Source organism: Physcomitrium patens, chromosome 22, assembly GCF_059467195.1.
Source record: "Physcomitrium patens ecotype Gransden chromosome 22, ASM5946719v1, whole genome shotgun sequence".
Lineage (NCBI taxonomy): Eukaryota > Viridiplantae > Streptophyta > Bryopsida > Funariales > Funariaceae > Physcomitrium > Physcomitrium patens.
Genome location: NC_143431.1, coordinates 8,413,285 through 8,485,373, shown reverse-complemented (window position 1 = coordinate 8,485,373; position 72,089 = coordinate 8,413,285). Strand labels below are relative to the sequence as shown.

General features: G+C 32.1%; 5 protein-coding genes across 10 annotated transcripts in view; 3 read left to right on the top strand and 2 right to left on the bottom strand.

Annotated features, from left to right (window-relative positions):
* The window catches only part of LOC112275319 (protein ACCUMULATION AND REPLICATION OF CHLOROPLASTS 6, chloroplastic), a 4,912-nt gene extending 2,742 nt beyond the window's left edge, over positions 1 to 2,170 (top strand). Inside the window, exons 5-7 of one of the 3 annotated variants that reach the window (XR_016500024.1) lie at positions 186 to 1,188; positions 1,477 to 1,668; positions 1,781 to 2,170. Coding sequence is in view for 2 of the 3 variants with exons in the window: in XM_024505580.3 (XP_024361348.1) it covers positions 186 to 1,188; positions 1,532 to 1,668; positions 1,781 to 2,071 (1,431 nt within the window). In the remaining variant the exon portion in view is untranslated. The remainder of the gene's footprint in view (positions 1 to 185; positions 1,189 to 1,476; positions 1,669 to 1,780) is intronic. The other 2 variants (XM_024505580.3, XM_024505582.3) reach the window with 2 other exon arrangements.
* A 17,799-nt stretch (positions 2,171 to 19,969) lies between these two features.
* Positions 19,970 to 22,905, top strand: LOC112274662 (ribulose bisphosphate carboxylase/oxygenase activase 2, chloroplastic). The gene is made up of 6 exons (XM_024504325.3): positions 19,970 to 20,095; positions 20,556 to 20,871; positions 21,130 to 21,321; positions 21,505 to 21,977; positions 22,176 to 22,457; positions 22,611 to 22,905. Exons 2-6 carry the CDS (start codon positions 20,780 to 20,782, stop codon positions 22,622 to 22,624), a joined length of 1,053 nt encoding a protein of 350 aa, XP_024360093.1. The 5' UTR covers positions 19,970 to 20,095; positions 20,556 to 20,779; the 3' UTR covers positions 22,625 to 22,905.
* On the bottom strand, positions 22,750 to 25,579 carry LOC112274994 (mitochondrial outer membrane porin). Its single transcript, XM_024504906.3, has 4 exons — positions 24,503 to 25,579; positions 24,229 to 24,327; positions 23,925 to 23,979; positions 22,750 to 23,494 (listed from the first exon to the last, which is right to left on the bottom strand). The coding sequence occupies exons 1-4, from the start codon at positions 24,758 to 24,760 to the stop codon at positions 23,145 to 23,147; spliced, it is 762 nt and encodes a 253-aa protein (XP_024360674.1). The 5' UTR covers positions 24,761 to 25,579; the 3' UTR covers positions 22,750 to 23,144.
* A 671-nt stretch (positions 25,580 to 26,250) lies between these two features.
* LOC112275282 (uncharacterized) lies at positions 26,251 to 31,592 on the bottom strand. 4 transcript variants are annotated; one of them, XM_024505522.3, is made up of 11 exons: positions 31,511 to 31,592; positions 30,472 to 30,966; positions 30,065 to 30,180; positions 29,681 to 29,738; positions 29,055 to 29,204; positions 28,762 to 28,820; positions 28,424 to 28,566; positions 28,068 to 28,113; positions 27,741 to 27,870; positions 27,191 to 27,263; positions 26,251 to 26,911 (listed from the first exon to the last, which is right to left on the bottom strand). In XM_024505522.3, the coding sequence occupies exons 2-11, from the start codon at positions 30,536 to 30,538 to the stop codon at positions 26,689 to 26,691; spliced, it is 1,065 nt and encodes a 354-aa protein (XP_024361290.1). In that variant the 5' UTR covers positions 30,539 to 30,966; positions 31,511 to 31,592; the 3' UTR covers positions 26,251 to 26,688. The 4 variants fall into 4 exon arrangements, with proteins under 4 accessions (XP_024361290.1, XP_024361289.1, XP_090102280.1 ...); XM_024505521.2 differs by having other exon boundaries at positions 31,421 to 31,558; XM_090246154.1 differs by lacking the exon at positions 31,511 to 31,592 and adding an exon at positions 31,092 to 31,384.
* Positions 31,593 to 37,782: 6,190 nt separating this feature from the next.
* On the top strand, positions 37,783 to 40,047 carry LOC112275383 (L-lactate dehydrogenase B). The gene is made up of 2 exons (XM_024505726.3): positions 37,783 to 38,050; positions 38,272 to 40,047. The coding sequence occupies exon 2, from the start codon at positions 38,394 to 38,396 to the stop codon at positions 39,642 to 39,644; it is 1,251 nt and encodes a 416-aa protein (XP_024361494.1). The 5' UTR covers positions 37,783 to 38,050; positions 38,272 to 38,393; the 3' UTR covers positions 39,645 to 40,047.
* Positions 40,048 to 72,089: the final 32,042 nt, after the last annotated feature.

Below are 72,089 nucleotides of genomic sequence, written 5' to 3'. Positions count from 1 at the left end.
TTGGGTAAAGTGAAATATTTCGTAAATTGAGGCAAAGCTCCTATTTTGTGATCAATTTTTTCAGACGCTTCCACAGCACACTAAGTTGTACTCTTTTTACCTCATTATCAGAAACGTTGTGCTTGGTTTTGTCTGCACTGTTTTTTCTCAGAGAACCTCTAACCTCGGACTGACTGGCGTTTCAGGTGGTCTTTTTCTCAACCACGCCTAGCAATGTCCCTGCTGATAGCTCTGAAGTATACGTGGCGGCACTAGCGCATGTGGCTGAGGGCTTCGCTTCCAAGGAACCACGTTTGATTCAGAAGGCAGATGCGTTGTTCCGCCAGCTCCAACAGAATAATGGATCTCTTACTAATAGTGAACCCTCAGATTCCCAGTTTGAGTTCGCCTTCGAGAGAGGAATTTGCGCTTTACTATTAGGGGAGGTTGCCGATTGTCGGACATGGTTGGGTTTAGAAGATGAAAACTCCCCTTTCCGGGACCCATCCATTGTGAATTATGTATACGCATTCTCAGAGGAAGGTGAAGATGCAGATTCATTGCCTGGATTGTGTAAATTATTAGAAGGATGGTTGATGGAGATGGTGTTCCCTAGGTTCAGAGATACGGAGTCCCTCCATGTCAAACTCAACGATTATTTTGATGATCCGAGTGTGCTCAGCTATCTGGAAGGATTAGAGAAGGGCACTGGGTCGCACATGGCTGCTGCTGCTGCTATAGTGAAAATTGGAGCTGGAGCTGGTGCCGCTTTGAAGGCTACTCTCAAGAAAGTGTTTCCAATATGCGGAAATAATGAGAGCTTCATTACGAGTGCTTTCCTTGAATATCCAGTTGAGCTTCCGACGCGAGACTTCCAGCAGTTTGTTGCCCACAGGGGTACTGATGGCGATCCAAGTTTTAATGGATACGCTGTAGATTTTGAGGGTGAGAATTGGGAAGGCAGTGAGAACGAGCTGGAAGACGGTATTCCTAGCAAAGCCAAGAATTCAGTCGATGACGGCTCTGTTCGAAGAAGCTTTGGACCTATTCAAATCGCCTGCAGTGGTCTAGTGTTTGGAGCTTTGGTAATGGCGGGTTTGCGTTTCCTACCGCTACATTCCCGAGTTGCTCGTTTGCTCGAATCTTTCGCATCAGTGGGGCATTCTGCTCAAGTGCCCAAACCCAGCACTCCTGTCATTTCCACGACAGGTATTCACTCATATCCTAACATCCCTCATTCTGGGTAATTTGTCATTAAAATAAATTTTGATGTCACGTTAACATGCCACTGGTTCATATTTTTCCTAGAACTATTTTGCGCAACTAGCTTGAGTGCTATTTAAACTTAAAATGTCCGGTGTAGCGCCCCTTGAACTGGTATGTAGGTATATGGAGTCTCCTTGTAAATTTTAGTACTACTTCAAAGAAAACTATCCTTAAAGTATGTACGTTAACTCTGAAGGTCGTAATCCCTTTCCTTTTGCAATTTCTTGAAAGGTGAGACGATTTTGAAGGTTAGCTGAACAGTGTAATGGGGGTGCTCACCGTAAAGGGGTTAGGAAAAAGGAAGCTGTAGAAGTGGAGGTTCCCAAAATGGATGCTAGGTTGGCGGAACGCATGGTTCGTAAATGGCAGGCAGCTAAAGCCCGTGCACTTGGTCCTACCCATGATATGGCTGCTTTGCCTGAGGTACACCTCTTATACTAGTTGAGTCAAATATTCATAGTTCAGAAATCTGCACACAATCTCCAGCCTGGTGATTCAACCTGAATGCAAATATAACCCTAGTGTGGTCGTGCAGGTGCTAGAGGGCGAGATGCTTAACAGTTGGACTGACCGAGCAAGTGATGTAATGAGGAATGGTTGGTCCTGGGAGTATGCGCTTCTTAATCTTACTATTGACATTCTCACCGTCAGTGATGATGGGAGGCGAGCAACTGCAGAGGCCACTCTGCAGGAGGCAGCGCACTTGGTGGATATAAATAATCCTGAGCACAATGATTCGTATAGGGACACATATACCGCACGATACGACCTACGGCATGGATTAAATGGTTGGCGAATCTATGGAGGAGCTGTTTTGCGCACATGATTGTAAAACCATCATTGTAGTGGGTTGAGGCAGAAAACCTTGTGTACGCTAATCGGAATAGAGATTTTGGCACTGATGCAACGTCTTTTGCAGTTGAAATTGTGCGCACATTCTTTGGCTGGAAACTCTACAAGAATTCCATTCTCCACTGTACTTGGAATGTTAGTAAACAGCTGAAACATTACGGAATTTGAACACTTCAAACATCGACAACTCTTGAATACATGTGAAAAGTAAATAAAGACAAGTAGCTGATATAGTAAGACAAAGAGAGCGGTTGATTATTTGATGTTTTTATTTATTTTGTCATTATGCTTGCTTAGTGAAATATCTGCGATTAATTAAAACTTGGCGATGAAGGTTTTGGGGAGCAACTTTTAAGTAAGATTCAACCCACAACAAAAGATTCTATTAGTTATTTTTTTGTGTCTCTTTTGTTAATCTTTTATTTTAATTGCAATTCTTGTAAGTAATAATCTTGAGAAGGAATTTTGTGTAATTTGTTGTAGACATGGTCTTGTGCAAGGGAATTGTGATGCATAGGAGCTGTTAATTCTTAGGTGGGTTTGATCCATAAAGATGTTTTTCGAAGAGAAGAGCCTTTAATTTTGAAACATTGGCCACTCGTTGATTTTTATGCGAGTTCATTTTTTTGTAGGCATTTTTAACATGGCAAAACAAAGATTTTTGGTTGTAGTAACAACCTTGCCTTTGTGATGGCATCTGCACCAATTACAAATCACATCATGGCTTAGTACTTTGTACTTGCAAGAGAATGCATTGCATCAATCAATATTATGGATGCAATTGGTATCTTCTTAAAGATATAACCCAATTTTCATCAAGGGATTTGCTCTAATAGTTGTAGCTCAAAAGTAAGGATTAAATTCAACAGTGGTGGAAAATATGAAAATTGATTGAAGCAACCAAAGTGTGGTGAAATAGAAAGAATACAACTATAAGATGCATTGTATACTTATTCCTTGTGATTAGAAGATTGAAGAGCAATGACCTTTTATATATAAATACTACAAATTCATTTCATAATCACACAGATACAATAGCTGTAAACATTAGAGGTCATTTGAGGGTTAGGATTTTATAAGAAGAGTAATTTATTTTGAGATAGATTATGTTGATATTGCAATTCCACCAAAAAAGATCCTCTTTTTATTAACTCAACAAAAGCAAGTGCATCGGATACGGATAACATTATAGCCAAATCATGTTGTAAGAAACTTGTAAGATAAAAACCAATTGAGGTACTTTAGGATATGTTAGGATGCAATTATTATTATGAATCAGATTATCTAGCTTATACTTCTTATTTATTTTGGATTTTTTTGGATACTCTTAAATTAGATCAATTACACTTAATAATGCTCCTTTTGTTGTTTATATGCAAAACCAATTGATTTGGTATGCCAATGCTCTATGCTATTGGTGCAACAAGCAAATACAAAAGCTTTATAGCATTTGTTGTTTTTATGCTAGCTGAAACAAAGGACAATTATCAACATGCATTAAAAAGTATCAAAAAATATATTTGGACAATTGCAACTTGATTTTTTAATTTTTTTATTATTGATTAAGAGATTTTCTCTAATAAATGCTATAACAACTAAGTATCCTATTTTTCAAGCATTAGTGTGCATTTGTCATATTAATAAGAATATTATAACAAAATACGAGTTGTTTAAAACAAACTAGGAATATAAAGACTTCTTTAAAATATTGAAATTTTTTCATTCTATTGCAATTGAAGAAAATTTTATTGAAAGATAGACATCAATGAAATTGAATGTTACCTTCTCAAAAAATGTTATTGAATACTTAAAAACAACTTGTATTTTTTTTAAACAAAATTTTGTTGTAACCTAGATAAATTAATTTAAATACATGGGCCACATTATGATCTTTGGTAGAGAAGGAGCCTATAATCACCTCAAAAGATACTTACAAATTTCTACTACAAATGTGTTGATAGTATCTAGAAAAATCCTAAAGATCCATAAGATTGAATATTTAGAAATTACTACAAAATTTTTAGAAGAACAACTCAAAATTGACATGAAGTTATAAATTCTCTTTTATGCAACCATTTGTAAAGTATTTTATGCTATACATTGAATAAAATATCAAAAATAATATAACCAAAAAAAGTATTCACTAATGGATAAATCAATTCAAGAAGTACTATCTTCAAGCATATTTCAAAGTATGTTTGAGCTTTCTTGTTGCCATATTATTAAGTAATGTATTGAATTTGAAAACAAATTGACAATGAACCATTATTACAAGAATTAGAAACTCCAAAATCACATAAAATATTTGATTTGCCTACTAAAGTAAAAGCATAAGAAATATTAATCAACCTTGCAATAAAGTTGAAAACTTTTGTTTAAACTTAGACATCTCATTTACAATTTGTCGTATAAGTTTGATTCTAAAATATTTTTAAAATAAAATTAATAAAGATTCTTTATTTATTTAAATTTTTTTAATGATTTTATTTGCAACAACCATGTAAAGTTTCAAAGTTGTTGAACAATGCAACTAAGAGAAATTGGCACTCAGAAATTGGCATTAAGGTTGGAGAAGGAGTTTAGTCAACATCTAAACAAATTTTAGGATTTATCTTTTATTTGATAAGTTTGATCTTTTTAAAAAAATTTGTGCTTATTTTTAATTTAATAATTAAAATATCTATAAATTTTGAATCAAAATCTACAATTAGATTATCAATTGTTGAGGTTTTAATCTACAATAGGATTGATTAAGAAATTATTTAAGCTTTAAGATTTAAGGTTTGATTAGAATTTTATCAAGATTTAGTTTAAGATTTAGAATTTTATTAAAATTTTATTAGGATTTCTTTAGAATTTATTTAAATTTTATTTAAATTTTATATTTTTATTATATTTTAGAATTTCTATTTTAATATTATTTAAATATTTTATTATTATTTTTTTAAGATTTCAACTTAATTTGATTAAAATTTGATTAAAATTATTAAATTTTAGTTAAAATTTATTTATGATTCTATTAGATTTGTTAGGACCTTGTTGCAATTTTCATTTTACCTTCTACAATAAAATATTCAATGCATTTTCAAGTAAATTTCACGTTGTCAGGGTAGAGAGAATTTTCCTCAAGAAAACGCTGGGCTTCTAGCTATCACTAATCATTCAATCAAGCTTCAAAATAAAGAAAGCCCTAATTATATATATAAATTTTCCCATTTGAGCAATTACACCAAATACACAAGCCTCAAGTAACCAACAACACCCAAAATATGATAAATCCTTTAAAACCTTGTATATCCTTATATGGAAAATTTTCCGAACTTCAACAGTTCATATCTCTTAATCCGACCGTCCAAAAAAAATCAAATTTTACATGAGGTACTGATGTATTCTTATTAACTTCTACAACAAATTTCAATGGCAAATTCATTGCGGATCTTGAGATATCTTGAAAATCCTAACAATCGCTTCAAACCCTTGTCTTTATACTCCTGCGTTCAATTTTCTTTATATCTCACAAAATATAAGCTCAAATTCCACGAAATTTGTATTTATAGCTTCTTAATACAAAATGTTACATTCTCCAAAAAGTTTGAGCCAAAAATTCATCCAAAAACTCAAGTTATGGCTCCAACCATTACTATAAATAAAATCGCTCATTTACTGTGTTTGATTTGGAAGTACCGCCTTCAACTCCTATAACTCCTTCACATGAACTCCAAAAGCAATAATTTTTTCATGAAAGATGTAGGCCTTAAAATCGCCGTTCCATTTGCACCTTTTGATCTTCAAAAGCTGCTGTACAACTCCTCGTATCCTCAAAAGAGTAACAATATGACTTAAATTAACACCTTAACTTCAAACGGCTATAACTTCTTTATCTTAACTCCAAATCCTCTAATTTTTACATATAAATTGTATCCCAAATCCTAAAATTTACAATCCTTACTTCTAATTTCCAAAATCCCTCTTTGAAGTCGCCAAAACTTTTGTTAACGTCACGGGCCGCCTCCTCAAAGCCCATTGGGCATGGTATTCGACAAATAGGGATGAAGTTTCCCATTCCTTGCCTTCATCCGACCATGCCTTACTTTCATCCCTCCCAATTAGCCTCTTACTAGTTTAGATTTTCATCCTTAGGCTTCTACCTTCTCCCAAGGCTTCATACTAAACATTTAGGTCCTATATATTTTTTTTTAATGTCAAAATCAAAACAAGTAAAGAAATAAAGTAAAGTTTCTTATATCAACTCTTTTTAATTTAATCTACTAGCCATTCCAACACACATCTAGATTTATTAACATATAATATGTTTTAACTAATTTTTATATACTATAAGCATTTACAATACGACAACATAATATATCAACATGTTGACATAAAATACTTGACGTTCTTGTAATTAATTGTCAAAGACATGAACTGGAAGATGATGCATAAAGCAATAAAATCCGTGTCAAAGAAAAAGTGACAAAATAAAAATAAGAAAATATGTATATTAAAAAAAATTAGAATGGCTTATTACCAAAAGACAAAAAAACTTGAAACTCTTGAATCTAGACCAGAAGCAAGAAAGGAGTTGACAAGAGTAAAGAAGGCCTCACTCTTGTCTCTATATATACTATCTAACTAGGGACTACGTGGCGATATTCTATAGGACCTCTAATATGTGTTGACTTTGTAGGACACATGCCTTGACTTACAAGGTAAGTTTTTCTATATGTACGTTACATATTAGCATATTCTTTAAGCTACTAATATGTGTGGTACATGGTTAACTTGTTGACTAAGTTTTTAATCTAAAAGTCAACAATGGACACCTATAAAATCGAAGCAGTGCCTATAAAGCTTCTAAGAAGCTTCTGTAGAAGATATTATAGAATTAACTTACTTTTACCTACTTCTATCTATTTCTACTTATTTGTAAAAGTAATTATTGGCTTATATGTGTATGTCTATGACATTACCTCTCCTTCTAGGAATGAGTTCCACAAGGAGTGGTCATCATATGTTGAGGAAATCTTTGATGCAATGAATTATATTTGCCACATACTCAGATCTTTGTTTTCTTTAAAGATGATTGATAGGGCCTCTCAACCATTGATAGTATTTCATATTAGGGTGGAAAAACTACGGTGTTATTTGGTTATTGGTGAGGCCTTCATAACTTCTTTCAAATAAAACATTTGAAATACTATCAAGAATTGTTCCTACCTCTAATAAAATTATCAAATATTGGAAGTGTCTTCTAAAGTCGTGATACAAATGCATTGTATCTTTCCATCTATTTGAGAAAAAATATGTCGTTCTTGAAGAACTTCATCTCGATTGTATCGTCTTGAAGGTTGTGACAATTACAATGTCTCATTTAGCAAGTTAGCAAACAAAGGCTCTTCAGTCAAATCCATTGGTTATTGATTCTCTATCTCTATAGCATCACAAATATAAAGAAGCTATAAGCAAGGATTGAAAGTAGAATATTATCTTACATAGATCTTATAGAGAAGGTCTTCATCTTGATTTTGATTGATGTCGTCGATAAAAAGCCTCCACCTTTTTTGTTGCATTTATAAGATTCTTTAATGGCTCCTATGTATGTTCACTAATATTGTATCCACGCCAATGAACAAGATATTTTAACTTATTTTGGTGCCACCTTGATCCACTTCAAATTCTTCATTATTATCCACTTCTATAGGAAGAGGTGGTACTTATCTTCTTCTTGGTATGTCCACTATCTTGTATAGTTTAAGAAGAGACACATGGAATACTAGATGGATTTTCATTGACTTCGATAGATATAAATGATATGCAACTGGATTGATTTGTACAAAAATAAGAAATGGTCCAAGTTTATGATAGTCCAACTTGTCTCAAGGATGAGTAGTCTTAAAATTGTAACAAAGTAACCATACTTTGTCACCTACATGGAATGGTGGCTGTTCCTTTCGATAGACATCCGCATTGATTTTTTGTTATTCTTGAGTTTTTTTTTAATTACATCTTTATTATTGCATGTAGCTCTAATATCCTTGGATAATCCATGATAGCAATAGACATTGTCAAGAAAGAGTTTAGCTATTTCTTTACCTGTGATAGATTTTGTATATGATATAAAATATGCCATCTTAATAAAATAATCTATTATTATGAATATAGATTCATAAGAACCTGAGATTAGACAATCTGTGATGAAATCCATAGAAACAGAAGACCATTGTCATAATACGTGAAGTCTTGCTTGAGAATGCTCCGGGCACCTAGTTGTGGAAGGAAGAATGGAAATTAAAATAACAAAATCCTAATTCTAATAAAATTCTAACAATACTTTAATTAGACCATAATAATGGTAAGCAAGTTTAATCAAATTTAAGAAAAAAAAAAACTCAAAAAAAATTCAAAAAAACAATAAGAATTCTGAAAGAAATATTAGAAGGATCACAAATATCACTCAAATACATTTCAATTCAATCTTAATTTAATTCTATTTAAAATCCTATTGAACTTCATTCAAACTTTAGGCCAAAAATAATTGAATCTAAAATCCTAATAAAATCCTAAACTCTAAATCAAATCTTAAACAAATCCCAATCAAATCCTAAACCAAATCCTAATCAAATCTTAAACTAAATCCTAAATTCTAAATCAAATCCTAACCAAAACCTAATCCAAATCCTAAATCCTATACAAATCCTACCTAAATCCTAAACTCTTAATCAAATTCTAACTAAATCCTAAACCCTAAATAAAATCCTAATAAAATCCTAAACCAAACCTTAATCCAAATCCTAAATCCTAAACCCTAAAACAAATCCTAATAAAATCCTAAATCCTAAATCAAACCCTAATCCAAACCCTAAATCCTAAACCAAACCCAAACCAAATCCAAACCAAAGCCTAAACCAAATTCTAGTAATTTCTACAATAGATTTAAACCTCAATAACAAATGAATAAACCGTTGATCTTAACTCAAATTTTGTACACTTTTAAAAAAATAAATTAAAAACAAGCACAAAAAAATTGAAAAGGATTGGTATTACCAAATTCACGATAACCTCAAAAATGTGCTCAGGTCTTGGCCGGCCTCCTTCTCTAATCTTGATGCCAATCTTCCAGAGCCAATATCTCAGCTTTGCATTGTTTGATTGATTTTAAAATTCTTATACAAATAGAAAAACAAGTCTAATATCCTTTCACATATGTTTTACTCTAATTCAATAAATAGATTGCAAGAAATCTTAAAAATCCCCACTAGACCTAAAATTCTACTTTCTGAGACCTTGATCCACTTGAACCTCAATATTCCTCAATTCAACCATTAGATCGAGCTGAAATTCATGACACATATTAAACACAAGTATAACCATAAATCCACAAAATTTCATCTATAGATCTATTACAAAACTCTTGAAATCATCCAAAACATAAATCCTATTTTATTTCATAAAATCTAAGTCATCCAAAATAAACCTTGACTTTGCAAAGCATTACTACTAAAAGTTTTACTACCTTCCTATCTTTTATCCATATTTTTCTACCTTTTCTTTTAATTTGGCTCTTCTATAATAAGATCCATATTATCATCTTTTACCATATAGTCGTGTTACAACACGACACCGTGGTTGTTTTAGAATGGATAATGGTTGAAGAAGTCCATAAGATCAATGATGTGGAGTTTTTGATCTTGAACAAATGTCACATGATTGAACAAAGTCTTTCATACCCTTCCATATTTGTGGCTACCAAAAATCTTTAGATATGAGCTCCAAAGTCTTATTGTATCCAAAATGTCCCGCTGCTAGAAAGTCATGATGTGCTTTAAGAACACGTAATCATGCTTCTCCTTTTTGAATATATAATTGACCTTCAAAATAGAGTAGGTTATTTTTGAACTCAAACTTAGAAGTATCTTGGGACTTAGAAGAAGGATTCTTGATATTATAAAGAAGAGGATCAAAAGACATACTTGATTGGATTTATTTTACAAAGATTGAATCAATAGTTAATATTGATTTCATTACTCGAAGATGAAAATACTCTAGTTTCAAGAAAATCATTCTTTATTGATTAAAAGATGCATCTTCTTCTTTTGGTGTAAGATAAGAACGTCTAAAAAGCATGTTTAATAAACCTTCTTATTTTTCGGGTCAATATGTGATCTTGAAATCAAAACTTGACAAAGACATGCTCCAACAAGTTTAGCAACGATTTCAAAACCCATGTTGATATGAAATACTCGAGATTCTTGTAATCCATATACACAATGTTTAGATTAGAAGCACCTTGTAGATGATGATGTCATTCTTGAAATGAATCCATAATTACAAGCTCTTTTTCATGGATTTCATAATTAATTTTGGTTGCTGAAAATTTTTTGGAATGAAAAGTTACCAGGTGAAGTTTATAATCTGATCCTATTTGTGATAATACGACACCCAAAGCAAAGTCTGATGCATCTGTTTCTATAAAGAATGTTTTAAAAAACTCGACATAATATAAGATTAGTACAAAAATAAAAGCTAGATTCAAAGCTTCAAAAAATGCCTCAGCTTCTTTATTCCACTCAAATTTGTCTTTGTAAGTCAAACGTGTAAGTGGGGCTACAACTCAAGAGAAGTCTTTAATGAAGATTTGATAATAGTTGGCAGTGTCCAAAAAGCATTGGACATCTCTTACTATTATCATATTATAATACGACTATATGGTGAAAGATGATAATATGGATCTTGTTATAGAAGAGCCAAGTTAAAAGATAAAATAGAAAAATATGGATAAAAGATAGGAAGGTAGTAAATTTTTTAATAAAGATGCTACTTTTTTAAAAAAGTGACTTCTACTTACTTTATAGGATCATAAATAAGGCAAAATAAAGTAGATTAGAAAAAAAATGATATAAGCATCTTTAAGAGGACGTTAAGAGTAAATTCTAGCAAAAATTATCTAGAAAAACTAGATATTGATACCCAGAAAGGGCTACTTATGAACTAAGATCAAAATCAGATCCTAAGATACAAAACTGAGCTCCAATGACGATTTGAGGGTTCTTTGAGAGATTGGAGAATAAGGTTAGAGAGGAGACTTGATAGGATTTTGATAAGTATTGATTTTGGGTGATTTGGATTTTTATTGACTTTGTAAGAGCTTTGCAAAGTCAGGGTTTGTTTTGGGTGACTCTGGATTTGTGAAATAAAAAGAGAGATACTTTTTGGAAAATTTTATAAGTTTGGCAATAGATCTATGGATAAATTTTTGAAGGTTTGTGGATTCATATGTATTCAATATATGTTGTGAGTTTGAATTTAATCGAAGGATTGGATCGAGGTTTATTGAGGTTTATGTAGGTCAGGGTCTCGAGAAGTGGAGTTTTAGATCTAGTAAGAGTTTCTAAGATTTCATACAATCTATTACTTGGATTGGAGTAAAAATTATATATGTGGATAATAGACTTATTTTCTTACATATATAAGAAATTTGAGATCAATCGAATTATTCAATAAGGAGATATTGATGTTGAAAATTCAACATTTAGATTGAAGAAGGAGGCCGACCAACATCTGAGCAAATTGATATTTTTTTTTAGTGAGTTCGATCGTCTTTAATTTTTTTTTATTATTATCAACTTAATTGTAAAGAGGTGTGCAAAATTTGAATTAAAATCAATGATTCATTCATTAATTATTGAGGTTTAAACCTGCTATACGAATTACTTGGAATTATTTAAGATTTGATTAGGATTTGATTAGGATTTGATTAGGATTTTTTTAAGATTTGACTAGGATTTGATTAAAATTTGATTAGTATTTGTTTAGGATTTGAATAAGATTTATTTAGGATTGACTTAGATTTGATTAGGTTTTGTTTAGGATTTATTTAGGATTTGGTTAAGATTTGGTTAGGATTTGTTTAGGATTTGAATAGGATTTGGTTAAGATTTTTTTAGGGTTTGTTTAGGATTTGATTAGGATTTGATTAGATTTTGATTAAGATTTAATTAAGGTTTCTATTTTAATCTTTTATTAAGGTTTCTATTTTAGTATATTTTTAAAATTTCTACCTTATTTCTTTTTTATTCTTTAAAGGGATTCTAAGAATACTTTGTGCTTCTTATATAATTCTTTTGAAATTTTGATTGAATATGATTGATGTTTGATTATATTTGTTAATCTTTAATTGTAATTTTTTTAAGAATCTATTAGGATTTTTAGGACTTGTTGTTGCAATTTCTCTTTTATCTTCCACAGTCAGGTGCCCGATGCATTCTTAAGCCAAACGCCATGTATTACGACATTGTTTTTAGAATCTTTCAATACATAATAGTTTGAACTTTCTTAGAATCCATCACAAGTCCATCATTTGAAATGATATATCCTAAGAAGTCGACTTGAGTAGTGTGGAATACATATTTTTCTATCTTGGCATAGAGTCCTACATCTCTTAATTTTTATAACATATAACAAATATAAAGTTCATGTTCACATGTGTTCTTAGAATAGATTAAGAAATTATCCAGATAACAGATAATAAAAACATCCAAAAACTCTTATAAAACATCATTCATTAAATGTTGAAAAGTTGTCGGTACATTTACAAGTTTAAAAGGCATGACATTGTATTCAAAATATCCATACCTAATTCAAAATGCAATCTTCAATTCATCTCTTTCTTTAATACATATTAGATTTTATACTTTTCTTAGATCTATTTTTGTGTAGATCTTAGCTTGATTCAGTTGATCGAGAAGTCCCAATATCAAAGGTAGAGGATACCTATTCTTGATGGTAATCTTGTTGAGTCCTCAATAATCAATACACATCCGCAATGATCTATCTTTCTTCTTAAAAAATAAGATTAGAACTCCTGCTCGTGATTTGGAATGGCGTATGAAATTCTTAGCTAGATTTTCTTCAATATATTCCTTGAGTTCAGCCAATTCATTTTATGATAAACTATAGATTGGTCCAAATGGTGGTTGTGCTCCTTCTTCGAGGTTAATTGAGCAGTCATAGGGACGATGTTCTGGAAGATTATTTACATTCTTTTTCTCAAAGACATCTTAAAACTCTTGATATTGGCTTGAAATGCCACTTAAATTCTTTGCATCATTAGAAATAGGTGTGGTGTAAATGACACAAGGTGATCGTTCTTTTACAACATGCAAAAAAGCTCTTGCACCTACAAACACAGGTTTTATTGTGCTAAACTTATGACTTTCTACTGGATTAATTTCACTCTTAGTTATATTTTTAGAAAAATTAAGAATATGAGAAATCCAATCTATCCAAAGATTATACTTTTTTAACCACGATAAACCTAAGATGACTAGATTAGAGGGAGATCTAATTATATTAAAGATTACACAATTACTATGATCATTTATTGCTACATCTATAGGAAGTATTTCATGAGTAATATCTCTAAAAGACAACGGATGATCATCTATGACTTTTATATGAACATGTTTAGTTTTTTGTACTAATGGTATTTTATGACTTTTAACAAATTCTATATCTACGAAATCAAGGCGGAGGTTTTATAATTATTAGATTCTTAATACACATCTATTATAAAATAAAGAGAGGGTTTTGAGGAGAGGATAGGACCTTCATTAGAAATTGTACAAGATTCCAGTTGCATGGTTCCTATTGTAGCTAGACAAATTCATTTTCTGACACATTGTCTTCTTTGACAGTTCTGCTCTTCATTTTGTGATTTTTTTGCTTCTTTAGGCAATGTTGAATAGTATATTTAGGTTCTCTATAATATAAGCATTATTTTTCTTGATGGCAACGAGTCTTTTTTTGCTCAATAAGAGGTTTAAAATGTACCACATCAATTTGCATATCCTTTACTTCTGAATGTATGTGTTGAAGAGATGTTTATATTGCCATCAAATTGTAATAATGTTGAGGCCTACTTATGCGACTCTTAGATCAAAATTCAAACAGTTGATTGTCGCACTTCACAACAAAATCAATTATTTGACTCAATGTTTGAGGATCAAGTAAGTTGAGCATCAATTTCTTTACTTCATATTGTAATCCATAGAGAAATTGGCTAATAAGTATAGAATCATCTCACTTGATATCAGTTGCAAGTTGTCAAAACTGTGAAATATATAATATTACAAATTGATTGTCTTATTGCAAAATATGGATCTTATTAGTTACAACATTAATTATATCATATTCTTCATATATAGACCAAAGTTTTACCAAAAATGCTTCTAGAATATGCAATATTAGATCTCGTCATTAAAAAAAAGATGGAAATCGTGATAGTGTTGAATTTAAAAGAAATATATCAATGAATCTAACTTGTAATCCTGAAGTTGAATAGCTTTGAGGTTGAAGCTCAATCACAAGTTGTACTTGATTGATAAATCTTCAAAATTTGGACCTTGTACCATCAAATTTCTCAAGCAAAGCAACTCTTAGTTTTCTAACACTTGAAGGATGTTCCACCATGAATGGAAGAATATAATTTGGTGCAGATATTGAAGCAGCTCTAATCATCTCTATATCCTCACTTTCTGCCATTCTTGTTGATCCTTGTGGTGGTAAGCTAAGTTGAAGTATCATAAGCATCAACTCCCTGAATTACTCTTGTATTTGTGCCATGGTACTCTTTATTTCAATAAGCTCTATCATAATAATACTTAAAAAAAAAAAAAAAAAAAAAAAAAAAAAAAAATCTAATACCACTCAAAATAAATAGAAGAAAGGACTTGAGAACAAAAAAATACTAAGAACAATATCAGTTTAGAAGAGGATAATCCATAACTTCTAATATGCTTATGTCGTATCATAAAAAAGGAGTAATCTATTCTTAATCAAGACAAGACAAAGCTCTCATATTGTAAGTATACTCTTGTCAATCTATTAAAGAGATGAACTAAAAGATGATGCATAAACCAATGAAATCAATGTCAAAGAAAAAGTGACAAAATAAAAATAAAAAAATATGTATATTAAAAAGAAACTAGAATGGCTCATTGCCAAAAAACAAGAAAACTTGAGACTCTTGAATCTAGACCAGAAGCAAGAAAAGAGTTGACAAGAGTAAAGAAGACTTGATTCTTGTCTCAATATATACTATCTAACTAGTGGCTACGTTGTCGTATTGTCGTTCAGCTACTATATGAAAATAATGTAACTATGTACTTAATATATAATTTACTAAGTAACATGGTGAGAGCCATATTAGTAGATTTTAGTTGGTTGTAGAATATAATTTGATTATTACCTTGAAAAGAGGTTGTTTAAAAAGATTACTATAGAATTTGTATAAATTTAATTTCTTTTGATAGTAGCTTTTAAGATTGGTTTTGGTTGATAGTAACTTCTAAATATTTAGAGTCACCTTTGTTAGACATTGGTGACATTTGAAAACTTATTTTGGTTCTTTTATTTGGTATTCAAAGCATGAATTATGTAAATCTTATAAAAAAAGAATTAGAGAGGGATTCTGGTAATAAAAAGAGAGTTTAGGGTATATATATAGATGAATGGAGATGGATGATAAAAATCTCTATTCTTATTGGTCAAAAATTATGACCAATGGGCTTCAAAGAGGCTGCCTGAAATCATATTAGAGATTAGGGTTAGTTTTTCGGAGCCATTTGAACTTTGAAGACAAAGATTAGAGACCTCAAGTTTTTGGCTATGGTTTTAGTACAAATTTTGTATGATTTGGAATTTATATGAAGGAGATATAGGCATTCAAAGTTAATGTACTGATTTGGGAGCTACTATCACTCTTTTTGACATAACGCATGCATACAGAAGAAAATTGAAGATCGGAAACCGCAATTGAAGAGAGCACTTTTGCAGCTACATTTTTTATATACTATTTGCTGAATTCCAAGTTGGAATAAAGGAGATATTGGATTTTGAAGTCAGTGCATGCAATCTAAGGGTAGTAAGTAATCCAATTTACTAGTAGTTTGTGCCTTGAATTATATCTTAAGCAATTTGATAAGATTTTAGCTCAAAATTTCAAGGAATGTGTATATTCATGTTAGTAAACTTTGTACATAATTTTGATGGCATTTGAGTATTGATTTCTTGAGATATTAAGAAAATAGTGCTTAGATGCTTATAAATTAGGGTTTATAGCATCTTCTAGGATTTCTTAGATGCCAAAAGATCGAGAGTGAATTTGCAGTTGGTTTTTTTTTTCATAAAACTTAAGGATAAATTCTACCTATTCTATAAATTTGATACAAATCAAATAGTTAGATCAAGAGTTATGAATTTCTAAAGTTTAAAAAGAAAAAATCTTTCACGGAAAAAATATGCTTTGAAGGGATTTTGCTATATTTTGAATTTTATGCAAAATAAAGGAGTTTTGGAAGCTAAGACAAGATACATATAAAAGTTTAAGCTAAGCTCTCTATAGCTAGATACCTAGTGTATTCTCAAATAGCAAATCATGCAATACAACAATGTGGCAATGTTCTTTAGGACTTCCAATATGTGTTGACTTTGTAAGATACATGCCTTGACTTACAAGGCAAGTTTTTTTATATGTGCACCACATAGTTAGTTTGTTCTTCAAGCTATCAATATATGTGGTACATGGTTAACTTGTTGACTAAGTTTGTACCTAAAATTCAATAATGGACATCTATAAAATCAAAGCAACATCTATAAAGCTTCTAAAAAGCTTCTTTAGAAGATATTATAGAATTAACTTATTTTTATCTATTTCTATCTACTTCTACCTATTTATACAGGTAATTATTGGCTTATATGTGTATATCCATGACATTAATATATACAATCATTGGACTAGAAGCACCTTTCTCATAATGAAAATAAATTTACAATTGCAAGAAATAATTTATTGTAGATTTTATGATTGAACTTGGTTGATAAAAATTATTTTGAATAAATTGCTATGTGATGAAATTAATCATCTGCTCCTATTTGTAACAATATCACATCTAAGGCAAAGTTTGATGCATTTATTTCTATAAAATATGCCTTAAAAAACTTAATGTTATATAAGATTGACGCAGAAGTAAAAGTTGTCATCAAAGTTTCAAATAATGTTTTTTAACTTCTTTATTCTACTTAAGTTTGTCTTTATAAGTCAAACATATAAGTAAAGCTAGAATTTGAAAAAAAATCTTCCTAAAGATTTGATGGTAATTTAAAATTTTCAAAAATTATTGAAAATATTTTATTATTTATAGAATATTTTAATCCATAATAGTTTAAATTTTCTTAAAATCCATCATAAGACCATCATTTTAAATGATGTATCCTAAGAAGCCAATTTAAATTGTATAAAATACTTACTTTTTTATATTGGCATATAGTCTTGCATATCTAAGTTTTTATAATATAGAATATAAATAATTTTTATATTTTTTTATATTCTTAGAATAGATTAAAATATTATTTAAATAATAGATTAAAAAATCATTTAAAAAATCTCAAAAAATATTATTTATCAAATATTGAAAATAAGTTGGTATGCTTATGAATCTAAAAAGTATAAAATTATATTTAAAATTTCTATATTTAATTTAAAATATTCATATTTTTTTTAATCTTACGAAATTATTTATTTTTTATAAATATATATTTTTTATAGATTTTTTTAAATTTAATTAATAAAGAATTTATAATATTAAAAGAAATATATATATATATATATATATATATGTATAATGATGATCTTATTGAATCGTTGATATTCCATATACATTTTTAGTAATCTTTTTTTTTTCTTCACAAATAAAATAAGAATTCTTGCTGAAAATTTTGAATGATATGTCAAGTTTTTTGCCAAGTTCTTGTTAATATATTCTTTAAATACATCCAACTTATTTTGTAATAAGCTATAGATTGGTCGAAATGGTAGTTGAGCTTTTTCTTAAAGATCCATTGAGCAATCATAAGTACAATGCATTAGAAGAATATTTACATTTTTTTTCTCAAAAAAATCTTGATAATCTTAATATTAATTTGGAATGCCACTTGAAGTCTTTTTACTATCAAAAACGGATATAGCATAAATAACAAAAGATGATTCTTCTTATGTAGCATGCATTGAAGCTCTCATTGATACTAACAAGCATTTGTTTGTATTAGACATGACTTTTTACTTAAATAAGAGAAGTCAAGATTATGCTATATAAAAAATTAAGATTACAAAAAATTTAATCGATTTAAAAATTATAAAACTTTAGCTACAATAAACCTAAAATAATTAAATAAAAAAATCTAATAATATTAAATATCATTAAATTATTAGAATAATTAGTTTTTATATTTTAAAAAAATAATTTCATGGATAACATCTCTAAAAGAGAATAAAAAATCATGTATAACTTTTATATGTACAAGCTTAGTTTTCTTGATTAAGAATATTTTTTATTTTTTAAACAAAATCTTTGTCTATAAAAAAAGATGAAGCTCCTAAATTTAAGAAAATAGAGGCTTTATAATTTTTTATTTCTAAATAAACATCTATTATTAAGTAAGACAAAAGATTTGAGAAGAGAACAAGACTTTTACAAGGTATTGCACAAGATTACAACCATACAGTCTCTATTATAGTTTGACAAACTTATTTTCTCACACATTATCTTCTTTAGCAACCATGTTCATCAATTTTTGATTGCATTGCTTCTTTGAATCATATTGAGTAATGTATTTAGGTTATCAACAATATAAGCAAAATCCTTCTTGATAACGTTAAATCTTTTTTTGTTTAAAAGAGATTTAAAATTTATTGTATTAATTTGTATAGCTTTTGATCTTAATGAGTAAAATTTTGAAAATATAAGGGTTGTTGTTATGACTTGACTTCTTCTTCTCTATCCAAATCTCTATTCTTAGCACCTTTTAAAAAATTTATTTTTATATGCAATGACTTGAGTAATAAATCATTTTAATAAATTTACTTTTTGCATTGTTAATAATAAGTTTTTGATATTATCTTTTGATTCATATTGAAATTAATTGATAAGGGCATTGTGATTCCAATTCACAATACAAATAAGATTTTGGAATTCAACAACATATATGATAGTTGAATGTAATACTTATTGTAAAAAATAGGAAAAATGATTTAATTAGAAGATTGATCTACTTGCTTCTTTCAGCTGTACAACTGCTTAGTGTAGACATTAATCTATAAACTTTAATATTAAATAAAAAAAATTACAAAGAAGAATAATCTACTATCTTTAAAAAAACAAAAAAAAAAATATATATATATATATATATATATAATATGTGGTATTTATCTTTTATTGAAAATAAACATAATATGCTATTATACAATAATCTCGATGCATTATATAGGTTACAAATTAGATAAATTTTAGAATCTAATTTTACAAAAAAAATTATTAAAAAATAAATATAAAATCAAATTCAAGGTTTAAATTTTATTTTGGCATATTTATGATTTTTATTTTTATTTTTAAAGCTGAAATACCATTGAAGGATATTTTTAACTCACTTGATTCTAATTTATCAACTTAAAATTTTATTTCCAAACTTCAAATGAAATGTCCCGAACTTCAAATTAAGTTGAGAGGAAGAGACGAGGCTTGTATGTGATAGGAAAGAATTATTGTATTTATAGCGGCACACACACATACATGACTCAATTATTTCATTTAGTCTCCCTTAAAAGCATGGGGTGAAGACAGTTTCATCCACGCCGAGCCTCATTCATTCACCCCAAGTCTGGTCTATCCACGAATACAAACGCAGCACCGTGGGATCCATTCTCCACCGGAAACCGACGCCGCGGTCGGTGGGACGTCATCCACAGGTTAGTGACTGAGGATGGCCTCGCTTCGTCTCTAAATGGCACTGCCCCCTCTCCTTCTTCCCTCAGATCGTACCCCCCATTCCCCAATTGCTCTTGCAGGCAACCTTTGAGTGCTTCGCTTGGTTACTTGCCTCCTCCGTGTCCTTCTCCGTCACGATGGCCACCACTCTTGCAGTCATGCAGATCATCCCTGCCGCCCAGGTACTCATCTTCAACTTCGACAGTCTTATTCTTACTCGTCGCTTGGATTATAACTTCAGGTGCAGTGTTCTGGCTTGTGGGGTGGATTGGTTGTTGAAGCATAGACTTCGACGATCGGCTTTAAAGTTGCTTAGTTTTGGGGGATCTAGAGCATTGCATTGGGTTCACCTGAGTTGATTGTCGTCAGGGAAGGTGTACCTTTGTATATTTTTTCGTTGACTGGAGCTAATACAAATTGGACTAGAGCAGTCGATGATTTCGAGGTTTGGGTTGATAAGTACAGGGAAAGATGCGTGCTGCGAAGTGCTTTATGTTGCTGTGGAGTTCGTTTTAGAACGAGTTTGCTGGTAGAGAACGATTCTAGAGGGGAAATGTTGCGCGTGTGGTATGTCATGAGATTGATTGTGTTATGATGTAGCGGTGAAGCTGATGAGATGGATGTTCTGGTGGCTTCTTTCAGGGGAATTCCCCCTTGGCTTCGTCAGCCGAGTGAAGAGCACCGTGCCGAGCTCTGCATTCTTCGGATGCAAGAGCAAGGTGTCCGCTAATGGAACCTTGGGCATTGCCAATGGCAAGAGCCGTGTGGTGGCCGAGGCTGAGTCCTCCAAGACCAAGGTCGACAGGTGGGCTGGACTGGGGAACGATATCTCCGATGATCAACAGGACATCCAGCGCGGGAAGGGTATGGTGGATGCCCTCTTCCAGGGTGCTCAGGGGTTGGGTACCCAGAACGCTATTATGAGCTCGTGGGGTTACGTCAGCCAGGGTCAGAGGACGTGAGTGCTCTTCTCTCTTCATCTCTGCCGACTGAACTTTTCTGAGGGTCTTATAAACGCAAATAGCGATGGAGGAATACTGCTGTTACAGTCTAATAGTGTTTCAACATAATTGAAAGAGTTATCTCACGTGATAGAATGTATCGTACCTACAGTGGTTCCACGCAAATTGTTGTACTCTTGACAGCCCATGTTGGTGAGGTAATGATTTCTGTTTCGTTTGGAAACTGAATTAATATGAGGTGACATCGACTGCAGATACTCCATGGACAACATCAAGGATGGCCTCTACATTGCACCCGCCTTCATGGACAAGTTGGTGATCCACATCGCCAAGAACTTCATGAACTTGCCTGGGATTAAGGTGCCTCTGATCCTGGGTATCTGGGGAGGCAAGGGACAAGGTAAATCGTTCCAATGCGAACTGGTCATGTCCAAGCTCGGCATCAAGTAAGTGACCATAGCTTCAGTATGCGGGGGAAGCAAGATTTCATTTTCTTAGTTGTCATTGATGTTCTAGACAACACTAATAAGAACCTGTTTGCAAAGCCAAGAAAAATTTCTGGAAACAATTGAAGGCGAGGTAATGCTATTTGAAACAATTTAACATGATTGAGATTTGCGTGTGTGCAGCCCTATTGTGATGAGTGCCGGAGAGTTGGAGTCTGGAAACGCTGGAGAGCCAGCCAAGCTCATCAGGCAGAGGTACAGGGAGGCTGCGGACGTCATCAAGAAGGGCAAGATGTGCGCCCTCTTCATCAACGACCTGGACGCTGGTACCGGACGAATGGGAGGAACTACCCAGTACACTGTCAATAACCAGATGGTGAACGCCACCCTCATGAACATAGCGGACAACCCTACCAACGTGCAGTTGCCTAGTATCTACAACAAGGAGACCATCCCTCGTGTGCCGATTATCGTGACTGGAAACGATTTCCCCACTCTGTATGCTCCCCTCATCCGTGACGGACGTATGGAGAAGTTCTACTGGGCACCAACCCGTGAGGACCGAATCGGAGTGTGCAAGGGTATCTTTAGGCTGGATAACGTGCATGATTACGACGTGGCCAAGCTAGTGGACCAGTTTCCCGGACAGTCTATCGGTACGTTACGAATCCCAAGCACTTGCTATTTCGCTGGTTGCATTTGGAATTCTTTGTTTGCGAGTCTCTCGATCTGTGGCTTGCAGTTGATTACCAAATTGATGTGGAGAGAATTTTTTTTAAAAAAGACGCAGTTATGATGCTAACGTGACGTCGGTGTCGCTTGTTCCTCACTGGATGGGTAAATTGGTGGTGTAGATTTCTTTGGTGCCTTGAGGGCCCGTGTGTACGATGACGAGGTGAGGAAGTGGATCGCCAAGGTGGGAATCGAGAACATCGGCAGGAACCTGGTGAACTCGAAGGATGGTCCCCCAACCTTCCAGAAGCCGGCAATGACCATCGACAAGCTGATGGAGTACGGAAACTTGCTCGTCCAAGAGCAGCAGAACGTGAAACGTGTGCAATTGGCTGATAAGTATTTGTCATCCGATGCTCTTGTCGACGCGAACGCCGACGCCATCCAGCAAGGGACCTTCTACGGTAAGAAAACTGGGTGGATGGAAACCATGATGTCGAAATTCATTGTATATGGTGTGCCCTTGCGTGCCACTTCTCAACTGTATTTTTTTTTCATGCCTCCGCGTAAATCGTTTGCGAATTTTCGTGACTGACATGGATTGTACTGTCTTTTAGGATCGAGCGCGTAAGCCATGAGTATCATCAAGCTTCCGAATGGACTTAGAAATTCTTGTTGTGTACTGAATACACATTCATGTTTTGAATTAGCAAAACATCACGAAGTTGTTCTTGCACGGTTCAGATGGATGTTAGCTTAGTACACACCAGATAAGAATAGAATATATGAACTGAAACTGAAACATTCTGAGGTGCTGCTTGAAATGATGCTAAGAGGAGGTAGATGTGTAACAGAACTAGTTCATGAATTATTATAATTTTTTTCATCATGAAGTTAAAACATTTTACAACAGTTTCAAAAATCCTTTGAGCCTGAAAAAGCCACTGTCGGTGAGAACATCACATCAACAAGTCATAAACTTTTCACTAAAAATAAATGGTTCTTCTGCGCTATTTATTTCATAGTTTCGAAGTCCCCTAATGAACTAGAGCATTCTGCATGCCTAGCGGGCTTCTTGACTCGTCAGACCTAGCTTCTGTTCGCAAATTCTGCCGCTACTCTACCCTACGTTGATTAGCTTCAGTGCTCATTTATGGTGGGAACATTATTAAACCCAATCCCACACACGGAGCTTGCCTCATATTCCTAAAGTTCACTGCAATAGCGAGGCCACATATAACTTGAGGGTTTGGACAATACCGAAGTAGATCAGCAACTGTGCCAGTATCAGCTAGCCTCCACTTTATAAGAGTTTGTGCATCCATTACATGAGACCCTCCAATTTGGATTGACTTGCTCTTCCTTTCAAACAGAAATGTCATGTGACCGCCAACTTGTGTTTTGAGTGCAACAAAACGTGTGAAATAGCAGTCTATACTTCTATCGATGAAGAGATCATACAGCAAGGTAGCTGTTGAGTCCTGGGCACGATAGCCACAACCTGTCCACAGCGTGCAATTAGATAATCTGTTTGAAGTTATACTAAGGAAGCTACACGAACACTTACTACCTCACCATTACATTGTCAATAGTAACATGTAAATTCAGGGCAATATCCTGTTTCACGACAGTTTTTAACTTCTGATATACATTGATACAGGAATTACTGCACATCAGTTTTGACGCAACATTTGCATTTAAGACCATGGTGGATCTGGAAATAAAAGTTTTAAATGAAATACTCGTTACTTCATCTTACGCAGCAACCGTCTGAGGTATTTGGATTTTAGATGAACAGAATGTCATAACATCGAAGATTTTACAAATTTGTGAAACATCCAGATGCCTGGAGCATGCATCTAGGCAAAATCTTCCACCAGCAAAAGTATTCAGTGTGCCCATATTTAATGCAACCTCAGCTTCTGGTCTACCTTTGGTGCCAAAAACCTTCGCACTCATAGCAGCATATGGATGCACATACTGTACCTGTACATCACATACAGTTGGTTACAAGTATTCTTTGGCTTCATCAATGTAAAGTATGTTGACAACATGTGTTTCACGACAAGCGAAAGTAATCACCCTAAATCAACCTGAATTCAGTGATGGCCTGAAGAAATGTTCCTATCACTTCATGATTATTGAAGAAACGTCGTCTCTGATAGATGTATGATGTGGCTAAATTTGTATCTATAAAGACACCATCGTCACAAAGAGTGGTACAGAATGTAATACATTGACAGCCCCACCACAGGATCCCTCCTTCATCGAAGTCGATACTACCACCGTCACGCCTGGGCACAACACATTCAAGAAAGTTGTTGTGCCACTTATCTGCAGAGGTGATACAAATTATGTGCTAGAGGTGAGTTTCGATGGATAGAGGACTAGATTCGAGGATCAAATCTACACTGGTGTAATCCGGTCACGAGCGCACCCGACTAATTTTTTAAGTGGGTTAAGAAAGGTAACAAAACAACGATCTTCATTCATGAGGCAACGTGAGTACCTGGTTACAAAGGGTGCTGAATGTAATCTCGCACTTTCCTTGACCCTCCACCACGGTGGCACTCATTGTTCCGACTGTGATAACATGAGCTAATGTTGCTGAGGACGTAAGCTTTGTACTCCATGGGCCCAGACATGACACGGATACCGTTTGACCTCCCACGAATCCCCTGTAGAGTAGATCCCTAGCAGAATAGGCTACAGAAGAGAAGTATGTAGGTGGAATTCGTGGAGCTGAGGCACTACTTGCATCTCCCATCGTTGTTGAATTCAGAGCCAGCGGTTGTTCCGCACTCAATAAGTCAAGACTCGTCACCTCTACGATTCTGGAAATGCAATCTCAGTTTGTAGATGCCTGAAAACTGGCTCTTCAAGTCTACGACGTACGCCTTGCTTGTTCCTCTGCACAAGGATAAATACTGCGAGTTGCCAGGAACTGGCTCAAGCTAGCCATCCTCGTTACTGGGCCCAGAAAATGCGATGTGTATTTCTTTACTGTTCTTAAGTGCCCTTCAGTGGGAAAATCAGGACTAGCTCGAAATTCTGCTCGAACTTTCAAGGAACCCAACTCCAATAGCTGGCCCAGAAGTAAACACGATCCAACTTAAAGTTTCCTTTGCCTCCACTTTCTTTGAATCGTTTGGCATTCACCTAGCACAACTTTAGAGATGTACAAGGACCCTATGGGATGCATCCTTGACATTAACTGTTGCTTCCAAACCAAGTCTTCCAATTCATAGATACCCCAACTTCTCATTGCATGTCAAAAAAATAAAATCCGGCGGGATCACCGTAACAAATTGGTTTCATTACTTATGTGCAGGGACCCTGTGTGAGCAACCATAGCCGATGGAATGGTAAAATTATAAGCAAAAGTATCAGACTAGATGAAAGGACGTGAGAAGGCAGGAAGAATCATGAAATGCAGACGGTTGACTGAAGCTGATTCCACAGGTGGAACCCGCTGACCCACCCATTGGAGAACCATGCGAAGCAAAGAAGGCTGCAAAGTGAGAAGAGGACCGTGGTATGTGAACAGGCAGGAAGAGATGAACAAGGAAGGATGCCAAGCACATGAAAAGACAAGGGCCGAAATCCGGGGGGTTGTATTCAAGTTGTCTCTGAGCCTGTCTTAAAGCAAAACCAGTAGGCAGCTTCAAAAGTAGGATCAAAAGATGGAGAAAATCGTAGAACCCATGTCATTCCACTTGCCCAAATTCTATGATGTGTGTGTGGTTCTTAAATGTTTGATACATGTTCCAAAGAGTAATGAAACATTCAAAGGAATCTCTTAGAAATCTTTTGTGTAAATTTCTCATATGGAATTCTATATACTTTTGTTTTGGTAAAAAGAAATTGTGATTCTGTAGTAACATTGTATAATGAATAGTAGCAACAACTGTGATGAAAATACGGATTTGAGCGACTGCCAGCTGATGTGCGACAGTTACTAATGCCAAGGTAACAGAATACAGTGATTGATGTCTTGATTGGAACAAGTTTTGTAGTTTTTGAAACTTACACTTTGCTAAGAGTTAACACAAAACAAAAAGATTAATCCAAATCATCAAAGAGTTGTGTTTGAGTGTTGCATTTTAGGACGAGTGAATCACTTGTAGCTAGCTCAAGGAGCAAATTTCATGGAAGATGGCAACAATCGTAGCGAGTGATGTAGAAGATCAAACGACTGCCGACGGGGACTAGGTCTACTCTACCGGTCCACAAGTAAACAGCCTATTGAGACACACATTCTGAAATTGCCATGCGCTCTAACAGCTCCAAAATTGGCACGTCTTTTGTCTCGCAGACATGTTTTGAACATTTTTGTATGCACCAGACAAACTTGTGAGCATAAAGCCCACAGCTCTCTCCTGCCTGCACTTTTTAGACTTCATATATAACAATTCAACTCGAGCCATGAACCTTGCTAAGTCATAAAAATTACTAAGATATTCAGAAATTCTGGGAACTACTATACCTCTTCAAAGGCTCCCACATACTCATGTGCATCTAAATCCAAGAATCTTGGGCATAAAAAAATTCCTGCTAATAAAGGTTCACTACAACTGGTACGCAAGAATAGATGGGGTAACCAGACTTTAAGCCCTAGGCAGACATATTATACCCTTGAGGCTCAAAAACCTTGGTCTTTTGTGAAGGGTTGCTTCTTATTAATTCTGCTTGGATCTATGAGAGGGAACCAGAGAGGCTCCCATCAGGTTGGATAGATTGAGAATCGATACGCACAGGAGTCTGAGTATTGAACTCCTTCCTCAGCCACTCTACTGCCATGAAACTGACCGCAGATGCAGGGACAAACCATAGTACTCGTGGCAATGCTCCTCGAAAGAACCCCTTGATCCCTTCGAGTCTCCAAATTTGTTGCCATGCGTCAAACCAGCCCTTGTATCTGATAAAAGCAAACGGTCTTCAATTAATCCAACGAGGAGAATAAGCTATATAATAGCAGTAGTTCTAGTCTAAAGCGAAGCTTGCACATAAAAGTGTTATTCCTAATTGCATCCATTGAAGCAGTAGTGCCTTGATGGATATAAGAACGCAGAGACGGAAATTAAGACTGTAACTGCACCTCAAAATGCGATTACAGCTATGCAATAAATTTGGGTGACTTACATCATTAAAAGGTGAGACATCGATACAAACACCGCACAGGTAATGCAACACTTACCTCATGTGAGAACCTTGTATTTGAAGCCTGGTCTTTAACACGTCCATAGGTGTCGTCAGAAAAGCACTTAAACCTGCACAGATAAAAATGAATAAAATGAGCTCATACAGAGAGTTGCATCCAAGTGTCCCCCACGCGTCATTAGGGCCAAACCTCCATTGGCGATTATCTTATTTGTGAGGCATTTCCAAGAACAGATAAAACTAATGACGAGGTAAAAGATTTGGCCGCATCATTACAATCTGGCTAATGTAATTGATCCAGTGAAGACTAGCAATGACTGGCATGGCATGTCGGGTGATATTAAACTTGTAGAATCTAATATGCCGTGACGTACATGTTGACATGCTCACTACTAATGCAGACACAAGATTAAGAACACCACGAGAACGTGGAAAGCATACTCAACAGTAGATGAACGTAGCGAGTTTCCAATAGTACTATCAATGTTTCAGTTCAAGTGAGAATAAAGTTCGCTATTTCACAAAAGTTAAAATACTTGAAGCCAAATACAAAATCGCATCAAACAAAAAACCACTGGTGAAACTACCTCCTGCAGTTCCACCCATCATGAGCTCCTCCAATGAGCTAAACTCGTGCTTCTGAAACTCAACTGGAGGTACGGACGAATTTCGCCGTCCAAACACTGTCGCCGCCCTCATTCCTTCATAGAGCATAATCTAAAACTCGAAAAAACATGCCATCGAACCAAAGGTAAATTTAAAGTAAGGATTGCTTCATCACTCCTGACAACACTCAAGTATACGGAAATTCAGAATGTATATTTTAAAGGGTTCGACGAAGCTCGAAGACTATAAGAAGCACCAAGTGCCAACAATAAGTTCTATTAATGCTCCAAGGGAGAAGATTGCCTCACCTGAAACCCTGCAAAGGGAACATCCCTAGCAAGGGTAGAAAAATACCTGCAAATGCAGAGGACGAAGACGAGACTTTAGAAACTACCATGTGATGCAGTAATAAATACATATCTAACTGAGTCGCAAAAACGGATTGCTATCATTAACCATTAAAGCTTAATACTCAACAACCTGAGCCAACTAAGGCAAGCACGATGCAGCTGACTTCATATAAGCTACAAATCAAGTACAAACATGAAACTCTTGATGCAAGATTTAGAGGTGTCCTGTGTGGCAAAGTTATAGTTCCAGGATTCTGTGCTAAAAGAGAGACCTTTAAATATCTTCAAGGGATGCAGAGGCGTGTGTTAGTTACCCAGCATACAGGCCTGAAAGACCCTCGTACTTCAGAATCGCTTGTCCGGCATGCCACATCCCAGGATAATACTGTAAGCTTGGGGTCACAAGTCTAGATGATGCTCCATGTCTTTGGTGCCAACCTTTGCTACTACCTTGAATCTACCATAAACAACCAAGTTAAGATAAGGAACCTACTACTGTCCACTTTAAGGGTTTAGGAGGTAGAACCTACGGTAAACCCAGATCATCAATTTGAAATAATACGGATTTGAGGCAACCGCTAATCAAAATTAATAAATAAATAAACGTTTTCTTTTATTAAAAAAAAAAACAAAACAAAACAAAACAAAATACCTGCATTCGCTGCTTGAGCACTTCACATGGAACGTACACTACTGAACCCAGGGTATCACCTAATAAAGACGGAAAAGTACATAGGCAAGAATTTTATTGAACCAACGGCAAGGATCAGCTGTAAGAAACATCAAACACTACATCCAGATCACTCTTAGAATGTATCAGCCCAAAGACCTTATTCATGGATAACCGTTACTGCAATTAAAAAACGGCAATTCAGATCTACATGTACTAGAGATTACTCTATCAAAAAACTTAAGACAGAAAGATGCATAGTTTCAAGACCATACCAACAGCACCAGCACAAAAGTGGGCCCAGGGGCCAGCCAGATTGGGGCGCTCGTCCTCCAGCCAGTCTTTCGTAGACTCAATAAATCCAAAGTATGTGGCTCCTGTTATCATTGAACCTGTCAAACCTGGTACTACACCCCTGTATAGGGCTGACCAATACCAGCAAAAGAAATAGTGAGATACAATTACTGACAAATGAAATTTGAGAATATGAAACCACAACCTACACTATGCAGTAGTTGCAAGCTCTTGAAATCTACCAGTAACTGTTTAACAATCATTGCTTGGCAGATACGATCACTAAGACGGTTCATTGTGCCGCACATGCAAATATTGATATGCTCACTCTCAGAGCCTAATACGCCTCCTCCTCCATGAGACTTTCTTACATGTCAAATTGAGCTCCCTGTTACAAGGATAAATATGGTTCTCTCATTTGAAATAGAAAAACGATAACTGACTAAAGAAGTTGATTCACTCCATTCGTTATGAGCTGAATCTTGTGCAAAGCAACATCCTCGCGTAAGGCAAGCCCACAAGGGGAACTTAAAACGAGGTTCAGTTGAGCAGGACATTTAGTAGATAATACTTGCACGAATTTTGACGTAAAATCAAATACACTCACCACGAACACCGTCCATAGCCACTATGTTTTTAAGAGCGTGCCCAATGTCGCTCTGCTTCTGCAGATCCCCATCACATCCAAATACATTTCAAGTGTCGAAATAACATAGCCAATAAATTTCCAAATGAAAATTTGACTGCACGCTGCAACCTCAGTAATCCATATATCTACATATCAACATTGAGCAATGATGGTGAATGAACCGACTACAGTAGAATGAAGATGCTACAAGAGTTCTTACATGATGCCAAGAATTTGTTACAAAATGGAAAGGTATGTTCAATGAAATTAATACTCATATGAAGTTCCGCTCCTGTACTCTTTTACATGAGCTGAAGAAAAAACATATTAAGTGAATGCGTATATGCTGTCATTCAAGAATACCTGCAAGGTGACTCCAGATTGGCCACTCTGAATGCGTGTTTTCAAAGTGTCCACTGGATGCATTAATGTCTCTCCGAACCCACTGGCCAGTGCACCCCAAGCAAACTCTCTCCATGCTGTTCATATCGCAATGGGAAAAAGAAAAAGAAAAAGAAAAGCAATTACAATGTGATACTCATTTGAATCATACCGTTCATACACAATAAAACAATATGCCCAAAAACTAAGCAAGTGCTGGAATATAAGCCACCCTAGGGTCTTGACATTAACGGCTGTTCAGAATGCGTCACATTTTTTCAGCAGTTGAGACCATACTGAATCAAAGTTATTGAATATAAAATGAGTTCGCTCCTAAAGTAACCACCACCCAGGAAATTAACCATCACTACTTGAGGTCTAGAACTTACAGAAAAAGCCTTTCGCCGACGACCTGGATGCCTGGAGCCGTGGGCTCAAATTATTTTCTTCCACCATGAGACTATGCAGTTAATTCCAAAAACCTCGTTGTAAGACTAAACCCTAATGTTAAAACTCTGAAACCTAATCATCTCTGTGCATTCTTGGACTACTCGCACCAGCAAATCTTATTTACACCGCCTAACGCCGCTAAATTTGATAAAATAAAATACTACTCCCTTAAACCCATGGAAAGGTACAGCCCATGTTTATAATCTTCGTGCACACGAAGTTATAATCACGATGAGCGTATGCATTGGCAATACATCGCCACCCTAAACTTTTCACCCTCAGCTTGCTTGTGTATGACAGTTCATAAACACTAGATTCCCAATCAGATCATGACCTAACCCCCTGGTACCCTAAGTTATTGCCAATCAACATTCTCTGTCTGCATCCCCAGCTGAAAGAACGCCACAGACTCTCCTCCCAAATGATTCATGTACCTGAATCCATGAAGAAAATGCGTGAAACCAAGAAAATGAACAAAGAATTCCCATCCCAAATTCTTGCACCTGAAGTGATCAAGCACTGTTCAAAAGAGAAGATTGACGATCCAAGGGGCTTGTACATGAGACCAAAAAGCTCCTCCCGACTCCCACACGAACAGCATCCAGAAAAACCTCAAAAATTAAAACCCCAAACCTCAAGTACTACAAATGTACAATTAAACACAATCCAGAACCAGAAGAATCCTAAACCTAAAAATCTGGCACTACAGGGCACCAGTAGCATTATCAACCCACATCGACAAGAGGAAAGAACTAAAATAACTCAGCACAGTGAGAGGATTGCAGCGGGGATAATTCAACGCTCTCAAGTCCAACACACTTCGACACTGAAGAACTCATCAATCAAAGCAAGCTGAAGCTCGAGAAAAGGGATTTGGGGAAACGTAACCCTAAAATTCAATCCAGAAAGAGGGACCCTGTGGCGTGAAGGGTGGCATGAACGATGAGCATATTGAGTGGCCCAGGGGGATGCACCCACCCAGCAGACGCCGTAGCCAAATCCAAAGTCATAGCCAAAGCATATTTGCAACCATGGCCGCTACGCCCACCTTCACCTGTTCCTACGCCCCGCTCCTATCAGAGTTCCCGTGTTCCCCACATGCCCTGCGTTCCCAGTGCCACTTCCTGGAATATTCTGTATCTTTCTTCGTTGTTTCGCCTCGAGAGTTGCCCCCTTCTCAGATTCTAGTTGGGATGTGACCCTGTTCACACGAGCGCATGAGTTATGGAAATATTTTAGAACAACTTTTAACCCATTATTTTGATATTTAGATTTTATAACTCGTGAAAAAGTCTTAGAATAAAACCTTTTTCATGTGGTTATAGTGTAGAAACCTGTGATAATTAACATGGCGTTAAGGTTACCTAGTTCAAATGTAAAAACTCATCATGTATGCAAAAAAAAAATAACAATATTACAATATTACTTGTATGCAATATTACTTCTATGAATACAACATTGATCCTTATTTTTTGCAAAATACTCCTCTTAATACATTAATAAAGCTCAGATATATCTATTTATTGAATTACATATATAATTATATTTTATATGGATTATATGTATATCAATATACATATTTTCATATTTTCATATTTAATTTTCATGTAATGTGTATTTCAAATTATTAAAGTATTCAGTATTTTTCAAAAGAAATCTATTAATGAAATCCAATACAACCATAAAGTGCATAGAACTATAAAAAAATAAAAATAAAATCATTACAATCATGTTTCAATGATATCATCCATTAAAATGCTCCAAATTTTGAAACAAAAAATTATTTTATAAACTAAAATAAAATGAGTAAAAATTAATGAATGAATAAAATCTATCTAATCTAAAAATTAAAGAAAATACATTGAAATTTCATCAAATCTTATAAAAGCATGAATTAAATCCTTAGAAATGTGATAGAGGCATTATTTTTTTAATTCACAGATATAAATATTAAACATAAAATTAAATCAATTTTGAAAGGATTATTTAAGTAATAAAAAATCTTAGAAATTTAATTTAAAACTAATGACATAAATTTTATTATATATATATATATATATATATATATGTGTGTGTGTGTGTGTGTGTGTATATATATATATATATATATGTGTGTGTGTGTGTGTGTATATATATATGTATATATATATATATATATATATGTGTGTGTGTGTGTGTATATATATATATATATATATGTGTGTGTGTGTGTGTATATATATATATATATATATATATGTGTGTGTATATATATATATATATATATATATGTGTGTGTATATATATATATATATATATATATACGTGTGTGTGTGTATATATATATATATATATATATATACGTGTGTGTGTATATATATATATATATATTAAAAATAAGAAATTAGAATTCTTAGAATTACATTTAAAATAAATTTTGTTTATAAACTTTCTAAATCAAAGTTTTACGTTTCATTTTTTAAAAAATACTTCTTAATATATAAAAAAATAAAAAAATAAAAAAATAAAAAATTGAAGTAAATAAATTAAAAATTTAATTTATTAATATAATGTTTTTGATATAGTAGTCTTATGTGTAATGCTTTGTTGTAAGAAAATTCAAAATAAATGCATTAATATTATAAAATTATATTACTAACTATTATATTATTATAAATTATGTTTAATACTAGACAATAAGCAACAATATCTCAGATTTTGTATTGAGGTATATTTCAAATTATGTATTGTTTAAAAATATAAGAGTTTATCTATTCAATGTGCTTATAAAATGATTTTTTTTAAAGTATTACATTCGTGAAAGATTTTAAAATATAAAATTATATATATATATATATATATATTTATATATATATTCATATACATAAAAAATAAAATATAAAAATATCATAATTATATTTTAAGATTTATAACAATATAAGAAAGATAAATATTAATAGAACATAGAATCTTATAATCTATTTTTTAAAATGTATTTTAATAATCCCTTATTGCACCATAATGCATTAAATTTTTCATAGACAAATAGCAAATCTTGCTTAAATGATAAGTATTTTTTAATTTTTGATTTTTTAAATATGCACAAATACCTTTGTTACAAAAAATAAATAAATAAATAAATAAATTCAAACGACAAATTAATCTAAAAAATTATATCTATTTAATCTTATAATATTTTAATAAAAAAAAATTAATTATGTTAAATGATAATATATGATAGAAGGTAGAATGGAAGGTGTCCACACAATAAAAAGAAGGTGTCTAGCCAATGGTTTCCTGAGTATAATATATGATGTTTGAACACATCCAATTACTTCTAAAGGGTATAATGCATTCAGAGCATGTTTTACCACTAGAAATTATTTACAAATAATTTTAATAGGTATTCAAAAGGATTTCATTACAGATACTAATTTTTATTTTATTTTAAATCAGCTTATTGATAATAAATAATGAAGTTATAGTGTTAAGAAGTTTTTTAATATTATTATTTTTTAGAATCCTTATATTAAGTTTAAATACTAATTCAAATAAAAAATAATATTCAAAATCAAAATTAAAAAAAAAAAAAAAAAAAATTGTGTTTGGGAATAAATTAGGAGTCTTAAATCATATAGCTCCTATTATGACTAAACATTATCTTTGTCTAAGAAGTATATTTATTTAAGTCATTGCAAATTGAATCTAAATATTTTCTTATTGAAGTAGTATATTTCATCATAATTTGGATTGATGTACTACAAATATATTTATTTTAACTAATTTTTGTATTCATCTTTTAAAATAAGTAAATCAAATAAAGTTGAATTAGTTTTGTATAAGCTTTTATCAACTTTTCATGTGATAGCTTAGAGTATTAGACATTAATGATTCAATATTTTAATCTGTACTATTGTATTCAAAACTTAAAAATTAAAAATTAAACAATAAATTTTCTTTGTAGTAAATTTAAATAAATAAAGGGGATAAAATATTAAAAAAATAAAATAATTTTTAAAAATTAGAACTTTCATATTATTTTATTGAATATATTTGGATTAGTAGTCTTAGATATATTTTTTTATTATTGATAAAAATAAATCTTACAAAAAAGCTTTCGTCTAAAATTCTACTATAACTGTCCATAGGCTTTTTACTTAGATGTTACTAAGTTTTAACCTAAATATTACTTAGAATTATTATCTCATTATTGGTAAGTTTCTTAAAGCTAACATAATTTTTTTAAAGAGGGTTCTCTATGGTTAGAGCAAAATATTCTTGTTCAAACAAAAAAAACTTGGTTGAAATTAATATCCTAGTCAAGGATATTATATTCTCTTTACAACAAGTTAGAATTTTTAATAGAAAGACAATTCAATTTTCTATTTTAAAACTTATAATAATATATCATCAAAAAAAAAAAAACAAAACAAAAACAAAAACAAAAACCTAACAAACCCAACAAACAAACAAAGTAAAATAAAATGAAAACAAAATTGCAACCTCTAAGACTAAATGACTCATGTTAAAACAATGAAAATCCATTCACTTAGTAAATAAACAGATATATATATATATATATATATATATAAGCCATTATAAGATAATATATTAGTTTAAAATTAGATAATCAAGATAAACAAAGAAAATATTTGATTATCTAATTTGATTTGCCAAGACAAACTTTAGAATATTCCAAGCAATGTCTTATCCTGGTTGAATTTGTTGTCTTGCTTCTAATCATATTAGTTTAAAAATATATTTAAGGTTGTATGTTTTGAATATCTTGTGTAATATGTTAATATTTTTAAGACCTTATGAAGCTTAAATATCTTAATTTTATATATGTTAATAAAAATAATTTTAAAAAAGTAATTCGTGCCTAAAATATTGTTCTATTTACACATAAACTACCTTTTTTTATTAAGTAATGTTTTTGGAATATTATATTAAAATTTTAAATAATAAATTTTTAAAATAATAATCATTATATTTAAAAAATTTTATTATAAAAAAATAAATGAAGAATTTAATGATTTTTTTATTAGTTTTTAAAAAGTATATATTTTTGTTTTCCATAAAATAGTTTGAGTATTGCTACTATTTTTTCTATTCTGGTATGCTACAGGGTAAATAGGTTTTGTTGTACTAATATGTTATACTTTGTAAGCATAAAATTCATAAAAATGAGAATAAAAGACTAATTATATTAAAAAAAACTGATTTTTACGTACTTTTGAATTTTTCTTCCAAATAATATTTTATTAATTTCTTACCAATAAAAAAGGTTTTTATGAAATATATTTTAATATTTTTTTGGTTTTCTTTTTCTTACATTAAGTTAAAGTTAAATTATTTGGTGGAAAATTTTCTATTTTTTTTTTTACTTTAAAGTCTTCATATAGAATGCTATATATTTAAAAAAATTTAAGCACAACATATTGTTTTTAGTTCTACAATCCTATTTTTAGACATTAGGTTGTTTTTAATAATTTTATAAAAAATTAATTTATCTTTGTATTTTTATCTAATAATATGTTTTTAGACATATATCAAGTTCTTTGTAATTTCTTTGACTTGTGTCTTATTCCTTTATTGTTTAAATGTTTGTGTGTAAAATATTAAATTTACTGTTTTAAATCTCAGATTTTTATGTGGTGTTATATTGCTATAAAAGAGTCTATAACGCTATTGTAAGCTCTAAAAAAATCAAAACACTATTTTTGTCATATGTCATAAATTTTTTTTATGTTTCTACAATGATTTATTTTTATTTGAATGAATATTGTATAAAAAGTTCAATGAGTTATTCTTTCTTCTTTTTTCTTGATATTTAGAGTTGATTCTATAACAAATTAGCCATTAAATATAAGTGTGGATTTATTTATTTTTTTGTTTTGTATTTTTTATTTTTCTTATTCAATAAAAATAGTAAATATGATTCTTCAAAATTACAATCTTAATATGTAATTTTTACTTCTATTCAATTTAGATATAATAATGATTTAATTAAAACATACACACACACACACACACATATATATATATATATATATTAGTCAATTATAAAATTTAAATGTATTATGTATTTATTTTTTAAAAAATATTTATAAAAGAGTGTGTGTGTTCAAAATAATATTAATATTTATATAGATACATACTTAGAAAATAGAATATATTTAAAATTTATTTTTTTGAAAAAACATCATATAATTTATTTTTCTATTTTCAAAATTTTTGGCACTTTATAGCTATTAGTTAAAACATAACTTCTTTGATAAAAAAATTTATTTTGAAATATCAATAAAATTTAGGTAACCACTAGGTAGACACCTCTCTTTTACTACATAAACAACTCTCCCTCTGCTATACACCCTCACATATACTTAATAAACCTCTTATTAAATTTTCTTTTAATAATGTATTTTTATGTCTAACTACTTAATGTAACTTACAATTATAACTTGACAATATATTTTAATACTACATACTATAATCTTCACTTTAGCACTCTAAATTCCTACAAATCACAATTTAATACTAAAACAAACATCAAAGATTAGTTTAGAAAGAAAATTCATGTTAGATTAGTTCAAGTTGGTCCTTGCATTCAACAAGCTATTGGAATCTATAATAGAACTGAATCACTTTCAAATACATCAACAAAATTCAAACCACTATTCAAGAGCCCTCTCACTCTACAAAAAACTTCTTCCCTATGACATCTTCTATCAAACTTAGTAAATTTTTCCTCTTGCTCTCATCATATTTAAACAATTCTTAAATACTCATTTTTGTTTTGTTTAGAGGACCACACAACCAAAATGGATTTTCAATTCTTTCAAAATACCTTAAATTGTATCATGCCTCCAAACCAACTTGTAGACATTGTCAAAAGCTGCCCTTGTATAAATCAAAAAACAACCATTATTCATGTGGAAAGATTCCAAATCCAATCCAAGCCTATCAACCAATGATTGACAAACTTTACAAAGATGAAATTGATGGTTTAGAGTGATGGAGGTGGTGGTTTAATGTGTTTTTATGGACAGTTTTGGCCAAGTCTATGTATTGGTGTAGGGGATCAAAGTGTAAAGCCCTCTCAAATTTTATATCAATCAAACTACTTTTCAAATTTTTTCTTGTGGAGCACATTAGAATCTTACTTCTCCTTTGAATTTTTTTTTTTTTTCCAAAAAAAACCCCAGATCTGATCGCCATTGCAGAGTGAGCACAGCACAGCAAAGGCGATGGTTGCCACATCCCCACGTAGATGATGCTTCACTCGATGCTAATATCATCTGCCTGGAAGCTCAACATGTGCGAAGCAGTGTTTGTGCCCAGCGCAAGAGCACCCCAGTGGCTGCCCATCTGCCTGGACAAAGTTGATCATTTCATTGCTGAACCGAAGGAATCTCTGAAATTGTTAGGGTTGGAGTTGCAGGCGAAGTAATGCGTGGAAGAGTGAGTCGCAGAGGATTGAGGTGGAGTCGTCATCCTTCGTCGTCGTCGTTGTTGTGGGGAGTGACAGGTTCCGAGGTAGTGTGACGGGCTTCGATCGCCGTGGTTGTCTTTGAGCATTGTGCAAGAGTCGTGACTTGTGTGGTGTTTAGAATGGGTGTGAGTGATCTGTCAGTAACGTTTTCAGAAGTGTCGGTAGAACTAGAGTGAGTCCGACCGGCACGTTGGCGGTACTAGGCTGCTTTGACTCTTAGGGAGATTGACAAGTGGAATTGTTGGATGTTGGATGTTGGATGCAGGTGTAGAGAGAGGCAGGTTTTTTTGTTTCGAGAAGTTGAATCGAGTGACGAATCACTTAAGTGCATTCCTTGTTTTCGGAATCGGACAGTGGGATTAGAGAGGTTCTGTGTTACCGAGGAATATGAGTTTTTCTACGAATTCTGCAGTGGCACAGCACTACACAATTCAGAGGCGTCATGGTACACCCACTACGACATTGTTGTTGTCTGTCGCGAGTAGTGCGGCCCTCCCGACGTCGCAGAAGGGCTTCCGACGAGGAGCCATGTTTACCAGGGAGGAGAAGGAAGTGAAGCCTAAATTAGTGTTCAACTGGAGGGCCCAGGCGGGTGAGCACGCGCCTGGTTCAGCATTCGAGATGGCGGAGAAAGTGGGCAAGCAGCTGTTCCAAACAATTCCTGGTTCTGGTCCTCCACCAGCAGTGAAGAGGACCTACAAGGTGACAGTGGTGGGAGTGGGGAATGTGGGCATGGCGTGCGCGCAAACCATTCTGACGCAAGATCTCTGCGATGAGCTTGCGCTGGTGGATGTTGTGGAGGAGAAGCTGAAGGGGGAGATGCTTGACCTTCAGCACGCCGCAGCATTTCTGCCAGGATCCAAGATTATGGCTGACACGGATTACAAGGTGACGGAAGGCTCTGACCTTTGCATTGTGACTGCGGGAGCTCGGCAGCGAGAGGGAGAGTCGCGTCTCGCGCTCGTGGAGAAGAACGTTACCCTGTTTAAGAATATCATTCCTCAACTTGTGAAGTATAGCCCGGATACCACGCTTCTGATCATTTCCAACCCTGTTGATGCACTCACTTACGTCGCTTACAAGCTGTCCGGGCTCCCGCCCAACCGAGTCATTGGCTCGGGAACTAACCTTGATTCCTCCCGCTTCCGCTGGTTGCTGGCAGATCACCTCCATGTTAATGCGCAGAATGTGCACGGGTACATTGTTGGAGAGCACGGCGATAGCTCAGTGCCTCTTTGGTCCAGCGTCAGTGTTGGGGGTGTCCCGTTCCTTGCTTTCCTCAAGCACAAGCAGATCGAGTATACCATCGACACGCTTACCGAGTTGCATAAGATGGTGGTGGACGGTGCCTACGAGGTGATCAAGCTCAAGGGTTACACGTCGTGGGCGATTGGTTACTCCGTCGCAAGTCTAGTGAAGAGCTTGTTGCGTGACCAGAGACGAATCCATCCCGTGTCTGTGTGCGCTCAGGGCTTCCACGGCATCGAAGACGAGGTTTACTTGAGCCTGCCAGCGGAGATTGGACGCACTGGTATCATCGGCGTCCTGGACAACCCCTTGACAGATGACGAGAGGGCACAGCTTCAGAAGTCTGCGAAGACCTTGACCGAGGTTCAAAAGCAGTTGGACATCTACTAGGGTTTTCATCGATTTAGATTTTGCTGGAATCAGAGAAACGATAACCTCCATCAATTGTTTTGGAATCGAAACGTGATGAATCCAGAGGACTCTTCCGCCATGCTGATTGTAAGCTAGCAAAGTGGATGTCAGCACCCTTGGCCGAACCCAAGTGCGTGTTGCTGGGTGCGTTACTCCAAGGTTCAATTGTACAGATCAGGGCTGTTTGTTGCATTTTCCCAATGATAGATCTGTATAGAGCCACTCGAGGCAAGATCAGAAGTCGTTTTCTGAATTATATCCATGTGTCTAGACCAACTTGTCACACGGCCAATACTAGTTCATTGTGACAATTGTTTCCTTCACTTCCATGCTTCAACTCAAGTGCGTATTCGCTCAGATTGCAAAGCACGTGATTCCAGTATCTCGCTTCACAACATGTCTGAAGTCTCAGCAACCCTTGTTCACAAGCTACTGATTTGTAGAACCTTGGGAACATCTCAGAATAAGTGAGGATTGCATTTCGTATCCATTTTCACTGTCAGTAGTTTGGGACGCCGTGGACACGAGCCCACCCTGCCACAAAATGCAGACATAAACACTTTTGCTAGAATTGACAAAATCTTCATCATCCAGCTCATAATTCTCCACACTCCCCAAGAACTACCAACGTTACTGAAATCCAAAGATTTTTGTCACCCGACTGTGTCTAGATATTAGCAACACTGCGTAGGATGCAGCATCTACCTTAGCAAACAAGGCTTGTGTTTATCAATCGTAAAATATCTGAGACGAAACTTAGATTCGTGAGTTTCTAATCAAAATGATGAGGAGGGGGGATTATACAAGTGGCCTCCGAGCAAAGCTCCAGCGTTCGTTATGTGACAAGCATCTTATGAATTCTGATTCTGCTGCATATCAGAGCTAAAATACAAATAGATGTGAGGCTAACTATTGTGCTCATTCTTGAGATACCACGCTCCGACAGCGGTGAAATTTGAGTCGTGGTCACAAGGATTTGGCGAGGCGAGTCGGGTTTTTCCATGGATTTATTGTTGTACAGGATTTGCTTCTGAAACTCCAAAACTTTTCAAACATCTTGTCGAAGCATTCGGAAGTAACTAGGATACGGAAACATCCACCTCATACCATCAATTCGATGGATCTGTTTATGAAATTCCTGTCTATATAGCAATCAGATGAACATTGGTCCTTTTTGGAAGTATGATTTTGAACCAATTATCAGTCTATTTAAATAGAAATCATGTTATTTTGGAGTGATTTTAAAAGTTATTTGTGCAAGTATTGGAGTGATTTTAAAAGTTACTTGCACAATTTTATAGAAGCTACCATTTAGTTTCTATGAATATTACGTTCAATATTTTCTTAAATTAAGAAAAGATTCTTATTGTAGTGAAATATTCTTAATTAAATTCCTATCCAAAAGAATTCAATTTTTGAAGATTTTGATAGAAGGAACTATTTGTGTACTTCACTCCATTGTAATGGAAAAGAAATTAGACAACAACCTTAGGAAGTTGATCTTTTTTTAAGATACATAGACCAATGCAATCTTAAGGTTTTGGTATATCACTATCTTTGTAGAGAAAAGATCTCTATGTTCTAAAAATATATTATTATAAGAAAGATCATATATAATCAATATTTCTATTAATTTGATATTTAGATTGATTTTTTTTCTAATTTGTAAAGTTTTAGGGTCTTTAAATAGATCTTAAATTATTTAGTAACCATTAGAGTTGAAAGTTGTAGCTTTGTAAGAATTAATATAGAAGTCAATAAATAAAAATCTTCAATCATACTAAAAAAAATCTATCTCAAATATTATGAAATAAAGCTAGAAGATTAAGCTTAAAAGATATATATATATATATATATATATATATTCAAATTTTGTCTATTTTTATTTATTTTTTAATTTTAAGAATTAATAATGAAATAAAATTATCATCTAAAATACAAATTCCAAATCCATTTTTCTTAAGAAATTAATTTAACATTCATTAATTCATAGCAAAGTAATTATTAAATATTTAGCATTCATTAATTAATAACAAAGTAATTATTTAATATTTGTCTAACAGACTTGTAAAGCCTTTCTAACCCATTCAATCAAGAAAGATTTTGTGGCTTTGTCTAGATTAATTAAACTAAGTTTTTTTTTGTATAAGACTTGCAACAAATCAAATATACTATTTTGAATCAATATAGAATCCTAATTCTAAATCTAAACCTAAATTCTAAATCTAAATATTAAATATTTAATAAATTAATTATGTTACTTCAATAAGTAGAATCAAGCCAAAAATAGAATCCAATAACTTATTATTATTGTAGATAGAAGTCTATGTCCAATCAAAGTCATTAGTCCACATAAATTTTGTGGAATTTTTAATTATCATTATATAATCGATTTAGACCAATTTAATTCTAAATGAGAGCCAAATTAAATTATTTCATGATTTTATAAAGCTTTGTATATTTTTCTTTTTTCCTTTTATAGTATTGGTAGAATCAACAACATAATAACATATAACTTATTGATTAAGTTCTACAAGATATTAATGCCATTTTTTTTATTCTTTGATCACATCTTAAATAATTACATTTAAAATTTTATTAATAAATATAAAGAGTAAGTGCCAAAAAACAACCTTGTCTTATACATTTTTCAATTGAATTTTTTTAAAATAAAAGAGTCACTTAAACCAAAAATTATCACAAATATAAATATTTACTTCTATAGTTATTTATATAATATGAATAAATAGAAATAGATAAAAGCAAATTAATTTGATAATATCTTATAGAAAAGCTTTTTAGAAACTTCGTAGATGTGGTTTCACTTTTATACATGTTTATAGGTGATTGGTAGGATGAATACTTAGCCAACAAATTAGGCAAGTATCACATGTGTTAATAGCTTGTGGTACAAGTTAATTAGATGGCATACATGTAGGAAACTTAATTTGTAAGTTAAGATACATGTCTTGAAAATTAGACACATGTTGGAGGTCTTGTAGAATGTTGCTACATAGCTCTTAATTAAATAGTGTACATAAAGATAAGTATGAAGTTTTTTTCACTCTTGTCAACTCTTTTCTTGCTTCTACTTTAGTTTCAAAGATTTCTAGTTTTCTTGTATTTTGGCAATAGCCATTCTAGTTTCTTCATTGAATATATATACTTTCTTATTTATATTTTTTCACCTTTCTTTGAAAAAATTTTCACTTGTTTATTTGCCTTCATTGAGTTCTTGTCTTTAAAAATAACTATTCTAGCATCTTAAAAACTTATTTCAATTATATATTAAACTTAGGGATGAAATGAGTATTCTCAAGAGACTTTATCATAAGCTTTGAATTAATCAATTTTTTTTTTAAAAAGCTATTCATTACATGATTTAGCTCAATTTATGGTTTCTTAAGTGACTTGCATATTATTCAAAATATATTATAGAAGAAGAAATGTTATTTGATTTAGATGAATCACTTCTATTAGCATAGAATAAAGACTTTTTGAATAATCTTAGCATAAATTTTATAAGAAGTATTGAAAATAGTGACAAAACACTAGTTTTTTAATAAAATTTTATTGCTTACTTCATACAAAAGTGTGATATGGCCTTTAGTTATACCTTAAGAGGAAAAATCTTTAGTTAAAGCCTAATTAATCATTGAAATATAATCTTCTCAAATATATGCCAAAATATTCAAAATAATTCATTTCTAAAATAATTAAGTCTAAATATCTAATTTTTGGCCATTTTAACTAATTTTTTTAAAAATTTAGTAAAATAAAAAAGAAAGTATTTTATTTATTTATTTGAGTAGTAAATTTGTATGGAATATTATATAAAACACTGAAAAAAACTTTTTTTTAATTCAAAAATATCCAATTATTTTTTGTATCATTGAGAATAAAAATTCAAAAAAATATCATCCACTTATTGTAGCTTTCTTTATAATATCACTTGAGAATTTTGTAGTTATGTAAAAAAGATCTTAGATAGTATGTTTTAATTTCTTTAATAAAATTCTTTGCATTGTTATCACCAAATTACTTCTACCATTTTTGAGCTTGAAGTTTTAGACATTCTTGTTTTCAATTTTTAAATTGATTGAGTTGGAATTAGATCTTTTTAAGTCTAAATTAGATATTGAAATCTTGATGGTTAACTTAAAGATGTAAGTGAGCTTCTTATAATTTTTTATAAAAATTTATATAGAATTTTGATTTTAAATCATATTTATTTTTTATAAAATAATTTACAAAAGAAAATAATTTTTTCCATTCAATGTAAAATAGATCTATTATAATTATATCAAAATTATATTTTTTTATATAATTTATAATTTAAATATTTTTAGGATTGAACACATTCATCTTGTAATTTGATTTTTATGATTTTGTTGTTTGAACTTGAAATGTATAATCAATTAGAAGATAATAGGATAATGCATTTTTTTAATTTGACATTCTTAGATTTGATATTCTAGTAATAAGTTTGTACTAGTTAAAAAAAAATTCTAATTTGACAAGGTCTTAGTTTCTTTTATTTTATTATTCTAAAAAAAGTTTAAAAAATGTCTATATTTAAAAGAATCAACAAGCATAAAATAAGTTTTAAATAGTTTCTAAGTATTCTATTTATCTCATGATAATAATATTCTTCAAAAATATGACTTATTATGCCTATTTTTTACTATGTTCTAATTTCCTTAAAAGATATAAAAGATATTTAATAAGAAAATATGTGCTAAGTCAATTTATATTTTATCATCTTTCTTAATATTTTTTAGAGGCATGTGAGTTTATAATATCAATAAATTCTCTCCAAATGTCATTTAAAGTAATCTAAAGAGTTTTTTTTTATGAATTAGAAGGCAAGCATTTTGCACAAAGTATTTAATAGAAGAAGAAATAAGAATATATATTCTACCAACTCTTGCATAGTTATGATAATTGATGCATGCCAGGGCCACTTCTAAAATAAAAAAAACATATGTTAGGATAATTAGTATTGCCTAGCTCTTGATTCATTATACTATAAAAAATATGTTCTTAAATTAAAAAGATATCACAACATAGAAAGAACTTTGACTATAAGCTTAGATTTTGATAACTTTAAATAGATTATTTAATCTAAAAATATTATAAAAAATATCTTTCAACTTCATATAATATTAAAAAAAAAGTTTGTACATCTTATTAATTAATAATTAATATTATTAAGACCAACAATGTTCTTAATCCTAGAATGATATGTCTTTTATTGAATTTCTTTTTATTCTATGGAAGTCAAGAAAAATAAGGTCTCTAATATTCTTTTATTTTTTAATAGTCCAAAAAATAATTAGAAGCAATATTATTAAGGTCAAAAGAAGGATTAAAATAATAGCTTGTTTATTCATGATAAGTATATTTTAATCCATTGGCTTAGATAAAATTAGACAAAAAGAATTTTTATCTTAGTAAAAGTAAAATTTTAATATTAAAAATAGAATAATTAATAATAGAATTTAAATCTATATATTATTTTAAAAATAGAAATTAAATTAAATAGAAATTAAATTAAATATAAATAAAATAATTAGACATATAAAAAAAAAGGTAATAAAAGAAGTAGAAATCTTATAAAAACAACAAGGGATATAATAGACTAGAATAAAACATTGATCCAAATTGGAAAGATTTCTTGAACAAATCCAATACAAAACTATTGAGTTGGATTTTGAGATAGTTGAATAACAAAGGACTAACTTGTAGCAAGGAACAATATCTTTCAATGGCGTATATTTACTAGAATACTTTATAGAATGTAACAAGGAATCAAATCTAAGTCAAGAGCAAGTAATAATTCAAAAAATAATAATAAGTTTAAAACTAGCTGATATCATCAGTTTAAATTATATAAGCTAGCAAACAAAGGAAGGTACAATCTATCCCTCAATTTTTTTTTACACAAATTATTATTAGAGATATATATTAATAAGATATCATAACATATATGTTCTACTCAAGTAGAGGATAAGAAAGAAAGAAAATATTTTTTCAATAGCAAAATATATTATAATAATTGATTGTAATAGTCTAAATTTTAGAATAGAATAAAATAGAGCTTAATATGAGCTAAGAGCACTAAGTTTTTTAATATAATAGGTTATAATAGATAAAATCAAGATAATTATATTAGATAGAATAGATAAGGATATATGAAAAGTTGAAATCACATAAAAATCCTAAAAATCATAAGTTATTTGAATATGAAAATGGCTTAAGTTAGAAATTTATCTCGCATCAATGTAATACTAGACATCCAACTAAGTTATAAGATGTTATGTGAATAAAAGATTGATTTTTGGTAGAAAACACCAAGATATGGATATGAAATTATTTTAAAAAATAGTTTAACTTATATTAAATAAGTTAGTGGATAGGAAGAAGCCTCAATAAGAACCCATATGTCTCTTCATACTAATTATTATTTAGACTATCAACTAATGGAATGATTTGACATACAAGCTCTATTCAAGTCTAATAATTATTAATATAGTACAACTTTTAGCTAAAAAGAATTTGCGTAGAAGTTGAAAGAGCTACTAAAGAGAATTAAATATCTTAAAAAGACTTGATTGGATAAATAGAAAAAAGATTTAATATAATAAGATTCAAAAATAGATTAGATATAGTTTTGAAATTAATATAGTCAAATAAGCTATACTACTTAGAAATTGGTATAGTCATAATAAATAATTATAGTAGTAACAAAGTTGAACTAAAAGTTTGTAGTTATTAATGATTTTAATTGATAACATAGAAGTTTATGTGATTTATATAAAAAAAGATGAATATAATAATTGAAGACTATAATATTAGCAATATTAAGTTTTTTGGATATATTACATTGTAATATTTATAACCAATATGTGGATTATATGAAATATGGTGTCATAGTCATGGTACTTAATGTGATGTATCTTTCTTCATTTATTTATTAGCTTTTATCTTTCTATTGAAACTTATTAAGGTTTAATTCACTAATATTTGGTTAAAAAGGGAGGGAGGTGATTTCATGCTTATTCCATTTAGGTAATAAAATAGAACTAGATTATCTCTAAGATCTAAGATCCTTCCAATCTATAGCAATATAAATCTTATCACAATGTAAGATAATATAGATTAAAAAAAATTGAATAGAATTAAATAGAATGGAACATGAAAGGCAAAACAAAGTAAAAGACAATAGAAAAAAATTTAACAAAAAATTAAAAAATCAAACTTTATTAAAAAAAAAGACCAAAGCCATACTTGACCAAATATTCAAATGGCCTTAGCCAGTCTTATTTATGCTTTGTTTAACCATCTTAGAACTTTTTAGAATGTTCCTGATAGTGGGCTCTACCTACATAAGCACCTTAAGCTCTTTTTAGAGTATTTCATAGTAGATCCTATATAGACCACTAACTTAACTTTAATTCTAGAAACTTTTTAAATATGGCTCCAACTACCTATCTCTATACATCAATAATACAAATATCTTATTTATACCCTGTTATAGTTAATTTTCTTCTACTAATGCGGAATATCCTTGTTTTACTCTTGATGGTATTTCCAAATTGTTTTTTGATAATGGATGAAGTTTTGTACAGGTTCTCACATTGCATTGTGGATGGAATAACCTTTTTAGAGTACTTTGTACTGAAGTTGCTAACGTCCATTGCCATGACAAAGGTAGCAATGCTCCAAAATACTTTCTACTTCATAATCTTATTGATCATAAATTATAATTAATAGTGGTAGTAGTGGTTTAAAAATTACCTTGGCTCAGTATAAAATTGTCACGGACCAAAAATACAAACAAGAAATCTAAACAAGAAGTTCAAGAAGAAATGACAAGAACTAAATTATCAGATGAGTACAAGAGTAACGCCAGGAGAATTGAGCTAGAGCTTCAAGAGATGCGTTGTCGAGACTGAAGAACTCTTCAGCCTCGACTCCTATATATACTACTGGCCTATGGTTCTAAAGAAGCGCATCAAGAAGCTTCCCAAGAACTATGAAGTTTCTCGAGCAACTACCCAAGAGCTAGGAAGCTTCTCAAGTAACTTCCTAGAATCTATTAGAATATTCTAAGAATCTTCTAGAGCCTTCTAAGAGAATCTTTAGACAATCTTCAAAGAATCTTTAGAGAATCTTTGAAGAATATTCCAAGAGAATATTCAAGGAATCTTCTGGAAGTTTCTAGAGACTTCTTTCTAGAAGGTTCTAAAAACTTGTCTCTAGAAAGGTCTAAGGACTATGTCCCTAACATCACCTCCTCCTTTAGCTTCGAGGTCTCCGAGAAACAATGTTATCAGTCAGTCAATGCACGTTAATTGAGTAAGGGGGGTAGCAACTTGAGAATAATTCTTGATGAAGATCCGATAGTAGTTAGCAAATCCAAGAAAACATTGTACGTCCCTAACCGACTTCGGAACTTCCCAAGACATGATTGCTTCTACCTTCTTTGGATCCATCTTCAATCCTTCTGTAGTCGCGATGAATCCCAAAAACTCCATCTCAGTTTGGTGAAATAAGCACTTCTCCAATTTGGCATAGAATCCTCGCTCCCGTAGTTTTTTGAGTACCAGACGAACGTGCTTCTCATGTTCTTCCTCGTTCTTAGAAAATATCAAAATATCATCTAGATAGATGACAACAAAATCGTCTAGATGCTCTCAAAAGATGTCATTCATCATGTGTTGAAAGATCGCTGGAGCATTAGTAAGACCAAATGGCATGACATTGTATTCAAAATGGCCATACCTTGTTTGAAAAGCTGTCTTCCATTCATCTCCTTCCTTGATTCGCACAAGGTTGTAAGCTCCCCTTAGGTCAATCTTTGTAAAGATCCTTGCACGCCCAAGTTGTTCTAGAAGACCAGAGATCAAAGGCAGTGGATAGCGATTCTTTTTTGTCACCTTGTTGAGACCTCGATAGTCCACACACATCCGTAGTGAGCCATCCTTCTTCTTCACAAATAAGATTGGTGCCCCAGCTGGTGACTTCGAATGACGGATGAAGTTTTTGGCTAGATTCTCGTCAATGTACTTCCGCAACTCAGTCAACTCCGTCTGCGACAAATTGTAGATTGGTTCCAAAAGGTGGTTGTGCTCATTCTTGCAATTCAATGGCACAGTCATAGGGTCGATGCTCTGGCAGCATATCAGCATTCTTCTTTTCAAAGACATCTTTGAATTCTTCATACTGCTTTGGAATAACCAAAGTCGGAGTTGCATCTTCTCGAGTCGGAGTTGCGAAGATGACAAGAGGTGTATTTTGCTTGGCTTCCTTCATGAAAGCCCTTGCACCTATAAACAAGGATTTGTTTCTAGACATTGTCTTGGCAGATTCCACTTTCAAGGAGTTTGTTGGAAATGTCACTTTCCGCAACTTCCAATCTATCAATGGATTATATCTATCAAGCCAAGATAGTCCCAAAATGATAGGACATGAAGGGGTCTTGATAACATTAAACACAATATTTCTCTCATGGTTTTCAAGACATACCTTCAATGGTTTAGTTTCATGGATAATATTGCCCGAAGACAATGGTCGTCCGTCTATGACTTCTACATGGACAGGCTTAAGTTTCTTTACAAGAGAAATATTGTGAAGCTTGGCAAACTCTTCATCTATAAAGCAAGCGGATGCACCCGAGTCTAATAAAGCATCGACTTGTAGTTCTTGAATACCCAGATGTAAAGGTACCATAAAACAATCTGAAGGTTGAGCTGAGAGAAAGGGACCTTGATTAATTTTGGATGTTGAGATGTCCAGCCGCACGGTCCCTATTGTGGCTGGGCGTCCTTGTTTTCCTGCATGCTTGTACTCCTGAGTCTTGTTGTTTGAGGCTTCTGTTTCTTCCGACAATCTACAGCTTTATGGCCCGCTTCTCCGCAATATAAACACAAGTTTTGTTCAAACCGTCGCTTCCTTTCCTCAGCTGTGAGGGGTTTGAAACGTACCGCATCAATTTGCATGGGTTCAGGATCTGTGGAGTGATTCTCTGGACCTTTTGAAAATGTAGCAAATGCTCCATCATTTCTCCAGCTTGATCGTCTTTCTTGTCGTAATTCAAAGAGGCGGTTGTCACAAATAATTGCCTGAGATATAAGTTCTTCTAAAGTATCCGCCTTAGGCATGGTGATCAATAAGTTCTTGACATCATCTCTCAGTCCATATCGAAATCGTGTCATGAATGCCTTATCATTCCAATCAAGATCACATGTAAGCTGTTGAAATTCTGCAGCATAGATTGCAGCAGAACATGATCCTTGTCGCAGATTTTGTATCTTTCTTTCAGCCACTCTTTCTCGATCGCTATCTCCAAACGCAGCAGTAAGTCTCTCTATGAAAGCCTCTAGGTCGTACAATATTGGAGAATCCTTCTCCAATAGTGGAGCAAGCCAAGAGCGAGCATTTCTTCATAGAAGAGTACATATGAAAGCAACCTGGGTAAATCCATTCAGATAATGAGAAGGGTATAGGCCTAGGTAAAGCCGTACTTGTTGCACAAAACCTCGGAAGTTGGCTCTTATTCCGTCAAACTTGTTTGGCATACTCGCTTTTGGTTCTTTCGTACTAATCCTTGAAGTATCTATAGTGGTCGTATGTGACACATGTCTTGCTTCTCTCAGTCGAATAATCTCTTGTTGTAGGCTATGAATTTTACGTCTAGCTTCTTCGGTCACTAGATCAATTTGAGGTTCTTTACTTAGATTGCGAAGAAATGCAATCTCCTTTCGTACACTATTCATAAGAGCTTGAAGATCTGCAAGAGTTGCCACTCTATTGTCTACTTGTGGAGATGCACTGTCTATGACCTGGTCTACTTCCATATTTAGAGAATAGATGGATTAAAATTTTGAGAGAAGAAGAAATTGCTAAGTCTCTTGGAAAAAATTGTAGCACTACCTGTCACTAAAACCTACTCGGAGAAGAGAAAAGAAAAAAAAACACTAAACGATTTTAGTTTTAGAGGAGGGTAATCCGCAACCTCTAAAAATGCCTCAATGCTTTCGAGAAGAGGGGTAATCCGCACTCTATCAAGAAGGCAAAGCTCTGAATCGATGTTAACAGTCTTTTCTACTAGCTATGCTAAACAAAAAGAAGGAATTAATATCAGTCCAAGAGAGGGTAATCCGCAACCCTTAGAACGCTCAAGTATCTCCAAGGAAAGGGGTAGTCCACTCTCTGCCTCAAAGAACTAAGCTCTGATATTGTGATTGAGAAAATATCAGTTTAGAGGAAGGTAATCCGCAACCCCTAAAGCACTAGAATACCTTCAAGAAGAGGGGTAATCCGCTCTCAAACAAGAAGGATTCAGCTCTGATATTAAAATAAAGGTAGTCTCGACAAACTGTCACGGACCAAAAATACAAACAAGAAATCTAAACAAGAAGTTCAAGAAGAAATGACAAGAACTAGATTATCAGATGAGTACAAGAGTAACGCCAGGAAAATTGAGCTAGAGCTTTAAGAGATGCGTTGTCGAGACTGAAGAACTCTTCAGCCTCGACTCCTATATATACTATTGGCCTATGGTTCTAAAGAAGCGCATCAAGAAGCTTCCCAAGAACTATGAAGCTTCTCGAGCAACTACCCAAGAGCTAGGAAGCTTCTCAAGTAACTTCTTAGAATCTATTAGAATATTCTAAGAATCTTTTAGAGCCTTCTAAGGGAATCTTTAGAGAATATTCAAAGAATCTTTAGAGAATCTTTGAAGAATATTCCAAGAGAATATTCAAGGAATCTTCTGGAAGTTTCTAGAGACTTCTTTCTAGAAGGTTCTAGAAACTTGTCTCTAGAAAGGTCTAAGGACTATGTCCCTAACAAAAATTCCTTGAATTGTAAAACATAAAAAATTGGATAGATTCAAATATGTGATAAAAGCTCAAGGTAATATACAATATTAGAAATCACTACTGAAATATAGAAAAATTCAAGCTACTAAAGTACCAACTTATAGATTTGAGTTGATGTAACAAGTAAAAATTTGTTGTTAGAAAGTAATACATGATCATCTTCCTAAAAGGTCTTATATTATTGGTAGTTATTTGTATATTATTTTTGTTCACTTTGTTTGATAAGGAGGTAATGTTGTGTCTCTTGCAAGGTTGTTATAAGCCATCATATAAATTCTTTCATTATTGCATTGTTGGTATTAATGGAACAATCGACAGCTATTGGCATAATTGAATGTTAACTAGTATTAAAGAAGAATAATGAATTATTGATATTTGTTTGAATACTATCATTATAAGCAAACTCCAAAGGCATCAAATATTAATTCTAGTTATTATAATGAACTGCCAAAAATGCTTGTAGCATATCCTCTAAGGTTCAATTTGTATGCTTTATTTATCTATTTCTTTGAAGATTGAAGGCTATGGACATAGCAAGTCATGTGACTAGTAGCTTCAATAAAATCTATCAAAAAATTCTTGTAAAATATGGATTTCAATCTAAAATGATGACATGAGGTAATCCATAGTGGTGAAAGATAATATCAAAAAAGATCCATACAAGTATTAGGATATCAATACCAAAGCACACTGTAGCAAAGTGAAGTTGCTTTGAAAATTGATCTATAAAGACAGCAATCGCAATGTGATTGTCAGGCGTCTATGAAAAATATGTAATGAGATCCATAGTCACCTGCTCTCAACATGTCATAAGTAATAGAATTGGCTACAATAATTTAGGAGATGCTATGTTGCATGCTTTTTTACTTTGGCATAACTTGTAGGAGTATACAAAAACTTGAATATTATGATCTAAACTTAGCCAAAATTATGTCTTTGAGTTCTATTCTAAAATCTTTTCACATTGTTGGCATAGAGAGAATTTGTTTTAAGAAAGAGCTAGACTTTTAGCTATTACTAATTACTCAACCAAGTCTCAAGTTATAAAAATTACCAAGTTTATATATAAAATTTTCCCTATAGAAGCAATTATATCAATACATAAGCCCTAAGTATCAAAGATCACGAAAAATGTGATAAAACCTTATATATCTTTAAGGTGATTTTTTTTTCAAACTTCAACAACTCATATCTCAGAATCAGATTGTTCAAATAAATCAAAATTGTACATGAAGTATTGATGTACTTTTAATAAGTACTATAACAAATTTCAATTGTAGACTTATTATGGATCTAGAGATATTGCCAAAATCCTAACAATAGCTTCAAATCTTTACTTACATATACCTATGTATAATTTTCTTCTTATTACATAAATTAAGTACTCAAATATTATAAAATTTTGATATATAACTTTTTAACCTAATAACATATAATTTTAGAAATTTTGAGCCAAAAATTTGTCCAAAAACTTAAGATATGGCTCCAACTATTACTATCAACAAAACAACTCATTTATTGCCTTTGAATTACATGTGTTGTCTTCAACACTCTATAATTCTTTTATATAAACTCCAAATACAAAAATTCTTTTAAAAAAGATGTAGATCTTAAAATCATCTTTGTAGTTGCATCTTTTGATCTCCAAAAGCTTTTGTAGAATTCCTTGTATCCTCAAAAGAGAAACAATATGTCTTAAAATGACACTTTAACTTCAAACGGCTATAACTTCATTACCTTAATTTCAAATCCTCTAAAATTTGTACACAAATTGTAGCTCAAATTCTAAATCTTATAATCATTTCTTTTGATTCTTAAATGTTCTTTTTGAAGTCGCCAAAATCCTTGTTATGGTCGTAGACAAATTGTTGAATGCCTATTAAGTATGGCCTTTGACCAATAGGGATGAAGATCTTTACTTTTTGCCTTCATCCATCTATACCTTATTTTTATTACTCCAAATAAGTTTCTTAGTAATTTGAATCTTTATCCTTGAGTTCCAATCTTCTTCTTAAATTTTATACTAAATATTTAAATTCTATATAAGTTGAACTTTATAATCAATATAGGTAAATCTCAAAATAAATTTTTTTACATCAACTCTCTTTAAATTAATCTATTAACCATTCTAATGTACATCAATACTCATAAATATATTATATATTTTAATTAATTTTATATATTATAAATAATTATAATACAATAATATCCTAGATGTCCAAATATTAGAATATCATATTCTTTTTGAAATATTTTTATTTAAAATATAGCATTATTAAGTACATAAATCCTCTTCTTGAAATAGAATAAGCCATTACTAAGATAATAATCTTGATATTGCACATTATCTACCTTTAGTCGATTGATAATCATTTTGAAATTAACATCACCATGCATAGCTTCCTTCCATTTTGTTCCATTATTTAGATTTGAAATAATACTAATAATGGTAACAAATTTTACCTTGTCTTTCAATTTGGGCTTTAAGTGAAGGTTATGCAAGAAAATATTTTGCATTGTATATTGTTATTTTTGTTTGTATTCAAGCTAAATTTCAAAGAACTGTAATTATTTTTCTTATCAATAATATATTGATTTCATATTTTTCAAATAAAAATTATGTAGCAAAGGTTAATAGTCAGTTCAAACAATCATTAGCTTCTCCAACAGATAGTGTCACTACACCTTTGTGGCATATACAATTGCTAGTTGCTCTTGATTATATACAAATTAATTACACTTTGTCCTTTTGAGCTTACATGATTTATATGCTACAACTTAAAAGCCTCTATCAAAGTCTTGTTGAAGGACCACACCAATAGTAAAGTTGAAAGCATCAATATTATGTGTACAAGGAAGGTTGGAAACAAATAATTATAATATTGGAGCAATAATGAATGCTTCCTTCAACTTATCAAAGGCCTTTTTGTGCTCTAGTTTCTATTCAAATAGGGCACTTTTCTCCAATAGGCTTATCAATGAGACAAAAATGTGTGCAAATTACCAAATAAAATGGCAATAATATGTAGCAAGGCCTAAAAATGAGCAGACTTCAAAAGCATCCTTAGAAGGTGGCCAATCTTCTACTGCTTTTATCTTATTATGTTCTATGTGCATGCCTTTGGACGAAATGATATGCCTCAAAAAGATGCCCTCTAAGTTTCAAAGTTTGTACTTTGATTGCTTGTAATAGAAGTGGCTATCTTATAGTTGGTGCAATACTTCCCATAGATATTGCTGATGCTTTTCAAGGGTTTTATTATTGACTTAGATATCATCAATGAAAATAATTACATACTTATCCAAAAGATCCTGAAACAATTCATTCATGTAACTTATGAAAGAAGTCATATGGCCAAGTGTCAATACTATTTTGGCCCAGCAATATAAAAAAAGAAGCATTTTTTTTTTTTTTTTTTTTTTTTTTTTTTTCTGCTCTATTTTGTTATAGATTTTATAAGTCTTAAGATTGTAAACTTGTTCTCATTTGCTGGTGCTTGAATTTTGATATTTTGAATAATCTCAAATTTCGTGGCTTTTCTTCTAACAATAGAAATATAATCCCTTTGGTGCCAAAATTTGTCATCTTTCTGGTGTTAATAATCCTTGCAGGGCATCAATCTCCTTGAGAGTTGTTTGTTGTGCCATAGTATTAGATAGCAACATATGACTTTTTGTCGTAGGTTGTACTCTATAATTTTTGAAATCTATAGCATTGACCTTTTTTGCAATCCTAATTACTTCTTCAAATGTTTATGGATCTTTTAATTCTATCTCTTATTGGATATTTACAAAAAAAAATCTAAATAGTTTAGTCAAGATCTTGAGCCTATTAATGATTAAAAAATACATTATATAGTATGCATAAAGTAGAAGTTTTGGTGGCTCTTAAATAAGTAGTCAAGAATCAAAGATATTAAAAAAAGTTTCAACTTAGATAAATGCAAAGAAATGGTAGTAGAAGAGGATGACAAAAAAGAGATTCTTATCATTCAAAATTCTAATTCAAAATAACCAACACTTCTTCTTGTATATCAAGCAATGCAATTTTTATTCATTAGTGGACACATGATCTAGACAGCAACATTCAAATTATTTATTGTATATGCCTCCTACTTATTCAATAAGACTTTTCACTCTTTTGTATCCCTTGCCTTTAGAGAATTTAGAAAAATATTAAAAAAATTTAAAGGTGATTGTCTTGATGTATTTATTATTGTTCAAAATGTAACTATTCTTTTTCCATTTTTTTTGAAAGTTATTGATCAATAAAGTAGAGTCTAATTTATTTCTTTGTTTTTCTTCTCTTATAATATGTTTTATTTAAGTATTATAAGTTACTACTAAGTTAAGTAGCAATGTACTTTATTTGTGTTGTATAATTCTTTTATCGAGCTGACATCTTCTAATTGAAATTATTATATTGTCTCAAGACTTCTATTTGTAAATAAGATAATAAACATGGTAAGGTTTAGAAAAGCACAAACGAACTGCATTTCTTTCTACAAATCTTACCATCCATTATAGTTCAATTGTTAAATTCAACACTTATCAAGTTTTTATAAGCTTCAATTCAATATATATCACTTCATTATCTCAATAAGATAAGAATGAAGTCACTTTTTTACTATTCAATCAAACATCCATCAATTCTATAATAGAAAGACAAAAATTAATGGACAAAAGAAGAAACATACATCATATTAATCACTATGACTATAACACTATGTTTTATAATGCTTGCATATCAAAGTCTTGACATAATATATTTATAAAGTTGAACAACATGAAGGTCAAATATCTCAAAATTTACATTATTTTCTTCTTCTAAATTCACAAATTCTTAGAAAAGTCATTATAAATAATATAAAGCTTCAACTTATTCATGGTATTTTAACATAAATATAACATTAATTTCTAAAAAACTTTATCTATATTAATCTCTAAATTTAAATTTAAAGTTTCTTATTAGATATGTTTGTTTATTTATTTACTTTGATTCCTACAATTATGTGAGGTTGTCTTGTAAAGTAATTAATTTGATAGTTTAAGAATCACCTAAGTTATCTAATAGTCCTACTTGCAGATCTTGTTTTCTCCTTTGAAAAAAGCCTTGAATTTTGTAGGTATTTTTATTTTTATTGAAGTGAGGATTTGCATTTGTAATATGCCATTGATATTTTAATATATTAGTACTATTGCAAGCATCAAGATATCATTATAAAATGGTAAGATAGAAATTCTTTCATTCTTTTTTATATTCAACACTACTTCTTTTTATTCTTTAGTGTTAAGATTTTTTTTTTATTTCAAAATTATTTTCTTTTTATAATAGATTTTTATGCCATTTCAACTTGGCTTATATTTTGGCATTTGAAAAAAAAAAGTTACAAAGACATCTTTTTTAACATTCTATTTTAATCTATTTATAGCCTCATATACTTTTATTGTCCAACTTACAAATTTGGTCGTTATTTTGATCAATCAAGCTCTTGTTAGTCCATTTTTTGATCTCACAAATTTTTCTTATTAAGCAATTTAAAGTTGATAGTACAAAATACCTTGAGTTCTTCTTTACATGCTATATATTTGGTTGCAAAGGTGGCATTAGTATTTTTTTGTTAATCAACCTTTCAAACATCTTTACTTATGAAATATATTCTATTTTTAATTAATTTTTTTTGCTTTCTAGTTTTTTTTGGTCTTTTTGAAATTACTTTGTATTTCTTTGAATATTTCTCAAAACTGCTCAAATTCCATATTTTTTATGATAGCTTCTATTCTTCTTATATCTTTGTTGTTGTTCATTAAGTTAGAAATTATATTCTAATCTTTAAGAATTTCCATAAATGTAGCCATTGATGTTTCTATTCTATAAAATCAATTTTAATTGGAAAATAACTTAACCAAAGTTCCTTGTACAATTGCATCCATTACAACAAAAAGAATTTTATATAAGTTTTTTAAATCCAAATATTCTTTTTTTATTAACTTAAGTAGTTGCTCTTCTTGTATTAATTATTTTTCTTTCTTTAATTGATCTTAATGTCTCGCATTCTTATTTAATTTGGATAGATAGATTTATCCTCTTTTGCTTACTTTCGAGATTTTATTGCCTTTAGAGTCTATATTATCTTCATACTATTGTTGCCTTTTGATTGTATATCCTTCTCTTTTTCTTTTGGTTGTTCAATATCTTAGAATTATTAGACTATTTTTCTTATAATTTATTCTTTTTTTTTTGCTATAATAATAGATTTTTGGCTAATACAAATAATAAAAGTAAAAATATATATATATATATATATATATATATAATTTAATTCTTACTTGTATTAGTATCAATTTTTAAGATCATATCAAAAAGAAGATTTGTGCAATTTAATATTCAAATTTTGGTAATTATCCTTGATAATATTGTGGTTTAAGCCTTATTGATCTGTTTTGGATTTTTAGGATGGAAAATTAGAACTAAGAATTTGAACTTCATATATTAAACATCTTTTAGCTTATTAATTTATGATATTTTTTTAAATTAGAAGAATTGACAAAAAAACAACTATCATTTTGGATGTCATTTTTTTGCTCCTTGTTAACAAATTAATCCTTTCATTTTATAAAAGATAGATGTTTATTATTAAAGAAAAATCCTATTGATTTAAGCTCCCTTAGATTGTATTTTCTATACCTATTGATACTTCTTTCAAAATTGACTTGTCAATCATGCTCTTGTTTTTGAACTATCAAGGCAATGCATAAAAGTGGCCATATCTCAATGCATCTACATATTCTTATAATGCAACCTTTCTTCTATTGTTTAGAGGATTTATATGATTGAACTTCTTTAATCTTACAAACATTTTGGATTTTTCTACCTTCTATACTGATTCTTTCATGTCTTTACTTTATATGTCTAATTATTCTTAATAACACTATATTCTATATTAATTACTTTTAATTCTAATTACAATTGTTACTAACTATAATTAATTATTTAATTCTAAGTACTTTAGTTGTACTTCTTAGGATATTGTAAGGCTCTTTATGTCAAGGATAAGAACTCGATAAAAAAGCAATTCAGACAAGTGAGCCTTCACTCAAAGAAAGGTAATAAAATATAAATAAACAAGTATGTATATTAAAAGAGAAATTGGAATGGCTATTGCTAAAAGATAAGAAAACTAGAGACCCTTGAAACTAGATTGGAAGCAAGAAAGGAGTTGACAAGAGTGAAGAAGGCTTCACTCTTATCTCTATATATACTATCTAACCAGGGGCTATATGGTGACATTCTATAGGACCTCCAATAAGTGTTGACTTTGTAGGACATATGCCTTGACTTACAAGGCAAGTTTTTCTACGTGTAGGCAACATAGTTAGCTTGGTCTTTAAGTTAACAACATGTGTGGCACATGGCCAACTTGTTGACCACGTTTCTAATCCAAAAATTCAATTAAAGACATCTATAAAGTCAAAGCAGCATCTATAAAGCTTCTAAGAAGCTTCCATACCAAATATTATAGAATTAACTTACTTTTATCTACTTTTACTTACTTCTATTTATTTATATGTGTAATTACTGGCTTACATGAGTATGTCCATGACATTATCTCCTCTTTTAGGGATGAATTCCACGAGGAGCAGTCATCATATGTTGAAGAAATCTATGATGCTACGAATTATATTCGCTACATATTCTGACCTTTGTTCTCTTCGAAGATCATTGATAGGGCCTCTCAACTATCGATAGTATCCCATATCAGGGCAGGAAGACCACCTAATTATTTGATCATTGTTGAGGCCTTCATAACTTCCTTTGAATAGAATATTTGGAACACCATCAAGAATTGTTTCTACCTCTAGTAAAATTACCAAATATTGAGAGTCCCTTCCCAAGTCGAGATACCAAACACATTGTATCTCGTCATCTATTTGAGCAAGAACATGTCGTTGTTGAAGAACTTCATCTCGATTGCATTGTCTTGAAGGTTGTGACAATTGTAGAGTCTCATCTGGCAGGTCAGCAAATGAAGATTCTTGAGTCAAATCTACTAGTCGTTGGTTCTCCATCTCCCGAGCATCATAATTACAAAGAAGCTATAAACAAGGATTGAAAGTAGAATGTTATCTTGCCTAGATATTATTTCTTTTATAAAGAAGACTTTCATCTTGATTTTGATGGATGTCGTCAATGAAAAGCCTCCACCGCCTTTGCTGCATTTGCAAGATTCTTTACTAGCTCCCATGTGCATTCACTAATATCATATCCATGCCAATGGACAAGATATTCTAATTTATTTTAGCAAAGCCTTGAATCTAAGACTTCTTCTACTTTAAACTCTTCATTATTGTCCACTTCTATAGGAAGAGGTCGAGCTTGTCATCTTTTTGGTATGTCCACTGTCTTATATGGTTCAAGAAGAGACACGTAGAATACTAGATGGATTTTCATTGACTCCGATAGATGTAAACGATATGCAACTGGATTGATTTGTGTAGAAATAGAAAATGGTCCAAGCCTTCGATAGTCCAACTTATCACAAGGACGAGTGGTCTTGATATTACTATGAAGTAGCCATACCTTATCACCCAAGTGAAATGGTGGTTGTTCCTTTTGATAGACATCCGCATTGACCTTTTGTTGCTCTTGAGCCTCTTTTAACTACGCCTTCATCGTTGCATGTAGCTCTGACAAATGAATCACCAAATCTTTCGCAACAGGATTATCAACTTTTTAAAAGTCAAAAGTATCAAGTCATGGATGATAACCATAATTAACAAAGAAAGGTATTCATTTTGTAGAAGAATGTACCGTGTTATTGTAAGCAAACTCTGCCAATGGTAAAAGAGTTGTCTAATGATCTTGTTGGTAGTTAATGGTACATCTTAAATATTACTCCAAAACTTGATTAACACACTCTGTTTGTCCATCAGTTTGAAGATGGAATGCCGAAGATAGTTTTATATCTACTTTTAAAATTTTGAAACAAGTCTACCAAAATCTTGATACAAATTGAATTTTCCTATCTGATATAATATCCTTGGGTAATCCATGATAGTGATAGATATTGTCAAAAAAGAGCTTAGCTATTTCTTCACCTATGATAGATTTTATACATGGTACAAAATATGTCATCTTGATAAAACGATCTACTATCACAAATATAGAGTCATAAGAACCTTAGATTAGAAGATCTGTGATGAAGTCCATAGAAATAGAAGACCATGGTTGTTCTGGAATGGGTAATGGTTGAAGAAGTCCATAGAAATAGAAGACCATGGTTGTTCTGGAATGGGTAATGGTTGAAGAAGTCCAAAAGGTCGATGACGAGGAGTTTTTGATCTTAAGCAAACATCACATGATTGTACAAAATCTTTGACTGCCTTCCACATTTGAGGCCACCAAAAATCCCTAGATATCAGCTTCAAAGTCTTATTGTATCCAAAATGTCCTGCTGCTGGGAAGTCATGACGAGCTTGAAGAATATATAAACGTGCTTCTCCTTCTGGAATATATAGGCATCCTTCGAAATAGAGTAGGTTGTTTTTAAACTCGAATTTAGAGGGGTCATGAGATTTAGAAGAATTATTCTTGATATCATGAACAAGAGGGTGTGAAGACATACTTAACTGGACTTGCTTAATAAAAGTTAAATCAACAATCAATGTTGATTTTATTGCTCAAAGATGAAATTGCTCTGGCTTCAAGAGAACCATTTTTTGTTGCTTAAAAGCTGCATTTCCTTCTTTTGGTGCAAGATAAGAACGTCTAGATAAGGCATTAGATAAACCTTGTTGTTTTCCTGGCCGATAAGTGATGATGAACTTGAATCTTGATAAAGACATGCTTCAACGAGCTTGATGACAATTTAAAATATGTGTTGACATGAAATACTCGAGGTTCTTGTGATCCATATATAGGGTGACTGGACTAAAAGCGCCTTCTAGATAATCACGCCATTCTTGAAAAGAATCCACAATTGCAAGAAGTTCCTTATCATCGATCTCATAATTGATTTCTACTTCTGAGAATATTCTTGAATGAAAGACTACTGGATGAAGTTTGTCATCTGTTCTCATTTGTAACAAAATCGCACCCAGAGCAAAGTCTGATGCATCTGTTTCCATAAAGAACGCTTTGGAAAAATCAACATGATACAAGATTGGTGCAGAAACAAACATTGTTTTCAAAGATTCAAAAGTAACTTCCGCTTCTTGATTCCATTGGAGTTTGTCTTTACAAGTCAAATGTGTAGGTGGAGCTACAACTGGAGAAAAGTCTTTGATGAAGATCCGATAGTAGTTGGCAAATTCCAAAAAGCATTGGACATCTCTTACCGTTTTTGGGATCTTCCAATCTATAATAGTTTGAACTTTCTTAGGATCCATCATAAGTCCATTATTTGAAATGATGTAACCTAAGAAATCGACTTGAATAGTGTGGAATACACACTTTTCTATCTTAGGATAGAGTCCAGCATCTCTTAGTTTTTGTAACACATGACAAACATGAAGTTTATGTTCTTCTGGATCCTTAGAATAGATCAAGATGTCATCTAGATAACAGACTATAAAATCGTCCAAAAACTCTCGAAAAACATCATTCATTAGATGTTGAAAAGCTGCTCGTGCATTTGTAAGTTCAAAAGGCATGACGTTGTATTCAAAATATCCATAGCTAGTTCGAAACGAAGTCTTCCATTTATCTCCTTCTTTGATGCGTACTAGATTGTGTGCTCACCGAAGATCTATTTTTGTATAGATCTTAGCTTGATTCAGCTGATCAAGAAGTCCAGATATTAAAGCTAGTGGATACTTGTTTTTCATGGTAATCTTATTGAGTCCTCGATAATCAACACACATCCACAATGATCCATCTTTTTTTTTCACAAATAGAATTGGAGTTCTTGCCAGAGATTTAGAATGGCGTATAAAATTCTTGGCTAGATTTTCTTCAATATACTCTTTGAGTTCAGTCAACTCATTTTGTAATAAACTGTAGATTGGTCCAAATGGCGGTTGTGCTCCTTCTTGAAGATCAATTGAGCAATCATAGGGACGATGTTCTGAGAGTATATCCGCATTCTTTATTTTGAATACATCTAAAAATTCTTGATATTGGCTTGGAATGCTACTTGAAGTCTTTCTACCAGTAGAAACATATGTGGCATAAATAATATATGATGATTCTTTTATAGTAGCATGCAAGAAAGTTTTTGCACCTATAAACATGAATTTAATTGAACTGGACTTATGACTCTCTACTTGATTAACTACATTGTTAGTTATACTTTTAAAAAAAGTAAGAATTTAGGAAATCCAATCTATTTGAGGGTTGTATTTTTTTAACCACGATAAACCTAAAATGATTGGATTAGAGGGAGATCTAATGATATTAAATACTACAAAGCTATTATGACCATTGATTATTACTTTTATAGGAAGGGTTTCGTGAATAATATCTCTAGAAGATAATAGACGACCATCTATGACTTGTACATGAATAGATTTAGTTTTCTTTACTAAAGATATGCTATGTCTTTTGATAAATTCTTCATCTAAGAAACACGCTGAGGCTCTTGAATCTAACAAGGCAGAGGCTTTGTAATATTTAGGTCCTAAAATAACATTTAATATAAAATAAGGAGAGGGCTTTGAGGAGAGAATAGGACCTTTACTAGATGTTGTACAAGGTTCCAACTGCACAGTCCCTATTGTAGCTGGACAAACTCGTTTTTTGACATATTGTCTTCTTTCACAGCCATACTCTTCATTTTGTAGTTGCGTTGTTTCTTTGGACAATGTTGAGCAGTGTGTTTTGATTCTCCACAATATAAACATAATCCTTCTTGACGACAATGAGTCTTTTCTTGCTCAATAAGAGGTTTGAAATGTACTGCATCAATTTGTATATCCTCTACTTCTGAATGTATGTGTTGAAGAGGTATTGGTGTTGCCATTGAATTATAGTAACGTTGAGGTCCATTTGTATGGTTTTCAAATCAAAATTCAAAAAGATGATTGTCACACTTCATAGCAAAGTCAATTGCTTGACTCAATGTTTGAGAATCAGGTAAGTTTTGCATTAATTTTTTTACCTCATATTATAATCCGTAGAGAAATTGGCTAATAAATGCAGCATCATCCCACTTGATATCAGTTGGAAGTTGTCAAAATTGTAAAACATAGAACGTTACTGATCGATTATCTTATTGTAAAATACAGATCTTATTGGTTGCAACACGAATTGCATCATGTTCTCCATACATGGATTGAAACTATGCCAGAAAAGCCTCTAGATTATCCAATATTGGATCTTGTCGTTCAAGAAAAGATAAAAACCACGATAGTGCTGAACTTGAAAGAAGTGTACCAATGAATTTAACTTACAATCTTGGAGTTGGATAGATTTGGTGTTGAAGTTCAATCATAAGTTTTCCTTGATTGATAAATCTTCAAAATTTAGATCTAGTGCCATCAAATTTCTTGGGTAGGACAATTTTTGGTTCTCTAATACTGGAAGGGCGTTCCACCATAGGAAAAAGGACATGATTTGGTGCAGATGTTGAAGCAGCTCCAACCATTTCTATATCTTCACTTCTTGCCAATCTTCTTGGTCCTTGTGGTAGTAAATTGAGTTGATGCATCGTAAGCATTAACTCCCTCAATTGCTCTTGTATTTGTGCCATTGCACTCTTCATTTCAATAAGTTCTGCCATGATAATACTTAAAAAAGAGAAGATCTCTAATATCGCTCAAAACAAATAGAAGAGAGGACTTAAGAACAAAGAAAATATTAAGGACAATATCAGTTTAGAAGAGAGTAATCCGCAACTTCTAATATGCTTGTGTCTTATCAAGGAAAAAGGATAATCCACTCTTAATCAAGATTAGACAAAGCTCTGATATTGTACATGTACTCTTGTCAATCTGTCAAGGACAAGGACTTGATGAAAAAGTAATTCAGACAAGTGAGCCTTCACTCAAAGAAAGGTAATAAAATATAAATAAATAAGTATGTATATTAAAAGAGAAATTGGAATGGCTATTGCCAAAGGACAAGAAAACTAGAGACCCTTGAAACTAGATTGGAAGCAAGAAAGGAGTTGACAAGAGTGAAGAAGGCTTTACTCTTGTCTCTATATATACTATCTAACTAAGGGCTACGTGGTGACATTCTATATGACCTCCAATAAATATTGACTTTGTAGGACATATGCCTTGACTTATAAAACAAGTTTTTCTACGTGTGGGCCATATTGTTAACTTGGTCTTTAAGCTAAAAACATGTGTGGCACATGGCCAACTTGTTGACCACGTTTCTAATCCAAAAAGTCAATTAAAGACATCTATAAAGTCAAAGCTACATCTATCAAGCTTCTAAGAAGCTTCTATACCAAATACTATAGAATTAACTTACTTTTATCTATTTTTATTTACTTCTACCTATTTATATATGTAATTATTGGCTTACATGAGTATGTCCGTGACACTTTATTATCTCATATTGACAACTTAGGCATTAGAATCATCTCCTTCTAATCTATTTCACAACATAAGGTAGGATAAATGGATCTTTGGTCTTTTATCATACTTTTTTTTCTCAATGTCCTCCTCAAGTTAAGCATTAATTAAATTGGCTTCAAATTGATTATATGTCTTGGATAGAATTGTCCATTATTTATGCAGATGTTTTTTTAAGTAATGGTCATTTCAACACAAATTGCTTCATGTTATCTTTTCTTTTGGAACCAGGATTGATTATATCCTTGCACTTGGTTGAAGATATAAATTTCATTCACTTATATTTTTTTCTTCAATCCTTAGTATTTTTATAGAATTTTATTTTATTTTTAATTTTTTTTTTATTCATTATATCTACTCTAACTACCATAGTTCTATCAATTATAACTTACTTAAGTAAATAACTTGGTATTTTTGGCCTCCATAAATTTCTAATTTAATTTATTCCAAAGAAGTCTTAAAGAAATTATAAAAAAATTAATAAAAATCTTTAAAAAATATTTAAAATAAAATTATAATATCATAGATATATATAGATATTCTAATAAATATCTATATAATTAGGTAGAAGTAGGTAGAAGTAGATAAAAATAAATTAATTTCATAATACCTTCTAAAGAAGCTTTTTAGAAGCTTTATAGACGTTATTTTGACTTTATATGTGTTTGTAATTGATTGATAAGTTAGAAAGTTGGTCAACAAGTTAACCACATATTGATAGCTTGTAAAATAAGCTAATTATGTGGTGCATATATAAAAAAATTACCTTGTAAGTTAAGATACGTGTCTTGCAAAGTCAACACATTTTGGAGGTTCTATAGGACATTTCTACATAGCTCCTAGTTAAGAATATATATAGAGGTAAGAGTGAAGCCTTCTTTATTCTTGTCAATACCTATCTAGTCCTTAGTCTTGTTTCAAGACTTTTTAGTCTTTTTGTTTTTGGCAATAGCCATTCTAGTTCAATATTATATCAACTTTGAGTGACTTTTTAGTTCTTTTTAGTATCACAAGAGTGTATTGAAGATTTCTTTCTTCAAGATTTATATCCTTGCTAATTTGAAGAGAGTGCTATCTTATTGTTTCATCTTATTTTAGAAGTGAATGGATTACCCTACTTCTATTATTGTATTTTAAAGGTTGTGGACTATTCACATTTAAACAAAATCTTATTTTTTAATATTGATCTTTTTCTTAAAGAAAATAGATTATCCTTTTTTATGAAATTTTTTATTTAATATTAGAGGCTATGGATTTTCTTCCTCAAATTTAACTTTTTGAACTTATTTGAGTTGACTATAGAAGGAAAGATTATGGATGCTACTCATAGGAGAAGTGAGAATAGATTTGCAACTATTGTAAATCTTCATGAGCTTGTCAATACTTTAAAAGTAGAAATCTCAAGTATTTCTAACATAAATTATAGATGTACTATTCCTATACTTATAGAAGAAGTTTAGAGTTTATAATAAAAAATTATATAATTGAAAGAAGCAAGTAGATTGACTTTACAATCAAATCCAAGGAGTTTTATTTTTATAAGTATAATAAGAATAAAAATTAGTATGCTTGAGAAGTTTGATGGAACAAGATCAAAATTTCAAGGATTTCTACAACAAGTCAAGCTCTATCTTAGATTGCATCTCAGATGTGCGTCAGATTTATTTATTGATGCACTTCTATCAGGAAGTGCTTTTTTTTGGTTTTCACTTTTAATGGAAAAGAATTTGTGACTTATTTATGATTTGAATTCATTCCTAAAAATTTTTACAGCTACATTTGAAAAAAGTGATCAAAAAAGAGTAGCAAAGACCAAATTCTTATCTTTGTGACAAAGACCATGATCAGCCACCATATATGTTATTAAATTCCAAAACCTAGCTTGCGACATGGACTAAAATGACAAAACCCTTATTAATCAATTTTGATATAGATTGAAGGATAATATCATAGATTTGTTACAGACAAAATTAAAGACAAAAAATTTAGAATAATTTATTGCTCAATCCATTACATACAACAATCAATTATTTGAAAGATGTGAAGAATAAAGACTTGATTAAAGAAGAACAAATCAAATATTGATGGCAGATTTTAAGTTTTTAGAAACTTATTCAACAAGGCTAGAATAAATGTAAATTTGTAGGTTTTAAATCCGTCACGAAGAAAAAAAAGACTCAACAATGTTATAAGGGCTTATACTTATATTATGGAGAAGCTAAACACACTGCTCAATATTATCCAAAGAAACAACACAACCAAAAAAATAACAAACATGGTTGCCAAAGAAGATGTTGTATCAAAAAATAAATTTTTTCAACTACAATAGAGATAAAGTAGCTAGAATCTTGTGTAACTCTTAGTAAAGGTCCTATTCTCTCCTGAAATCCTTCATCTTATTTTACAATAAAAGTTTATTTATGACCAAAAAATCACAAAATATTAGCTTTGTTAGATTCAAGAGCCTCAGCCTATTTTATAGATGAAGATTTTGTCAAAAAAATAAGAAATATCATTAATTAAAAAAACTAAATCTATACATATAGAAGTCATAGATGATCATTTGCTATCTTTTGGAGATATTATAAGTGAGGTTATTCCTATAAATATAGCAAATTAAAGATCATAATATTATAATAATATTTAATATAATAATATATCTTATAGATTATACTTTTTTAACCAAGATAATTCTAAAATAATCAAATTGAACAAAGATTATCTTGGTTAAAAAAATATAATCTACAAATAGATTTGATTTCTTGTAATCTTAATTTTTTAATAATTTAGTCCAAAATCTCATTTCTCAAGTAAAAATACATAAGTCTAGTATATCCAAATCTTTATTGGTAGATGTAAGAATTTTTATGTATGCTCTAAAAAAAGGATTATCTTTTGCTTCATATACCACACCCATTTTTGATGGTGAGAAGACATCAAATAGTATTCTTAGCCAATATCAAGATTTCTAAGACATTTTTGAAAAAAAAATGGAGATATTCTTTTAGAGCATTGTCTTTATGATTGTTCCATTGATCTTCATGAAGGAGCTGTCATGGCCATAATCATGTAAGCTAATAATTACATATAGAAATAGGTAGAAGTAAGTAAAAGTAGATAAAAGTAAGTTAATTATATAATATTTAATATAGAAGCTTCCTAGAAACTTCCTAAACGCTGCTTTGACTTCATAGGTGTCTTTAATTGACTTTTTGGATTAGAAACGTGGTCAACAAGTTGGCCATGTGCCACACATGTTGTTAGCTTGAAGATCAAGCTAACTATGTGGCCCACACGTAGAAAAACTTGCCTTGTAAGTCAAAGCATGTGTCCTACAAAGTCAACACATATTGGAGGTCCTATAGAACGTCGCCACGTAGCCTCTAGTTAGATAGTATATATAGAGACAAGAGTGAAGGCTTCTTCACTCTTGTCAACTCCTTTCTTGCTTCTAGTCCAGGTTCAAGAGTCTTTAGTTTCTTGTCTTGTGACAATAGCCATTCCAGTTTCCTTTTAATATACCTACTTGTTTATATTTTGACTTATTATATCGAGATAGCCTTTTGGTGTATATTTTTTCTCATCGAGTCTTTGTCCTTGACAGATTGACAAGAGTACACTTACAATATCAGAGCTTTGTTTTTTCTTGAGTAAGAGTGGATTACCCCTTTCTCTTGACAAGACATAAGCGTATTAGAAGTTTGCGGATTACCCACTTCTAAACTGATATTGTTCTTAGTATCTTCTTTGTTATCAAGTCTTTCTTTTCTTTTGTCTTGAGCAATATCAAACAAATTTTTCTTCTTAGTGTCATTATGACAGAGCTTGTTGAAATGAAGAGTGCAATGGCACAAATACAAGAGCAAATGAGGGAGTTAATGCTTGCGATGCATCAACTCAATTCACCAACACAAGAAAGAACAAGAATAGCAGAAAGTGGAGATATAGAGATGATCGGAGCTGCTTCAACATCTACAACAAATCACGTTCCTTCTCCAATTGTACAACACCCTATAAGCACTAGAGAACCAAGAATTGCCTTACCTGAGAAATTTGATGGTACGAGATCAAAGTTTCGAGGGTTCATCAATCAAGTACAATTGGCAATTGAACTTCAACCGCAAAGCTATCCAACTCCAGGATCACAAGTCAGGTTTATTGGCACTCTACTTTCTGGTTCTGCATTATCGTGGTTTTCGTCTTTTCTTGAACAACAAAATCCAATATTGGACAATTTGGAAGCTTTTTTGGCGGAGTTTCGATCTATGTATGGTGAACACGATGCAACTCGTGTTGCAACAAATAAGATCCGAATTCTGCGACAAGGAAATCGCTCAGTAACAGTATATGCTTCACAATTTCGACAACTTGCAATTGACATCAAGTGGGATGATGCTGCACTCATCAGTCAATTTCTTTATGGATTGCAATACGAAGTAAAGAAATTGATGCTCAACTTACCTGATCCTCAAACTTTGAGTCAAGCAATCGATTTTGCGGTAAAATGTGATAATCGACTTTTTGAATTTCGATCTGAGAATCATTCACGGGAACCTCAACGTTATTACTCAATGGCAACATCAACATCTTTGCCAAACGTACATTCGGAAGTAGAAGACATGCAAATTGACGCGGTACGTTTTAAACCTCTAACTGAGCAAGAAAAGATTTGTCGTCGTCAAGAAGGATTATGTTTATATTGCGGAGAACCTAAGCACACTGCTCAACATTGTCCAAAGAAACGACGCAACTATAAAATGAGGGGTACGACGGTCAAAGAAGACAACATGTCGGAAAACGGATTCGTCCAGCTACAATAGGGACCGTGCAGCTGGAACCTTGTACAATTCCTAATGAAGGTCCTATCCTCTCCTCAGAACCCTCTCCTTGTTTTATAATAGACTTATATTTAGGACCTAAGAATTACAAAGCCTCTGCTTTATTAGATTCGGGAGCCTCAGCATGTTTTTTAGATGAACAATTTGTTAAAAGTCGTAAAATACCTTATGTACAGAAACCTAAACCAGTACATGTAGAAGTCATAGATGGTCGTCCCTTGTCTTCTGGAGATGTCACTCATGAAACTCATCCTATAAAAGTAACAATAGACGGTCATGATAGCTACATAGCTTTTAACATAATTAAATCCCCGTCCAATCCAGTTATTTTAGGTTTATCCTGGCTAGAAAAATATAACCCTCGAATAGATTAGAATTCGTGTAAACTTGACTTTTCCAAAAGCGTTATTAATAGTTCTACGAACCAAGTAAAAAATTATAAGTCTAGTACAGTAAAACCCGTACTGATAGGTGCAAAAGCATTTATACACGCAGCAAAAGAAGGATCAACTTTTGCTATTTATGCTGCACCTATTTCTGAAAACGTAAAGACTTCAAGTGGCATTCCAAGTCAATATCAGGAGTATCAAGACGTTTTTGAGAAAAAGAATGCAGATATTCTTCCTGAGCATCGTCCATATGATTGTTCAATCGACCTCAAGGAAGGAACTCAGCCACCATTTGGACCAATTTACAGTTTATCGCAAGATGAGATGGCTGAACTCAAGACATATATTGACGAGAATTTAGCAAAGAATTTCATACGCCATTCAAAATCTCCAGGAGGAGCTCCAATTCTATTCGTAAAGAAAAAAGATGGATCTTTACGAATGTGTGTTGATTATCGAGGACTCAACAAGATCACAATCAAGAACAGGTATCCATTACCTTTGATATCAAGACTCCTTGACCAGTTGAATCAAGCTAAGATCTATACAAAAATAGATCTAAGAGGAGCATATAATCTAGTACGGATCAAAGAAGGAGATGAATGGAAGACTGCGTTTCGAACCAGGTATGGACATTTCGAATATAATGTCATGCCCTTTGGACTCACGAATGTACCAGCTGCTTTTCAACATCTCATGAATGATGTATTTCGTGAATTCTTAGTCAATTTTGTCGTCTGCTATCTAGACGATATCCTGATCTATTCCAAGAACGTCGAAGAACATGAAATACATGTTCGTCAAGTATTACAAAAACTTAGAGATGCAGGATTGTACGCCAAGATGGAAAAGTGTATATTTCACACTACTCAAGTTGACTTTTTAGGATACATCATTTCAAATGATGGTCTCATGATGGATTCTAAGAAAGTCCAAACAATCGTGGATTGGAAGATTCCAAGGACAGTAAGAGATGTTCAATGTTTCTTGGGATTTGCGAATTACTATCGGATCTTCATCAAAGATTTCTCACGAGTTGCAGCTCCACTTACACGCTTGACTAGTAAAGATAAATTTCAATGGAATCAAGAAGCGGAAGCAGCATTTGAAGTCTTGAAGACATCGTTTGTCTCTGCACCAGTCTTATATCGTGTTGACTTTTCCAAGGCATTTTTTATGGAAACAGATGCATCAGATTTTGCCTTGGGTGCAGTTTTATCACAAATGGGAACAGATGACAAACTCCATCCGATAGCTTTTCATTCAAGAAAATTCTCAACAGCCGAGATCAATTATGAGATCCACGATAAAGAACTTCTTGCGATCATGGATTCCTTTCAAGAATGGCGTCATTATCTAGAAGGCGCTTCTAGTCCAGTCACTGTGTATACAGATCACAAGAACCTCGAGTATTTCATGTCAGCACGCATGTTGAATCGTCGTCAAGCTCGTTGGAGTATGTCTTTGTCAAGATTCGAGTTCATTATCACTTATCGGCCAGGAAAACAACAAGGTTTATCCGATGCCCTATCTAGACGTTCTTATTTTGCACCAAAAGAAGGAGATGCAGCTTTTGAGCAACAAAGAACGGTCCTCTTGAAACCGGAGCAATTTCATCTCCGAGCAATGAAATCAACATTGGCTGTTGATTCAACTTTTCTCAAGCAAATCCAGTCCAGTATGTCCTCAGACCCTCTTGTTTATGATATCGAGAATAATTCTTCCAAGTCTCATGATCCTTCTAAGTTTGAGTTCAAGAATAATCTATTATATTTTGAAGGACGC

Coding starts and splice junctions, on each gene's coding strand:
- LOC112274662 (XM_024504325.3), top strand. CDS start 20,780: ATGGTGGATGCCCTCTTCCAGGGTGCTCAGGGGTTGGGTACCCAGAAC. Junction 20,872..21,129: donor GTCAGCCAGGGTCAGAGGAC/GTGAGTGCTCTT, acceptor CATCGACTGCAG/ATACTCCATGGACAACATCA. Junction 21,322..21,504: donor ATGTCCAAGCTCGGCATCAA/GTAAGTGACCAT, acceptor GCGTGTGTGCAG/CCCTATTGTGATGAGTGCCG.
- LOC112274994 (XM_024504906.3), bottom strand. CDS start 24,760: ATGGGAGATGCAAGTAGTGCCTCAGCTCCACGAATTCCACCTACATAC. Junction 23,980..24,228: donor CCTGTGGTGGGGCTGTCAAT/GTATTACATTCT, acceptor TGTGATGTACAG/GTACAGTATGTGCATCCATA. Junction 23,495..23,924: donor GAAGGTTTTTGGCACCAAAG/GTAGACCAGAAG, acceptor CGCTGTGGACAG/GTTGTGGCTATCGTGCCCAG.
- LOC112275282 (XM_024505522.3), bottom strand. CDS start 30,538: ATGGTGGAAGAAAATAATTTGAGCCCACGGCTCCAGGCATCCAGGTCG. Junction 30,181..30,471: donor GTCGGCGAAAGGCTTTTTCT/GTAAGTTCTAGA, acceptor CGATATGAACAG/CATGGAGAGAGTTTGCTTGG. Junction 28,114..28,423: donor CTTTCAGGCCTGTATGCTGG/GTAACTAACACA, acceptor CTGCATTTGCAG/GTATTTTTCTACCCTTGCTA.
- LOC112275383 (XM_024505726.3), top strand. CDS start 38,394: ATGAGTTTTTCTACGAATTCTGCAGTGGCACAGCACTACACAATTCAG.